The sequence below is a fragment of the Euleptes europaea genome, chromosome 18, assembly GCF_029931775.1.
Source record: "Euleptes europaea isolate rEulEur1 chromosome 18, rEulEur1.hap1, whole genome shotgun sequence".
In the NCBI taxonomy this organism is placed as follows: Eukaryota; Metazoa; Chordata; class Lepidosauria; order Squamata; family Sphaerodactylidae; genus Euleptes; species Euleptes europaea.
Window position 1 is genome coordinate 42,704,560 of NC_079329.1, and position 71,237 is coordinate 42,775,796.

The 71,237-nt window shown below is 48.0% G+C and overlaps 2 protein-coding genes across 2 annotated transcripts; one reads left to right on the forward strand and one right to left on the reverse strand.

The window, feature by feature from the left end:
• The first annotated feature begins 14,449 nt into the window (after positions 1-14,449).
• LIMD2 (LIM domain containing 2) lies at positions 14,450-38,180 on the forward strand. Its single transcript, XM_056864741.1, has 5 exons — positions 14,450-14,472; positions 15,491-15,572; positions 16,078-16,122; positions 29,770-29,909; positions 38,015-38,180. Exons 1-5 carry the CDS (start codon positions 14,450-14,452, stop codon positions 38,172-38,174), a joined length of 450 nt encoding a protein of 149 aa, XP_056720719.1. The 3' UTR covers positions 38,175-38,180.
• A 5,635-nt stretch (positions 38,181-43,815) lies between these two features.
• DCAF7 (DDB1 and CUL4 associated factor 7) lies at positions 43,816-56,798 on the reverse strand. Its single transcript, XM_056863335.1, has 7 exons — positions 56,647-56,798; positions 54,196-54,354; positions 53,259-53,370; positions 50,129-50,247; positions 49,275-49,484; positions 45,829-45,946; positions 43,816-44,059 (listed from the first exon to the last, which is right to left on the reverse strand). Exons 1-7 carry the CDS (start codon positions 56,782-56,784, stop codon positions 43,887-43,889), a joined length of 1,029 nt encoding a protein of 342 aa, XP_056719313.1. The 5' UTR covers positions 56,785-56,798; the 3' UTR covers positions 43,816-43,886.
• Between the last annotated feature and the right edge of the window lie 14,439 nt (positions 56,799-71,237).

Consider the following 71,237-nt stretch of genomic DNA (forward strand, 5'->3'; position numbering starts at 1 on the left):
TCAAAAGAAAGACCAGTACGACCTTTACAGAAATGTGGGGTTGAAAGTAAAACATTAGAGAGTATATCAATTTTAGACACATCTGAAGCAGTTGAGGTTTATTGATTAAGATTATGTGAGAACTGGGAATAGTGGAAAGAGATATTTATAAATAGAACAGCATTTATCCCCCCCTTCCTGTCTTTTTCTCCCTCCAATTCCCCCTTATTAATTATTTATTTATTTGGACAATTCTATGTTGCCTCTCCAGAGAATGTGCTTGAGGCAGTTTATAAAATAAACCGTAATAGAATCATATTTTTCAAAGCTACTACAATTATTTCAAAAATTCACAAAGAAATACCATATTTGCTTTGCTGTATTACCAATCTAGAAAGACTTTGTGACAGTAATTGGGCATCCTATTGCTGTGTGTGTGCTGTCAAGTCACACCTGGCTTATGATGACCCTGCAGAGTTAAGGCAAGAGAGGTTACGGGGTGGTTTGACTGGCCCAGGGCCATCCAGCAGGCTTCATGTGGAGGAGTGGGGAATTGAACCTGTTCTCCAGATTAGAGTCTGCTGCTCTTAACCACTGTGCCACGCTGCCTCCATCCTATTGCTAGGTGCTATGCTTTAGTTATTTATTTGCATTATTTACTTATAGTCCATTTTTCTCATTGAAACTCAAGGCAGATTACAAGATATAAACAGTACAATCAGACATCAGAACACAACCAATGAACAATGCAACAGTTAAGTCAGGTTGCTTTGAAACTCAAAGGTGATCTCAAGCTTTTCATTTTAGCTTGGGAACAGCGGAAGAGTTTGTAAGTGTTTGATATGGACTCTCACTGTGTTATTCTTTAACACTTGGCTGACACATCATGAAACAGGCTATCGCTTTAGAAAAAGAAGAGAGTTGGTTTTTATATGCCGACTTCCTCTACCACTTAAGGATCAAACGGGCTTACAATTGCCTTTCCTTCCCCTAAGTTCAGAGAGAGTTTAGTAATCTTAGTTTTATTGTTATGGTCATAGACCAGCACATGTTCGGAGAGAGCTGTCTCCAGCCCAAAGGTCACCCAGCTGGCTTCATGTGGAGGAGTGGGGAATCAAACCTGGTTCTCCAGATTAGAGTCCACCACTCCAAACCACCACTCTTTGTTGGAATATGAGACTGCACATGGCAAGCAGATGTAAAAGATCTATGTGACAGCCAGGTGATTGGTGGTGTCACATGACAGCTCAATGACTGAGCAGAAAAACTGGCTTGTACTGGACTGAGCTAGATAGTCCTGGAGACAAGGCAGCCAACAGGTGATTGGCTGAGAGACTATGCCAGATATGTATATAGGTGTGTTATATATGTATTGGGGTGTGGGTTGTGGAGAGTTGATGACCAAGCGGAGCATTCTGTCACTGTGAATAAAAGAGCACTTTTGTACTACGTGCTGAGTCTTCTGTGCTTACTCGCCTGTAGAGCTGCAACGCTCTCTAACATACGCCAACAGGGTTATGGGCCCAGAACAGCTCAACTGCGCTACATCCTGGAGGTTCTGAGCAGAGGTACTATCTGTGGAACAAGGGCTGTAGTGAGCAGAAGGCGAGTGGATGTCTGAGGTTGAGTCAGACGGAGCAGAGGAGGTGCCCAGCAGGTCTGCCAGCAGCAGTGCGTCTGAGGCCGAGGAGGAGAGCGACACGGAGAGGAGCAGCAGGGAGCGGGAGAAATTATGGCTCAAGCTGCAATGTCCTTGCTTGTGGAGAAGCTCACTTCTACCAACTACAATGTGTGGGCGTTACGTATGCAACACTACCTTAAAAGAGAGGCACTGTGGATTTATGTCTCCAACCCCCCGGATCCTGAGACGCCGCAGGACGTGGTGAAAGATGAGAAGGCACTGGCAATCATAGTGCTGAGCGTGGCTGACGACCAGCTTGTCCATGTGACGGGAGCTTTGAAAGCGAAAGCAGCCTGGAACTCATTATCTCAGGTCTATGTACAAAAAACAGCTGGCTCTTTGATAGCCATATCGAGGCGTTTGTACAGAACTTTTCTTTTGCCGTCAGTTTCTGTGAGAAACCATATAAATGAACTGACTGAATGTTTCCAAATGCTGGAGCAGAGGGGGAGGTCTCTACAGGAGGATGATGAAGTTTATATGCTCCTGAGCTCTCTGTCTGAGCAGTATAGCGTGTTGATTGCTGCTCTGGAGTCGGTTGAAATTGATAAGCTGACTCTACAATATGTTGTTGGAAGAATTTTGGACCATGAGAAGAGATTGCTTGCAACAAATCCTGAGAAGCCTGCCAAGCCGGAGGGAAACCTGCCAAGCCGGGAGACGCGGAGGTTTGCCGGCGGAGAGAGGAATGCGGAGCAGAGAAAGCCGGGTGATTTACAGCAACACGTGGCTCTGAAGGTCAGACGTTGCTACATCTGCAAGGCTACAAATCACTTAAAGCGCGACTGCCCAGAAGCAAGGAAGAAAAGCCGAAGGGACCAGTCGTCACGTGAGTTTGTGAGCGGTCAGAAGGCATCATTGGTGCTGACTGAGCACAGTGACACAGCCGGTGTCTGGATTTTAGACTCTGGTGCGTCACAGACCATTTGCCGGCATCAGGAACTTTTAAAAGACATAAAGGACTCAAGTTTGCCGCATGTAAGCCTCGCTGATGGAAGGAATTCTGAGGTGACACGTGAGGGGAGTGTGTGGTTCCCAGCTTTGAACTATACATTTAAAAAGGTGCTATGTGTCCCTGAACTAGAGAACAATCTGTTAAGTGTAAGTGCCCTTGACAGGGCTGGATATACTGTAACATTTACAGACAAGGCTTGTAAGATATCCAAAGGTGGGAAAGTGCTTCTTACAGGGAAAATGTGTAATAATGTGTATGTGGTAGAAAATAGGCATGTGGAGGCAAAAATGATAACTAATAAGAGCCCCCATGACAATTGCATACATCTGCTACATAGAAGGTTGGCTCATGCAAATTATGAGACCATAAAGAAAACGCTAGCCTTACTGGGGAAGGAAAAAGTTAAAGAGTGTGGGAACTACCTGGATTGTGAGGTATGCAAAAGTTCCAAATCTAAGGCTTACCCAGTGGCTAAGCATAGTGAGAGATTCTCAGACACTGCACTAAAGGTAGTGCATGCAGATGTAATAGGCCCCTACAGGGAGAGTCACTCAGGTAACCATTACGCGTTGATTCTGGTGGATGATTGCACCAGATTCTCATGGGTGTATCCTTTGAAAAAGAAGTCACAGGTGTTTGAAACATTTAAGTATTGGGCCAAAAGAGTACAGAAACAGCTTAAATGTACCTTGGATTCTCTCCAAACAGATTTTGGGGGAGAATTCATGTCAAATGAGTTTAAGAAATGGTTACAGGTGCAAGGTGTGAGGCACAGGGTTGCCAACGTGGCGGTGCCAGCAGAAAATGGTGTTGCTGAGCGACATGGGGGAATGCTACAAACAAAAATGTATTCCATGTTGCAGGATGCAGGGTTGCCAATGACATACTGGGCAGAAGCAATGAAGGCCGCCTCCTATGTTTCCAACAGGATCTGGACCAGGTCCATACAAGACATACCTTATAGAGTTTTGTACCAGAGGGATCCTAGCTTAGGTTACCTCAGAGTGTTTGGTACAAAAGCCTGGGTTGATGTGCCAATATCCAAGAGAAGGAAAGGAGGAGCGAGAGCTAAAAAACTAACCTTCCTTGGGTATCAGTCTGGCATGAAATCATACAGGTTTGCTGATGAGCATAATTCTCTCAGCTACAGCAGAGCTGCGAATTTTTGTGAGGGAAATAACTGGGCCAGAATTCATGGACAGGAGGAGCCAAAAGAAATTGGGCTACCATTGACAGATCTCTCACAGGATGCAGATGGGGTGAAGCAGGAGGGATCTCCTCAGAGGGCTTCATCACCAAGGGCTGAAGAGGGGAGGCAGATTCCTAGGGTGTCAAGTAGGAGCACTAAAGGAATTCCCCCAGAGAGGTATGGTTTTGAGACTACTGATGTAAATCATGTACAGGTCAAAGAACCAAAGAGTTTTCAGGAGGTAATGGCTTTGGAAAGCAGGGAAAAGGAGGCCTGGCTAGAAGCCATGCAAACTGAGTTTGATTCCCTGAAAGAGAATAAGGTATTCTCTATAACAAAACTGCCAGCTCAGAGAAAAGCCATAGGGTGCAGATGGCTTTACAAAGTCAAACAGTGTCCAGAAGGGAAGATACTCCGTAAGGCCAGGCTTGTGGCTAAGGGTTATTCCCAAGTTGAAGGGCAAGACTTTGATGAATTATTTGCTCCCACTGTGAAGGCTGATACTATAAGAGCTGCATTGTGTAAAGCTGTCAGAGATAATATGTTAGTGCACCATTTTGACTTCACCACTGCATATTTGAATGCAACAATAAGTGAAGAAATATATATGGAACAGATCCCTGGGTTTGAATGCAAGGGTAAACAAGGAGTATTAAAATTGCATAAGGCTCTGTATGGATTAAAGCAGAGTGCACGTGCATGGTCCCAATGCATTAGTGAAGCATTGGCAAATCTTGGGTTTAAGCAAGGTGTTGCTGATCCTTGTATGTTTACCAAATGTGTAAAGGGCTCTGACTGTGTTGTATTTTTATATGTTGATGATCTTTGTTTGTTGTGTCATACAAAGGAACAACTAAACTGGTTTAAGGAGGCAACTGGAAAACTGTTTAAAATGAAGCATCTTGGTGACATTCAAAATTATCTGGGGGTAGAAATTACCAGGAACCCAGAAGGATATTTTGAATTGTGCCAGGAGAAAAAGATTGAACAGCTCCTAGAAAAATTTAAAATGACAGAGGCAAAAAGCACTGAGACTCCCATGACAACAGGGTATGTGAAAGAGGTGGATGATAAGGTATTCCATGACAAAAATCAATACCAATCGTTGGTGGGTTCATTGTTATATCTGTCATGTTGGACAAGACCAGACATTTGTATGGCAGTACATTTGCTTTGCCAGAAATGTGCATGCCCATACATGAAAGACTGGAATGCAGCAAAAGGGTGCTGCGATACTTAAAAGGCTCAGCTTCAGCCAGGTTGTGTTTAAAGGCTGATGCAGAGGAAACAATCACAGTGTATAGTGACTCCAGTTGGGGAGAGAGAGAAGAAGGAAAGTCTACCACTGGGTATGTGCTATTTTTACATGGGGCACTGGTTATGTGGAAGTCTTTAAAACAGACTCATGTAGCTACCAGCACATGTGAGGCAGAATATTCTGCATTAAGCGACAGTGAGATTCAGCTGGAATGGCTGTGTCAACTGGCTAAAGATCTAAATCTTGAATGTGAAATGCCTGTAAGTGTTTACTGTGATAATACTGCAGCACAGCAATTGACTGGGTATCAAAGAATTAGAACAAGAAGTAAACACATCACAATAAGATACCAAAATGTCAGGGAAGCGGTAAACAATGGTTTAATGGTTCTGAAACATTGTGCTTCAAATGTAAATATTGCTGACGTTTTCACCAAGTGTTTGCCTACAGAAAAGTTTGAACTGTTTAGAAGCAAATTGGGGCTTGCAATGTCAGTCTAGGAGTAGTGTTGGAATATGAGACTGCACATGGCAAGCAGATGTAAAAGATCTATGTGACAGCCAGGTGATTGGTGGTGTCACATGACAGCTCAATGACTGAGCAGAAAAACTGGCTTGTACTGGACTGAGCTAGATAGTCCTGGAGACAAGGCAGCCAACAGGTGATTGGCTGAGAGACTATGCCAGATATGTATATAGGTGTGTTATATATGTATTGGGGTGTGGGTTGTGGAGAGTTGATGACCAAGCGGAGCATTCTGTCACTGTGAATAAAAGAGCACTTTTGTACTACGTGCTGAGTCTTCTGTGCTTACTCGCCTGTAGAGCTGCAATGCTTTCTAACATACGCCAACACTCTTAACCACTACACCTTGCTGGCCTTTTACATTTATGACACGGTCAAACATTGATCTTTAAACTGTCAGGATGATTGATACAGGGATGATCGTTCAGTTTGGCAGCTGCCTGTTCATGTGCCTTCTCGGTGATGGCTCCAACTTGTGGAATTGCCTGCCTGAGGAGATCAGGAAGGGGCCCAAATGTTTGCCACTCCACAGAATGTGGAATATTACCAGAATATTTCTGAGCAAGGAGGGTTTTCTCTCCCACCAATAGTTCTGTATCTAGAGTGAAGGGATACAGCATGGCTCTCTCCTCAGCATGAAGCACAGCAAATCAGGCAAGAGAAGGAGATGGCCAAGATTCCCAGAGTACTGTAAGGTGGTCAATGCGAAAGGGCAGTCAAACCAGCACCACTCCACAAAGAAAGGTGGGGTGGTGTAAGAGAGGACAGGCATTTTACTTCCATCCCTGGTATGGGGCATGCAGTTCACAGTTTACTCATCCTTTGGTCCTTGCAGTGGCTGCTGTTTCAAGATGGAAACCACCGGCCATCCAGAAGCCTGGAACGTGGGGCATGCGCCATGTTGAGGAACACTGTCCAGCCACATGTGACTCCTAAGACGCTGGATATCATTGTTCAATATTGTTTCTAGTTGTTCTGTGTTCCACGAGTTTGCTTAAAGGGAGTTGTAATGGTTATAAAACTTCCTACCAATGGGCGGTGCTGTTGCACATCTGAATGTTTGGGTTGGTTCTAATTGTTCTGTGTTCTGAGAGAGCTGAGTGCTTTAAGATCTGTGCTGGAGGTGACTCGGAAACCCGTTATTGAACCTGGCTCCTTAAACAAGCGCGTTGCAACTGGAGGCAGCAGCTTCAAGATGGCAAAAGCCTTCGTGCCTGAGAAGAATCACTCAGTTGGGCCTGGACTTTTAACTTCTGTTCTCTGTGGACACAGAGAGGCCTAAATTACACCCCTCATCCCCTCTAATTCCCTGGGTTGTACCTCATTTCACAAGGGTGTATGTGTGTGCGTGCACAGACTAGGCATACAACGAAGCCTGAGGTATAAAAGCCTGGCCGAGTTTGCAAACTTTATGACAGGGTTACATTTAACAGAAAAGCAAAAAAAAGTGCAAAAATTTGTTAACAACGTACAAAGTACAAAATACTGAACAGCTTTGATTGCAGAAAATATTCCCTGGGTTCCTGGAGTAAAGGCAAGTCAGGCAAGAAAAATAATAACATGATGAACCTGTTCCTCATTAGTTGTGTCACCTTGGTCCACACTTGGTCAGTGAACCCATACTTCTTCTGTGAGGATACACTCTCCCCCCCCCCCGACACACACACACCCAGCTGCTGCTTTGCAAGCAATTCCAGGAAATATGCTATTGGGGGGATAGGGATTTATAAGTAAACATTGCTAGGCAACCCCGAGATAAGCAGTTCCCAGGAAGGCAGACGTCCAGAGGCATGAGAACCAAGGACTTGACGTGTGGCCAGAACCTGGCTTAACTCATGTCAAGAGCCTTTGCTCCAGCTAAAAGGCAAAGGCCTGACATCCTGCTCCCCCTAAGCCCCCCCTCCCAATAGCCGAGCAAGGTTTTTGGGTGTAAGCATCATGAAACTGGCGAACTAGACGGGGGGGCAGTCACATGGTGCTCAGCCACCCATTCATCATGACCAGGCCCTAAGTGTTTCCAGCGCACCAGGGAGTAGAGCACCTTATTGCGGATACAGGAGTCTAGGATCTTGAAACTTCGGAATGTTCCTCCCCCCCCCCCAACACCGGGGGCTCGGGAGCAGGATCGGGATGCCATTTAGGTGCGTGTTTGTATCTCTTTTGCAAATTGACATGAAACACTGGATGGATGCCCCTCGGACTTTGGAAGACTGAGTTCTACTGTGACCTCATTTATGAGTCGCGAGACTGGGAAAGGTCTCACATACTTCTCACTGAGTTTTTTTACACGGGCGTAGGGAGCGAAGGTTTTTTGTGGACAGATATACTTGGTCCCCCACCTTAATGTCCCACCCCGGAGAACGGTGTTTGTCTGCTTGTTCTTTGTACTTGCGCTTGGCCCGCTCCAGATTTTTCTGTAACCAGGGCCAAGTATTTTGTACCACGTTCACCCAACTAGCCACTTCAGCGTCGGCGTCCAGTGCCTATCATCCCCAAACCGATGGACAGACTGAACGTGTCAACTCTGTACAAGAATGTTATTTGCGTTGCTATGTAAACTACCATCAAGATGATTGGGTGGATCTCTTGCCTTTTGCTGAGTATGCTTATAATAATGCCTCCCATCAGTCCACGGGTTTCAGCCCATTCCAGATAGTATTGTGAGGATCTGTAAGCTATTGCTTTGTGTGCTCCCCCCCTGGGCTCGTAAAAGCAGTCCAGGCCTTTTGCCTTTCTTTGGTTCAGGCGCTGCGTCTAGCAGGCCCCAGGTTGGAATGTCTCTTCCCACCATCCACCTCCCTTGCTCTCTCCGACTCCCTCCCACCAGCTATGGCCTTGGTGTGTAGATAGCAATAACGAGCTTCCTGAGATCTTTGATGTTCCTGTACCATGCACAATTATCTCGTAGATTCCCATAACATGGATTTGACATCTGCTTCCCTGTAGGGGTTATAATTCTGTCTTTGTGAAACTGCTAGCACTTGCAACTTTGCTTTTGTAGGGCCTATACTAACCTGAAGCTTCCAATAAAGTTCCTTGTTTCTACATGACCGTCTGAGCAAGTGATTTTATGGAGTTTGCACAGGGAGGTTGGGAACCCTCACATTAAGTTGCAAGTCCTCTGCCTCGTTGTCCTGCACCTGTACCGTTCTTGGACAGCTATGGCAGGCAACGGGGATGACAACGACAAGAAGGACAGCACCGTACCCAAGCAGCCCGATCCGGCCCCTTCGGAAGGGAAGTCGACTGGGAAGACGCCCAGTGGAGCTGACTCGGGATCGGGCCTGGGTACAAAGCCCAAGTCCACCCGCTTGAATACCTGGCTGGAGTCTCCCCGGGGTTGGTCGCTCCCGCAGAGCGATGCGCGGTCACGACGGACTGCGGTTCACGGGTTGGGGTTCGAGGACGATCCCGTCCAAAAGGAAGCCCTGCTGCTTCACCAGATGGATGAGGAGCGGCAGCGCTGGCAGGAGGAGCGCCAGGAATTACTGGACCGGATGGATGCCATGAACGCGGTGATTCTGGACATGGCTCAAGCCATGGACGACCTGAAGGTTCCGACGCCACCCGTGGCTCCGGCGGATGGAGGGCAGCAACCAGGCCCACCTGTGGCTCCCGCACCTCCCATCCGTCCCGCTTCACCGGCCCGCCGAGACCTGAAGATCACATATGATGGGTCGAGTGACCAGCTGACATTTTTTATGGTACAAGTGGACATTTTTATGCGGGAACAGGCCCGGACCTTTACCTCGGAAGAATCCCGGGTCCAATACGTGGCGTCCCTTCTACAAGGTGAGGCGGCCGCCTGGATGGTACTGCAGTATGAGCTCCGCTCCCCAGTCTTGCGAAGTCTTGATGACTTCATGATCGCCCTTCGACACCGTTTCGAGGACCCGCATTTGGGTGAGCGAGCAAAACCCGCCTTGCTACAACTGCATCAAGGGACTAAATCGGTCACGCAGTATGCAAGCGAATTTCAGTCGCTCTCGAGTAAAATTTTGGACTGGAGTGAAGCTACCAGGGTGCAGTATTTCCGCGAAGGTTTGAACCCGGAATTGCAACACTGGGCTTTCATGCAAGGTAACCCTCCCGATGTTGAAGGGTGGGTTCATCACGCCGCTGACATCGAGAACCGAAAGCAGCTGCTGCTCCTGTCCCGGCAACGCACCGGATGGGAGACCAAGACCCGTGGAGACAGGCCCGGCGGTCCGAAGGACTCTCGTCCCCCCTCGGGGGGAGGACCATCCGTGACCGAATGCCGCAAACGCTTTGAGAGCGGGGCCTGTCTCATTTGCGGGGGAAGAGGACACTTTGCCTCTCAATGCCCTTCCCGACCCGGACGTCCGGGACCGTCTCGTCCGGCAACGACCGAACCTGAGAAGCCCCCTCCCGAGGGGCAACCTCGCCGCCGGAGCGGCGCACCGAGCCGACGGGGCACACCCTCGGCCTTGCGCGCACGCGCCGAGGTCGAAGCCTCGGGCACTTCTGGCCCATCGGGGCCACGGATTACAAATGAAACCTTTGACTCATCGGAGTCACGGATTACAAATACCGTGTCTGCTTCCTCCAGCGAGGAGGAGGACTGGGACATGCTGGCAAAAAACGCCGTCGGTCTGCTGTAAAGGGGGCTCCTCAGCAGACCGCTCCGAACGTTGTGCAAGGAGCTCCACTGATGGTAAGCGCTCAGGAAGACAATGTGTATGTAAAGGTCAATCTCTCATTGCCAAAAGGGGGGCCCATGTTAGAATTTACGGCCCTAGTTGACTTGGGTTGTGCCCGCACCCTGATAAGCGAAGAGGCTGCCCGACAATTGTGAGTTAAGCGAAAGCGGCTACCTGAACCCATCCGCTTTTCCCAGATGGATGGCAGTGACTTTAAAAAGGGGCCTGTTACTCACCGCACCGCCGCGGTCGTTATGGCCATAGGGGAGCATTGGGAACGGCTTTATTTTACCATCGCTCCCATTGCCGCGCCCGTTGTGTTAGGGATGAACTGGTTGCTGGGGCACAATCCTTCCATAGACTGGATCGAGCGGACGCTCACCTTTCCCTGCAACCCGTGTGAATTCCATGATAAAGACCGAGTGCTTAAAACTCCCGCAGCCGCCCTCGTGGGGGCCCCTTCTATCAAGGCTTCCCTGCCCCAGCTCCCCAGCGAGTATTCCCAGTTTGCCGATGTGTTTGACGTGCGGGAATGCGACGAATTGCCCCCCCACCGGGAGACGGACTGTGCTATTGAAATAGTGGGGGATGGCAAATTATCCAAAGGGAAGGTCTACCCCATGAGTCCTAATGAAAAGGCGGTGTTGTGAGAATATTTGGACACCAATTTAGCGCAGGGCTTTATCCGCCCGTCAAAGGCACCATACTCGGCCCCCGCCTTCTTTGTCAAGAAAAAGACGGGAGACTTAAGACTGTGTATTGATTACCGTAGGCTGAATGCTGTCACTCAGTCTAATGCATACCCCCTCCCTCTCATTCCAGACCTTCTCGCACAATTGAAAGAGGGCCGAATCTTCACCAAATTGGATTTAGTGGAGGCTTACCACCGGGTCCGCATACGAGAAGGGGACGAACCAAAGACTGCCTTCTCAAGTTGTTTTGGAATGTTTGAGTATTTAGTGATGCCGTTCGGATTTTCGGGGGCTCCGAGTGTATTTATGCAATTGATTAATGAAGTTCTTCATGATTTATTGTTCCGCGGGGTGGTGGTTTTCTTGGACGATATCCTCATTTATACGAAAACCATGAAGGAGCACGTACAACTGGTGCGCGAGGTGCTGCAGTCCAGGTGGTTTCCCCACCACCCTTTTGGCTGTAGAGCAAGTGGGGCAACTACGAATAAAAGAATCCAAGTCCATTCTCATCCCTGGCCACCAGAACTGCCTGCGCAAAAGATGCAGGGTTTTTACAAAACCAAAATGCCCCGCCACCTTGGAACCATGGCCCCTATCCTTCACCTCCCTCTGAAGAGAAACAGGAACGTACAGTTTATTCTCTTTAAACCAGAACTCCCCTCGCTGAGTCAGTTTGTCAGGCAGGCTTTTTGCGGCTCCCTCTGCCTGGCAGGCTTGAGTCAAGGCAGTTTTGAATGAGTCTGGCAGCCCTTCCAAGGGGGGGACTCTCGTGCTTGGGAGCGAGTAAGAACGGCCAGGCCAGGCTGCTCGGGAGTAAACAGTGAGTCTGTGGGACGATCCACCTTGCTCTGATACTGAGGGAGTCGAGAAAGTGCATCTGCCAACTGATTTTGCTTGCTGGGCACATGCCTTAAAACAAAATGGAACTTAGGGAAGAATTCGGCCCAACGCACCTGCTTTGCTGTGAGTTTGCGCGTTCCCTTTAAAGCCTCTAAATTCTTATGGTCGGTCCACACTTCAAATGGAACGTCGACCCCTCTAGGAAATGTCTCTACACCGTAAGAGCACATTTAACTGCGGCTGCCTCCTTTTTCCAAATGAGCCAGTTCAATTCTGACTGAAAACTTTTTTGAAAAATACGCACAGGGTTGAAGCTGCCCCACTTCCCCCACTTGCAGTAGTGTTCCCCCCATCGCTACATCGGAAGCATCCACTTGAACAATGAAAGGTTTCTCACAGTCAGGGTGTTTGAGTATAGGCTCAGAAGTGAACAGTTTTTTCAGAGTGTCAAAAGCTCGCTGACATTCTGCCGTCCAATTCAACCGGGAGGAAGGCAGAGTCGCCGAACTCCCCTTCCCCTTCGGGTACTGGATGTTTCGAACTATTGTAAAATGGATCTGCTCCCAATGAGTCCCAACTCCCAATGCTACTCGGCCTGTGCGCTGGTGAACGGGACCCTCCCCCCAAAGTCACTGCCATCCATTTGAGTGAAGCGGATGGCTTGGGGCAAGTCCACCGCTTTCACTTTTAAAGTTTTAAAAGTCTCCTCACTGATTAAAGTTTGTGCGCACCCCGAGTCCACTAGAGCCTCCACAGAGACCTGCCCCCCTTGGTACTTTGCAAAACAACGTCTAAAAATAGTCTCCCCCATATCATTCACCATCACTGGAGCTCCCTGCTCTTTGTCAGAAGAGGTCTGCTGCGGAGCCCCCGTTACAGCAGACCTGGGATGTTTTTTGACTGGCGACTCCAAGCCTCTTCCTCCGAGGCTGATGAGCTGTCCTGGCCCAGCATTGGCACATTTGTAATCCGCGATCCCGTTGGATCGAGTTATGTAGTACACTGTTCCTCTCGGCTAGATGATGCGAGGTTGAGAGCGGAGGGTCCTTGTCTTCCGGGAGTCGCCCTCTTCCAATGCTCCTTGCCAAGCACGGAGCAGCCAGGGGACCCTCTGGCTGGGAAGGGCAAGCGACAGCGAAATGTCCCATTCCGCTGCAAACCAGGCGCGCCCCACTCTGAAAACATCTCGCTCTCTCTGCTGCCGGGGTGGCTGCCTTCCCTGGCTGGCTGGAGCCCCCTCTCAGGACTGCTCGCTTTGGCCACAGCCCCGAGTCGCATGCTTTGCGTTGTTTAGACAAGTTCAGTAATTGCTGGCAGTTTTCCACTTCCACCGCCAGCAGAATCCACCCCTCAAGATCAGGCAGGTTTCCTTGCATGAAAACCCAGTGGAGAATCTCTGAATTCAGTCCTTCACGGAAATACTGCACACGCGTGGCCTCGCTCCAATCCACAACTTTGCTTGCTAGCAAGTGGAACTCACTCGCATACTGCATCACCGACTTGGCACCCTGGCGAAGCTGTAGCAGAGCTGTCTTGGCCCGTGCACTCTGGTGCGGATCCTCAAAACACCGTCTGAGTGCAAACGTAAAGTCATCTAGGGTCCACAGCACACAGGAACAGAGGTCGTACTGCTGAACCATCCAGCTTGCTGCCTCTCCTTCCAGAAGCGAAGCTACTTACCGTACCCGACTCTCCTCCGAAGTGAAAGTGGGCCCCTGCTCTCTCATGAAACTGTCCACTTGTATCAAAAAGTAGGGGAGCTTCTCTCCTGAGCCGTCAAAGGAGGCTCGTAACTCACTCCGCGGAGGTGTGGGCGCCTGAGGTTGCTGAGGCAGTGGCACTTGCAGTTGCTGAGGAGGAGGCGGCTGAGCATGACGGATCTCGGCCACCTCTTGCCAAAGTCCCTCCAATAAGCCCCGCAGCGTAGCTACCTGCTTGACCAGTTCATGGTTTTGCTGCTGGAGACGTAGGTAGTCCTCATCCTTTTCTCGCCACTTCTGCGTGTGGCGCAGTCCCGTGCCCCTCAGAGGTGGTTCCTCAGAATCTCTCGTTGCTCCCATCCGAGAGCCGACTGTAAATTCCCAGTCCTCCTCCTCTGGCAAGGCGGAGCCCGCTCCCCGCTGGGTATTAACGTGTGGAGGCACCCACGGAGACTCCTGCCAGAGCCGCGGACAAATGTCCAGAAGTCGTGGCTGTCCCAATGGCAACTGGGGAACCTCCTCTGGCTTCTCCGGCTTAGGTTCCTTGTCCTTGGGATGTACCGGCTTTTGGTCAGGAACCAGCAGCCTCGTAGTATCGGCACTTCGGTGTCCGGAGCTTCACCCATGGTGTTGGGGAGAACACGGCACCGCAGCCCAAAAGATGATTACTGGCCTAATGTCAGGTTCAGGCGTCTGTCCCTAGCATCCCATGAGCAAACTCATCCAGGCAGGTAGCGCTGAAGCAGTAATACTTTATTAAGAGCAAAAAGATTAAAGAACTGACTGCCTACACGCAGGTGAGGCCAGTAATGGTGAATACAGGCAGATTACATGCTTAAGACACTACGGACTGGAAAAGTAAACATTGCTAGGCAACTCCAAGATAAGCAGTTCCCAGGAAGGCAGACTAAACATCACAGCTGCAGAATACAGGATGAGCGAAACTGTACACAGACGTCCAGAGGCATGAGAACCAAGGACGAAGTGTGGTCAGAACCTGGCCTAACTCATGTCAAGAGCCTTTGCTTCAGCTAAAAGGCAAAGGCCTGACATTACTAGTCTCTCCTCCCCATAGAGGGAAAGCATATTGTCCCTATTAAAGAGACCTACAACTTCACCCGGGAGGCCTAGGAAGGCCACAGGGGCCTGAAACCCTGGCAAAATGGGAGAAAGTATAATGAACATGTGGCGGTCGTTGCAGTGTCTGTTCCTAGAAATGGCTGCTTTTCATTTAAAGTTTTTCTCTTGAACATCCAGTTAGAGGATCTATATAACTTGAAAATTTGTATCCTGCATTTTGAATGTTCATCAGCCTCCTTAATGGGTCTTGCTGCTCTGTTTCTATGTTGTGTACAGAGCCTAGTGTTGATTAAAGTAGCAGTACTGTATGTCCTGCTATATTGTTAACCTTGGTTTGGTTGTCAGACTGCAGGGGGCTGCAAAGATTGAGCTTCACAGTTCAGTAAAGAGAGCAGGAAATAACAAGCCAACCACACGGGGAGCGGAAATGCATCAGAGCCATTTCTCAAGCAGACTGAAATTTTTTGGAGAACAGATGGTAGCACTGTACGGCAAGCGGCCCAAGTGGCAGAAAAAAGTCTCTCAGTGTGCCTGCCTCTTCTGAAGTCCTTGCAGGTGCGACAGTGTCTGGCATGGACTAGTGGTCAAGACCGAGAGAGGTGGGATGCTTTGGCTGTATCTGAAAGTTAAGTACTGGGAGGAGGAGAGGGAAGGTGGCTCGACAGAGCAAGGAGGGTAGAGTGATGTTGCGCAAGGCACAAAAAGGGAAGCTTGGAGAGAGAGATCAAAGAGCTGGTAGCTGAACTGGTGCAGAGCAAAGAGAGCAGGAATATTTAGATGACCCCCCAGTTCTGAAGGACTACAGTGATTAAAATCTCAGGTTATCCTGGGAAAGACTGTGGTGTTGTTCTGCTGCTGTTTTTTCCAGGTATTGAGAGACCCAGCTTAATCCATACCAACACAGAAGAACTAGCTAACCCAACACAGTGAAGAGCCTGGAAACCTGTGTGTGGAAAAATATAAAGCCATGTTCCAAGCCAAGGGTCCAGCCGGTACAACCTCCACTCATGTATGTATTGAAATCAGGGTTGCAAGTTGAATATGTTGCTGCTGTAAATGGGGAGAACAAGTGCCTCAGCATTTCTAAAAATCTATAACTGAGTGCACACATCCGTATGAAGGGGAAATTCAGGTGAAGGAGCTGGGGATGTCAAACAATAACCTCAAAATTCTAGGATCCTTTTTTTGGGGGGGGGAATTATGTGAAGTTAAACAGGTTTCACACTCCGTAGATGTGTCTCGAGTTTTAGAAAATTCCTACCATCAGAAGTAGAGCTTTTGCTTGTAGCAGTTCTGAGGCCAAAAATTGTTACCTAATGATCCAGGGAGGAAATCCAAAATCAAAGCTAAATATAAAATGTTAGAACATCAAGCTGCAGTAGCAAAACTTGAGGTGTTGTGATCCTGCCCAGTCCCCTATCTGTGTTCATTATTCATCAAGGTGAGATATTGCATAGGCTTTACAGAGCGGGGTTCTCATTCCTCTTCACCTCACCTCTTTAATTTCTTTTTAGGAGGCAAAAAGTGACTCCGGAACATCCACAGTGCAGAGATCCAAGGTAATCAACTTTATTTTCTGGCGTTAACATTTTTCTGAAAAGGACCAGGTAAATAAAGACTCTATTAGTGTGTCTCAGTATCTGGCATTAGTCAGGTTTCTGAATGGCTCAGTGGGCTATGCTGAACCAGCGAAGGAACGAACAAACTCCAGCTTATTGTGGCACAATGAGAAGCATACCATACAAATACAGCAAAATATCCTGTTGAGAGGGAAACTGAGAATTCCCAAGGCTGACACAGAACCAAAAAAAGTAGCACAGAATGCATGAGAGAGGAACTTTGTTTCCAGTCAGCAAATGACTGAACATGTACTTCAGAAAAAAAGAATTTATCACAGTGGAGAGAAGAACAGTGCCTTGCCCACGAAGGAACCAAAAACCACCGGTCTCCTCTTGCATCCCTTGGCTTGGTTCTTGAGGGCTGTTGTGGCAAGGGCATTTCTTACTTCCTAGCTTTCCAGGGTGGTTTGTAAGCCTTTGTATATCTCAGCCTGGTATTGCTTCTTGTCCCACACCGGTAACTGGGTGTTTTTAGGTCTTGCTGTGCCTTCGCAAACAGCCTTCCAGCACATTCACAAGTGTCCGCAGGCACACCACCTGCTGCCTGTCTGTGCTCGGGTGCTGAGGGGAGGTGGCTCCCCCACCCAATCACTCCTTTAAGGCTGTGTTTGAGAGATTTGTCTCTTAAAGCAGGACAGCCTGTCACTATAGGGCTGCTGGGGAAATGCAGGTACCCACCCATTGCCTTTATTCAACAGGCCCTTTCTCTTGTACAACCACAAGCTCACCTTCTGGATTACAACCTGATTTGTGGGGAGTGAATTGAGAGGATCCTTAATGAGAATTCTGAACCAGGAAGCAGTGAGAGAGACAGCACTGTTACGCCAAGCACAGGGGTCTCCTTTATTAGGGGAAATTAGCTGGAGACTAGATAGAGCTATGCGAGAGGCTGGTGTGGGGATCTTTTAACCAGTTCTGCCCCAGGTGAGCGAACCAGTAGAGTAGAGCCAACCCAATAACAAGGAAACTTTTATGAATTTTAATGATTTTATTAAATAGGTAATCAAATAAGGTAAACACACACACACAATTCCCAACATTCACAGAACTAAGAAAGTAATGGTTTGAGATTCCCAAGTGGGCTATAGTTACCTTCCTGCAGAAGTGGGATCCAGAATGAACTCTGCAAGAGGGGAAGGGGAAAAGGACTGCACACCAGGTGTAGGGCTCACATCTTGTGAAATTGGCAGCCACCTACTGTGGCAAAATGGGGATATATTTATACCCAAGGAGGGGAGGAGGAGCAGGTATGGACTCCCTGCAGTTGGCAACACCCGGTAATGGTTGAGAATGACTGGTCATTGCCACTCAAACAAAGGTTTGGTTGCTTTTCTAAGACAGGAGCTAAGCAATATAGAGAATAGAGGTTTGATTCTGGACACCTCCCTTTCTTTGGAGGCCCAGGTAAAAAATACTGCAAGGATGGGGTTTTTCCATCTTTATCAAGCCTGGCAGCTGATGCCCTATCTGTCCTGCTCTGATTTAGCCACAGCGATCTGTGCAATGGTCACCTCAATCTGTGCAATGGACTACTGTGCACAGCGATCTGTGCAATGGACTACTGTAACTCACTCTATCCAGGGCTACCCTTGAAGTTGCTCTGGAAATTACATCTGGTCCAGAATGCCACAGCATGGGTCCCTACCCCATGGAAAGCATACATACAACTAGTGCTCTGCTAGCTGCACTGGTTTCAGATTGAGCCCCGGATGAAATTCAAGGTTTTGGTATTAACCTTTAAAGCCCTAAATGGTGTGGGACCTGCATATCTGTGGGACCGCCTCTCCTGCTATACTCCCCAGAGGGCCTTACACTCAACTGGAAACAACTCTCTGATGATCCCTGGCCCCAGAACTATCTGGCTGTCCTCAACCAAAGCCAAGCCAAAAGGCCTTTGCCTTGTGGAACTCTCTGTCGAGTGACACTTGTTCCCTGCAGGACCTGGCTCAGTTCTGCAAGGCCTGTAAGACGCAGATGTTCTGCCAGGCCTTTGGTTGAGGGCAGCAATGGCTCTGCTTACTAGCTGACCTCCCTTCCCCACTTCTGCTTGTTTCCTTTCCCCCCCCTTTCCCCTTTTTTCCTTCCCACTGGACTCTACTGGATAGGTTAGGCCTCTCCCCATCCTTTTTTTGGGTCTCCCCCTTATTATCTTCCTGGTCCAACATTTACCTATATTAGTGATGACTCATATGCCAATAAAGATGTTCTTGTAGTAGTAGTGATGACTCCCCCTCTTGAATGTTAGTTTAAATTATATGTGAGGTGGGTGTGTAGTTTAGGGCACCATTTTTTGTTAGATTGGGATGGTATGATTTTAAATGTTAATGGTTGTTATATATTTTAATTTTTATCTATTGAATCTATTGATTGATTGATTGTTTTGTTAGCTATTGTGGTAAGCTACCCTGACCCCAACTTTGCTGGGAGAGGGCAGGATATAAATATAAAATAAAAATAAAAGATTAAGTCTAAGATGTAAACTTTTTCATGTGTTGGGCCCATCATGACTTGAGAGAGACCCTTGACTAAGAAGCTACAAAATCCTAGCTTGTCCTGGCAAGAAACCTCAGCATGTATGTTGAAGTCATATTGATATTCTGATGTGAATAAGCAATATGACAGTGAAATTCTGTAAACTGACTGGGAAGAATGAGGTTATCCTCATTTGGCCTTCAGGGGATTATCAAATCTCAGTGAACTGGCTCAATGGGTAAGATCTCAGCCCAGCAGAAAGGGGCCTCAAAACTTGGATGGTCAGAACAATACAAGGGAGGCTTGTGGACGACAACAAAGTACAGAGGTTCTGTCCCCCTGTTCTGTTCGTGGGAGTGGAGGGAGCCGGTGCTCTCACCTGGCACTGGCCTCTGGCGTGTTTTCTGCGGCCTCTTGTGCTGCTGCTTACTAGAATTCTCAGGGTGTGCGGGGCCGAAGTAATCCTAGTGGCCTCCCATGACCCACACAGGCTTCAGTTCTCAGACATTGTCTAATGGGATAGTCTACCACCTCCTCACTCCTATATCCAGTCCCAGTTTTGCCCTGCTTCTCTGGAGGCACTGAGCAAAGATCACTAGAACAGTGTGGATGCCCTAAAGCTGTCACCAATACTATCTTTAATCTTATCAACTTACAGGGACTCGACAGGTTACATACCCAAAACATTCTGGAAGGCAATAGAAAAGAGCAGGGGTCCAGTAGCACCTTAAAGTCTTTAAGGTGCTACTGGACTCTTGCTCTTTTCTACTGCTATTGACAGATGAACCTGGCTACCCACCGTGTTCTATTCTGGAAGGCATTGATTCGTTTTGAAATCGGCGTTTGACTCAATCCCAAGATCCATTCTCTGGGAAAAGCTAAGCGCTTCTATGATAGACAGACGGCTTCTGTTTCTGATTCGAGCCCTATATGAAAGAACCACAATACGGGTAAGATGTAACCATCAAGGGCAGCTAACTGATCCCATTGTAACAAGGAAGGGGGTCAAACAGGGCTGCATACTAGCGCCATTATTGTTCAATTTTTACATCAACGATATGGCAGCATATTTAAACAAGCAAGAGCTGCACCCCCCAAAACTGGTGGATAGGCACATTCCCCTGTTACTATATGCAGACGATGCCATTCTTCTTTCTAGAACATCTATTGGCATCAGGAGGGCATTGCGCCTGCTTGCGATCTATTGCACTGACAATCAACTAGAGGTTAATTACTCAAAAACTAAAGTAATGGTCTTTGCCAATAAACCAAAACTGCACTCCTGGAGTCTGAATGGGATTAAGATAGAGCAGGTACACTGCTATAAATACCTGGGTGTGGTCTTTCAGGCAACAGGATTAAGGAATTCTCACATAGCCCATGTCTCCGCCAATGCCCAAAAAAGTGCCGCAGCTATATTAAAATTTTTCTGGACAAAGGGAGGACGCTCGGTAACAGCTGCTGTTAAGTTATATAAAGCCAAAACCCTTTCCCAAATGTTATATGGGGGGCCGCTTATTAACACAGCATATTACTCCAGGTTGGAGAAAATCCAATCCAAATTCCTGAGGGCTGTACTACAAGTCCCTCCCAGTGTATCTAATGCTGCAATTCGAATGCAGACAGGGGAAGTAACGATTGAAGCAAGGATGTGGATTGTCTCGATCTCCTATTGGCTCAAAATAGCTTCACGTCCCAAAGGACTTGGTAACTTAATTTTATATGACACTTTTGTTTCCCCCTGGTTGAAAAATCTGATGAAAAAACTAGGCTACTATGGTCTCTCACAATATCTGCTCCTATCAATGGACTATCCACAGGCCAGAGCCCTGATCAGGCAAAGAGTTCTGGACGTGGAAAGGCAGCATGACCTAAGTAGAATCAACATGGCATTTAGAATTTAAACCTTTAAATTTGAGGTAAATGGATTCAGTATGCAGCTGCACTTGCCAAGGATATCATCCAGGCAGGCTTGCCACGAATGTCATTTACCAACACTCAACCTTCCTCAGCTGCTGAAGACACCATTTCCCCTGGGCCAGAGGTAGCTCCCTGTCAGTCTGAGATCTAAAAGCCCCTGTGAGGGTCTGGTATTCTTTGTTTCCCTTCCCCACTTTGTTCTTTGCCTATCTCTTTGAACTCGTAAAAGCAGTTCACACCTCCCCGCAACCCGGCGCCTCTGCTGTCCTTCCCAGGTGCCCTCCCCTGCCGCGCTTCCTGCGAGCACTCCCTCAGGCCGAGTCCGGCCTTGAAGATCTGATAGCCCTAGCAGCCTCGCTGGGACCCGTTTGATGTTTTGTATTGCACCAATCTATCTTGTAACTTCCCATAACATCAGTGTGAACCCCAGTGCCCTGGAATAGATATATTTTGTAGCCCGGCTATGCCAATTCACTTGCAACTTTGAATCCGTGTCTGTCTCATCTGTCTGAAGCCTTCAATAAATCTATTGTTTCTGCTTTCAAGCCTGAGCAGTGATTTTGCGAAGTTAGCCCAGGGAGTTGGGAACTCTCACATTAAGTTGCAAGTCTCTGCCTTGTCGCTTTGCAGCTGTACCTTAAGGGACTGTAATGCCAGGCGACGGGGATCCCTCTTCTCCCCCGGGTTCACCGGAGAAACCCGAGGTCCCGGAAAAACCGGACCCAAAGGAGGAGGATGTCAGGCGGAAGGTGCCCGGTGCCCCACACCCGGGACCGGACTTGGGTACGAAGCCCAAGAACACCTTTAACTCCTGGCTGGACTCTCCTAAGGGCTGGTCGCTTTCCCGGACTGAGGCGAAGCATCGCCGTCTGGGGTTGTCCGGTACGGGACTCGTGGACGACCCCGCGCGTAGGGAAGTCCTGATGGACGAGGAACGGAGACAATGGCAGGAGGAACGCCAAACCATGCTGGAGCGGATGGATGCCATGTAAACCGTGATGGGTGAGATGGCAGCCGCCATGGACGCACTGAAGGTACGGCCTCCCCCCGGCAACCTTCCGGATGGAACGCCGGCGACTCCTCCCGCTCCTCCCAGCGCTCCGGCCCGCCGTGACCTGAAGATCACGTACGATGGGTCGGGGGATCAGTTAACTTTCTTTATGGTCCAAGTGGATATTTTTATGAGGGAACAGGCCCGGACCTTCACCTCGGAAGAGTCCCAGGTCCAGTATGTGGCCTCCCTCCTGCAAGGCGAAGCGGCAGCGTGGATGGTGTTACAGTACGAACTCCGCTCCCCTGTGCTGCGGAATCTGGATGAGTTTATGGTCGCGCTCCGCAACAGGTTCGAGGACCCAAACCTGGGGGAGCGGGCTAAGGCCACTCTGATGCAACTGCGCCAAGGGACTAAGTCGGTGGCGCAGTATGCGAGTGAATTCCAGTCTCTGTCGAGCAGAATTCTAGACTGGAGCGAAGCTACCCGGGTGCAGTGCTTCAGAGAGGGGCTAAACCCGGACCTGCAACATTGGGCCTTCATGCAAGGCAACCCCCCGGACGTCGAGGGCTGGGTGCGCCACGCCGCCGACATCGAAAATCGGAAACAACTCTTGACCCTGTCCAGACAACGCACCGGCCGCGACGCTAAGCCGAAAGGGGACAGGCCGGGTGGCATCAAGGATTCCCGTACCCCGGGGGTCCCCTCGACGGCCGAACGCCGCAAGCGTTTTGAAACCGGGGTGTGCTTGGTGTGCGGTGGCAAGGGCCATTTTGCCTCGCAATGCCCGTCCCGCTCCGGACGCCCGGCTACCCCTCGCCCAGCCCCGGCCGAACTGGAGAAGACCCCGACGGAAGGCCAACCTCGACGCCGCAGCGGCACTCCAGGACGCCGGAGCGCACCCACCACCCTACACGCGAGCGCTCAAGAGGACGCCTCCATCTCCACTGGTCCATCGGGACCTCGGATTACAAATGCAGCTTTTGACTCGGCCGAGTCACGGATTACAACTACCACGTCTCCTTCATCCAGTGAGGAGGAAGAGTGGGAGATACCGGCAAAAAACGCCGTCGGTCTGCTGTAAGGGGGGCTCCTCAGCAGACCGCTCCCGTTGTTGTGCAAGGAGCTCCACCGATGGTAAGCGCCCAAAAGGACAATGTGTATATTCAGGCACACCTCTCGCTGCCCAAGGGGGGTCCAGTTTTAGAATTTCCCGCCTTGGTAGACTCCGGGTGCGCCCGCACTTTGATTAGCGAGGAAGCCGCCAAAAAGTTAGGCGTCCGGCGCAAACTACTCCCAGGTCCCCTCCGCTTTTCCCAGATGGACGGTAGCGACTTTAAGAAGGGACCTGTTACTCACTGTACCGCTGTGGTGATTATGGCTGTGGGGGAACATTGGGAACGCTTATATTTTACTATTGCCCCCATAGTTGCCCCCATAGTTTTGGGGATGAATTGGTTACAGGGGCATAATCCCTCAATCGACTGGGTCAAGCGAACCCTCACGTTCCCGGAGGACCCTTGCGGGGCGCACGACAAGGACCGAGTGCTTTGCACCCCGGCCGCCGCATTGGTGTGATCCACCCCCCAAGTCGCCCCTCCACCCCGCCTTCCCGCGGAATATTCCCAGTTCGCGGATGTATTTGATGTGAGGGAATGTGACGAATTGCCCCCGCACCGGGACACTGATTGTGCTATTGAAATTGTGGGGGAAGGCAAGTTGTCCAAAGGGAAGGTTTACCCCATGAGTCCCAACGAAAAGGCGGTGCTGCGGGACTACCTGGACACCAACCTGGCGAGGGGCTTCATTCGCCCCTCCAAAGCCCCGTACTCCGCCCCCGCCTTCTTCGTTAAGAAAAAAACGGGGGACTTAAGACTGTGCATTGACTTTCGTAGACTGAACGCAGTCACCCAGTCTAACGCTTACCCCCTCCCTCTCATTCCAGACCTTCTTGCGCAACTAAAAGAGGGCCGAATCTTCACTAAACTGGATTTGGTAGAAGCCTACCACCGCATCCGCATTAAGGAGGGGACGAACCCAAGACGGCCTTTTCCAGCTGTTTTGGAATGTTTGAGTACCTTGTTATGCCTTTCGGACTTTCAGGGTCCCCGAGTGTTTTTATGCAATTAATCAATGAGGTTTTGCATGATTTGTTGTTTCGGGGGGTGGTGGTATTTCTAGATGACATTCTCATTTATTCTGAAACCATGGAGGAACACATTAGGTTGGTTCGCGAGGTCCTCCAACGCTTGCGGGAACACAAGCTGTATGCCAAAGTATCCAAATGCGAATTTCACCAGCCCTCCATCACCTTCCTGGGTTACGTAATTTCCCACCAGGGCTTGGAAATGGACCCCGAAAAGGTTCAAGCCGTGCGGGATTGGGAACCCCCCACCACACGCCGCCACCTACAGCAGTTTTTGGGGTTTGCCAATTTCTACCGCAACTTCATCCCCAATTTCGCGCAGATGGCCCTCCCCCTCACTTCCCTTTTGCGTACCAAGGGGAAGGGAGCGAGCGCCGCTCTGCCCTCGGCCCGTTTGCAGTGGTCTCTTCCCTGTCAGCAGGCGTTTGACGAGCTTAAATTGCTTTTTTCGTCAGAGCCGGTTTTAGCCCACCCGGACTGCACCAAACCTTTCGTGGTTCAGGTGGACGCCTCCGACGTGGCCATGGGGGGGGCTCTACTGCAAAGGGACGGGGAAGGGAAGTTGCGACCATGCGCCTACTTCTCCAAAAAATTCTCCCAATCGGAAATCAATTGGGCTATTTGGGAGAAGGAGGCGGCAGCGGTAAAACATGCCCTCACCATCTGGAGGCATTTCTTGGAGGGGGCCGAATTTCCGTTTGAGGTGTGTACCGATCACAAGAATTTGGAGGCCCTCAAAGGGGCTAGGAAACTCAACGCCAAACAAATTCGGTGGGCCCAGTTTTTCGCCAAATTCCGCTTCACCCTCAAGCATGTCCCCGGAAAGGAAAATGCCCTGGCGGATGCCCTGTCCCGGCTTCCCCAGTACCGCAATGATTTTGACCGCCCCGTGGACTCCCTTTTCACCCCAGAACAACGAGGGGAAATCCCGGGACTCGCTGTCACTACCCGGTCGCAAGCCCGTCTGCCAGAGAATCCCATGCTCAAGGGTATCCCAGAGGCCTTTCAGCAAAGGCTCTGGGACGCATCCCGGCAGGAGATGGAGCAGCAGATTCTCCCTACGGGCATGGAGCAAAGGGACTCCTGGTGGGTACAGGGGGGAAAACTCTACGTCCCAACTTCTCTCCGCAAGGAAGTTCTGGGACTGGTCCACGGGGCCAAACTGGCAGGTCATTTTGGTTTCGTTAAAACACTGCACCTGGTGAGAAGACAATTTTGGTGGCCAGGTATGAGAGCCGATGTAGAATTGTACGTGCGCAGCTGCCCCATCTGCGCTACGGCCAAGAAAAGAATGGGAAAACCCCCTGGACTGTTAAAACCCCTGGAGAGCCCCACCCGACCCTGGGAGGTGATCGCCATGGACTTTATCACCGACCTACCTCCCAGCCGGGGTAAAACGGTTCTATGGGTGATCACGGACCTTTTCTCCAAACAGGTCCACTTCGTTCCCTGCGCCGGACTCCCCTCGGCCCAGGGATTGGCCAAGTTGTTTGTCACTCATGTCCTCAGACTACACTCGGTCCCTAGGAAGGTCCTCTCCGACAGGGGGGTCCAGTTTGTCGCCAAATTCTGGCGAGCCTTCCTAAAATTGATGGGGGTGGAAGAACAGGGTCTCTCCTCAGCTTACCACCCCCAGACCGATGGTCAGACGGAACGGGTAAATGCAGTGGTCGAATGTTACCTCCGTTGTTATGTCAATTACCACCAAGACGATTGGGTGGATCTGCTGCCGTTTGCTGAATACGCCTATAACAATGCCCCCCACTCCTCCACAGGTTTCAGTCCTTTCCGCGTAGTGTACGGAACGGAATTTGGTCCTTTTGGTTCCGCTCCCGTCACCCCGGAGCTCGAAACAGTCCCCGAGGTCCAGGAGTGGGCACGAGTAGTCCAGTCTACCTGGCCCTGGTTGCTCAAAAATCTCGAACGTGCCAAAAGCAAGTACAAGGAACAAGCCGACAAACATCGATCCCCGGGCTGGGAACTCAAGGTGGGGGGGCAGGTCTATCTCTCCACTAAGAACCTGCGCTCCCTCCGACCCTGCAAAAAACTCAACGATCGATATGTGGGCCCTTTTCCCATTTCCCGGGTGATCAATGAAGTCACTGTGGAACTCGAACTCCCAAAGACCCTTAAGGGCGTCCATCCCGTCTTTCATATAAGTCTCCTCAAACCATACGTTGCTGCCCCCCAGTTCCACCCCCCTCCGAAACCTGAGGTTCCTACGGTGGTGGGAGGGGACACCCATCTGGAAGTGTCTAAAGTGTTGGACTCCAAATGGAAAAAGGGGAAATTGTTCTATTTTGTCCGATGGAAACATCTGGGACCTGCACACGATGAATGGGTGGCAGCCCCACACATGGCGGCCCCCCACCTGGTACAAGATTTCCACACCGCCTATCCCGATAAGCCCCGTCCTCCTGACCTTGCGGGAGGGGGGCCTTAAGGGGGGCAGAATGTGAGGGTCTGGTATTCTTTGTTTCCCTTCCCCACTTTGTTCTTTGCCTATCTCTTTGAACTCGTAAAAGCAGTTCACACCTCCCCGCAACCCGGCGCCTCTGCTGTCCTTCCCAGGTGCCCTCCCCTGCCGCGCTTCCTGCGAGCACTCCCTCAGGCCGAGTCCGGCCTTGAAGATCTGATAGCCCTAGCAGCCTCGCTGGGACCCGTTTGATGTTTTGTATTGCACCAATCTATCTTGTAACTTCCCATAACATCAGTGTGAACCCCAGTGCCCTGGAATAGATATATTTTGTAGCCCGGCTATGCCAATTCACTTGCAACTTTGAATCCGTGTCTGTCTCATCTGTCTGAAGCCTTCAATAAATCTATTGTTTCTGCTTTCAAGCCTGAGCAGTGATTTTGCGAAGTTAGCCCAGGGAGTTGGGAACTCTCACAGCCCCATCACTTGACTAACCATCTCTTCTCCTCATCCAAGACGGCTGAAGGGAGTGCGTTACAACGCATCAGGGTGAAAGCCCTGCTGTATTCTGGACTATCTAAGTGGGAAAGGTAAGACATCGGGACCACGTTGGTAAGAGTGCTGCAATTGTAGTGCTGCAATTTCACCCTGATGCGTTGTAACGCACTCCCTTCAGCCGTCTTGGAAGGGAGATACAAAAAGATACCATATGCAGGACGATTATGCCCCTGCTCTGATGGGAGTACTGAGACCCTCGAGCACATTGTGTTTGAATGCAAAATCTACAACAAGATACGAGAAGCCATTCTTTCTGTATTATCGGACCTCCCAGGGCGATCCAGAGCCTTTAGTCTTTCTAACATGCTCTCAGACAAGGATATGGAGATAACTTTTAAAGTGGCCAAATTTGGGTGGCAAGCAATGAGGACCAGGCGTGCATGGGTCGAACTTAATGGTTGAGTGATTTTATATTTATATTTATACTAATTCCAAACATGTAATATTTTTAATTAAGCGCTTAACGGCTTTTATGAGTGAGAGATTGTAAGATGTTATAGGGGCTCACACTTGATGCACTTTTATATGTGTTATGTTCTGTTTGTATATCTGGTATGTTTTTATGCTGGTCTTGGACCGTATTAAACTCTCTTTGTACTTTGGATTCGTTTACTGGCATATGCCCAAACACGTCACTCTTCAATAAACGGAAGTTAAAGAAGCATTGGCATTCCTACAATCAGGGCTGGTCCAAGGTCTTCATCCAAACACTTCAAAATGCCAGGTGTTAGATTAGCGTCACCAAATTTCAAGTTCTACCATCAAGCCGCAACACTGCTCGCTCTGTTGGATTGGATACTTCAGCCGGAGGATAGGAAAATCAGATTTGAGAAAGCAGATTTGGACCAAGGACTTCACTCACTATATGGAACAATGTCCAATCAGAAAATACAGAAATGAAAATCAGAGATACCAACCTTAGAGAACAGCTATTAAAGATATGGAATCAACTCAAGAGAACTCTCAGCCCATCCCCTCCAATTATAATGTCACCTATGGAAGCATATTTAGACTCAACTGCAAGAAAAAGTAATGATTACTTAACATATAAAGACTTAATTTTTCAGAATGCCAAAATAAAAACACTATAGGAATTACAAAGCGAAAACAGGAGGATCTCCTGGTTCATATACTACAAAATAATATACAGCCTGAAGGCGGACAGTTATAACAAAGGACACATAAGAAAATTGACTGATTTTGAACAAACATTAACTAAATCATAAGAGCATCTGCTTTCAAATATATATATAAAATTTTATTAGCACTGGAAACAGCATCAGAACAATTAAATGGATGCAAAATTTTGGCAAAATGGTTTCAATGGAAATCTGGGAAAAATTGTGGACGATTGGAGTTACATTCTCTTCTTCACAGGCGATCAGAGAAAATTGGTATGAAATGTTTTATAGGTGGCATTTTTCTCCAAAAGATCTTCAAAAGATGTTCAAAACTAACCAAGCAAACTGCTGGAAATGTTCTGAAATGGATGGGACTTTCTTTCACCAATGATGGATGTGCAAAAATAGCCACCAGTTTTGGAAAACGATACACAAGGCAATCCAAGATATTCTTCAAATACATTTTGAACTAAATCCCAAATTTATGTTATTGGGAATCATTCCAACACAGATAACTCCAGTTCAAAGAGATTTTTTTCTATACACAACTACTGCGGCGAGAATATTGTATGCATCGTACTGGAAACCCCCCAAGATCCCAACAAAAAGTCAATGGATTCAAAAAGTATTCGATTTCGCTTCAATTGCAAAACTAACTTGTTTGATAAAGAAACAACCATTAGATGACATTTGGGGCAAATGGAAACCCTTTTATGATAAATATACACAAGGATGTAATTAAATATTTACATCAACTGGTCGATGAGATTGCAAATCAAAGTTAGAAATGTTAAAATTATATGCATGATTGCGACAAAGCTATAGTGTATATTAGTTTAAGTATTGATAGGATTGATTATTTTAGTTGCTATGAGTGCTAATAACAAATGTATTGAATATACTTGGACACAGAAACCAACTTTTAACTTTTTTCCCTTCCCACTTCCCTTTTTATTCTGTATCCTAAAAACTCAATAAAAACTTTGGGGGGGGGGAATGCCAGGTGTTCAGTGCTCCCAAGGACACATCATCTTTCTCTTCCCATCCACTTCTTAAGAAGTGCTTCTTGGTTACATCTGCCAGGCATTCATAGGGATCCGTGATGGGGTCTCCACAAGGTCCTCTGAGTCTTACCCAAGGCTCTGTTTGGAATCCTGCGCCCTGTCACCACTCTTTACAACCTGTCATCTAAATCCACCTTCCTACATCCATTATATCAGCCAGGTGGGTCTTGGACCTTTATACTTTATCTATTTGAAGACAACTTTCTTCCTTTCTACAAGATCAAATGATAGTAAGGACCAACTTGGACAAGGTAGAGGTTTTTCACATCATCTGATGCTTTTAAATTGAAAATGTCTGCATTTGAGATTGGGACCTTCTGCAGGCAAACCAAACATTCTAGCACTCAGCTACTCAGCCTGGTTAACTGGCATGCTGGCCAATGACTAGGGCAGGCACTGTGGAAAAGTTTTGCTAACCAGCATATTTGGCTAACTGGCAACCTGGCTTTTTACTGTATTAGCATTTCTTAACCATCTAGAAACTGCTTTACAATTCTTATCTTAGTTGACTTCTGCTACTGAATTTAAATTTACTTTATGGATAAATTGCTATGTAACTGTTTCTAATAGGGCCTGTATCCTGTTTTTGTGAAATTTTGTTTCTGGCTCTTTGATAGAAGCAACAGCAAAGCAAGGCTCCAACTATAGTTACTCAAAGTTCCATTATTTTTCCCTTTGCATTTTTCATACAAACCATCCTGGGGCAGGCTGAGTCATGGTATAGTGATGCATTGTAAACTTTGCATTGCTTAGGAATGCCTTGTTGTGTATATGTTGTTCTTGCCATTCTGTGTACTGTGGTTTTAGCCATTAGGAGAAAGGCAGAACTAAGTGTTCAAATAAATAGTGTCTATTGTGATACTTTCAGCCCTTAACTCCTTTGTTTGTTTGTCACTCAGTCGTTCAGCTTGAAGGCCCAAGTGAAGGAGACATGCAGCGCCTGCCAGAAAACAGTCTATCCCATGGAGCGTCTGGTAGCTGATAAATTTGTTTTCCATACCGCCTGCTTTTGCTGCAAGCACTGCCATGCCAAGCTAAGGTGAGAGAGTCAGCAAAAGCTAAGTTTTGTGCCCTGAGAGAAGGGGATGGGGAGGGATGCCTGCTAGTTGGGCATTTGTTTCACACTCGTCTCCTCCTGTTTGGATTCATGTACCTAGTTTCACTCACCCCTTCTCAGCAACCAAACCAGAAACCAGGCCTAATCTGAGTGTTAGCCAAAGGGCCTAGGCAAGAAACCTTTTTTTTTTTTTAAATGAAATCTGCACTACTCTGTCATGCACAGGGGTGTGCCCAAGATGTGGCGCTGAGCCAGAAAACTAGCTTCCTTTTGATAGAGGCAGCTTCATAGTTTAGTCAGGGATCAGAAAAGGGAGTGAGTTAATTAGCTACCTTATTTAAAAACAACTGACAGTCTCCAAGGTGATTTACAGCACAATAAAGTCAATAATAGACCAATCAGAAAAAAATAAAAATCAATAAAATACAGTATTCTAGAACTATCACTTCCCTTGCCACCCCATTTCTTACTGATCTTGCTCAAAGGCCCTCTGGAAAAGGCAGGTCTTTGATCCTACCTTTAGGGAAGCTGTTCTTCTCAACTCCTGTGGGAAGAGTTCCAAAATTCCCTCCCCAGATTCCCACCAGCGGAACTTCTGTTAAGGCTGGTTCCCACCTGGGCAAGTCTTGGGTTGGCTGGTATGGGTGGAAGCAGTCCTTCAGGTACTCTGGACTGAAGCCATAAAGAACTCTGAAGGTCAAAAACAGCACCTTGATCAAAGCAACATTGTAGATTATATAACCCTGGCTTAATATGGTCTGTGCAGTGGATGCCAGAATTGAAGGCTTTAAGGGCAGCTCCCTATGGACCCCTTGACTACTCCAAGTCTGGATGTTACCAAGGTATGTGCAGCGATGGCCAGGTTAGCTTTCTCCTGGAAAGGTCATTGGTGCCAAACCAGTCTTTGCTTGTAAAAGTGTTTCATGCAACTGGACACGTGACTGCCTCAAGATAGCGTTGAATCTAGAAGTAGTGCCAACCTGAGCTACTTCAATGTCAGGGAGTGTAACTCCATCCAGGATCAGGAGAATCTCTGTTCCTGGATCAGCCTGAGCACTTCTGTCTTGTCTGAATTAAGTTTCAGATTATTAAATTCTCATTCAGTACTTTTCTGTTTCCAAACGTCTGTTTAACATTTTCACTGCCTCCTTGGATTTTGATGGAAAGGGGAGAGAAAGCTGTATATAGTCTGCATAGTGATGACATGGTGCTCCATATCTCCAGAGTCTCCCCAAAGTTTCAAGTAGGTGTTGAAAAGCACTGGGGACAAGGTTGGGCCTTGTGGTACTATGTTAGCCAGTGGCCATGGGACCAAGTAGAAGCTCCCGAGCATCACCTCCTCCTCTTGCCAGGAAGGCATGAAATCAACATCTCTCAGTCCCAGGTTAGCTAGGTGAATGAGAAGCACATCATAGCCAAAGCAGCTGAGAGGTCCAGGAGTACCAGCAAGGACACGCTCCACCTGTTGGTCGACCTGTTTAGATCACCTGACGATGACCAAGGAAAGTTTCTGTGCCGTAACTGGGTCTGCATCCAGATTGGAATGGATCTAGATACTAAGAGTCCTTGGAGTTCCATTCCAAGAATTTGCCCCCAAAAGAAAGATCTGTGAAGGATACCAGCCTAATGGGCAAGTGGCAGCATCCTATCTGTGTCCTCAGGCTGAGTTCACTGAAAAGTATCCATGTTCCAGGCAGAACCCCCAGGAACTGAATTCACTTTAACTGTCGTTAAAGCAGAGTCATGGTCAGGTTTTATCTGCAAAATGACCAGCAAATTGGTCATAATGAGCTACTGAGCATTCTGTTAATTGCTTCCAGGGGGGCAGCATGTAAAAGGCCCCTTACTACCTTAAACAGTGTCATCAGTTGGCTTTGCCCAGATGTCGCAGTGGTAGAGAAGTATCATTTTGTCACTGCCTTCCCTGCTCTATAGTAAGCTTTCAGAGGTGCTCTAACCTATGTTCAGATGGACTCAGACCAAGCTGGCCTCTACCGTCCGTCTAGTTGTATGTCAGATCCCCTAGTTCCACTGGGTACGAGGGGGCCAAATGAATTCAGCAAAAAGGTGAGAATGTTCAAGCACAATCACATCTGTTGCTTGTCAAGTCTCCTCATTCTAGAAATCTGTTAGGTGACTGCCTGCAATGTAAGTAGGAAAATAGCTCAGATTAGTAAGAAAACCATCCCTCTCTAGGGATGGACAATCCTATTGGGCCTCTGCCTCCACAGAGGCCTTGATTGAGCTGTGTTTAGCCAAACCAGGTTTGAGAGCACATACCTTTGCATTTTGTTTTCGCTTTAGCAACTGTGAGATAGCGGGGAGGTAGTTTTAGTTGTAAGCCTTCTTGAAGAGGGGGCATATACATATTCTACATAAATACGCCTCACTCTGACACCACCCCAAGATCACCTTGCTGCTTTCCCCCCTCCCTAAGATAGCCAGCAGACAGGGAGAGAATAGGCTTTATTCTGTCAAACTTAATTTACATATGGGGTGAGTTAAGACTGTACACACAACTGCTTAAAAGGTTTATTTTGTAGAACAACATGGCATTTAGAATTTAAACCCTTAAATTTGAGGTAAATGGATTCAGTATGCAGCTGCACTTGCCAAGGATATCATCCAGGCTGGCTTGCCACGAATGTCATTTACCAACACTCAACCTTCCTCAGCTGCTGAAGACACCATTTCCCCTGGGCCAGAAGTAGCTCCCTGTCAGTCTGAGATCTAAAAGCCCCATCACCTGACTAACCATCTCTTCTCCTCATCCTCCCCGTCTAATTGCTATTTTCTAACGTCATTTCCCGCCCTTTCTGTCATTTCCTGACTCTGTCCTTTACACCTCTCCTCTTGGCTCATGTACTTGTGAGTACATGCTTCCATCACAGTAGCTCCTTTCCCTTTCCCTTAGAAGCTCATTGATTCACAAGTCTTGAGCAGCAGAAAAAAGAATTGCATTCTTCGTTTTTTGGACGCAAGGGATAAAAGGACTGGGAAAATTTTTGCTACTGCCAAAGTAATCTTAGGATCATTATCCCTAAGCCAATAAAACAGAGATTCCAAAGTAGTATAGGGAGGTGTCTGATCCATAATTAGTGGCTTAATATAGTAATCCCTAATATTCTCAACAAAATTGGCATTCAAGCAGAATTAGGTTAGGTAGAGGTTGATTTTTCATTTTTGTGAGAAGGCTTATGTGTGGCAGCTGAAGCTGACTTCCTTTGATTGATTGGCTGATTATGTTCCGGACTGATTTGTGATAGGGTATGCTGTAATTTCTGAAACGGAGCAATTATATTGCCTTGTTCCTCATAAGGTAGGGAGCAAAATGATTTGAGGCGGTTTGTATGCACTAGAGCCGTGTTGGCGAACCTATGGCACGCGTGCCCGAGTGGGCACTCACAGCCCTCTCTGTGGGCACACACGGGTAACTTGAGGAGCCCCCCCCCCAAAAAAAACCCACTTAGCAAGCCGAGGAAGAGACCATCTCCGGGGTTGGCCCTTGGCAATCCTAAAGGGAAGCAGTCCAGCCCCTAAATCCTCCCGTGCTCCAGCCCGGCCATCCCCAGCAGCGGTGGCGGCGCTCTGAGCGGGGGGCTCGGCTGGGGCAGTTGTATCCGCCAGCGCCGCCGAGTCTGCGCCGCCGAGTCTGCGCAGGCGGCAGCGAGGTGCGGAAGGTGGCAAGCGGCCCGAGAGCGCCTGCTCGCCCTGTCCCGGATGGTGAAGGAGGCGACGGGGAAGGACTGGCTCCTCAGCCCCGGCTTTAAAGGAGCCGCGCACTCGGCTGCAGGCAGGCGCCGCTGAGAGGCCCGGGAGCGGGTGGAGGGGGCGGAGGGGGGAGGACGCTGCCGAGCGGCCGGTCTGCGGGGAGGAGGAGCGCCCACCCGGCTCCCAGGGAAGCGGCTCTGCAGCGTGGCCCGAGAACAACCCCGGAATGGGAGGGGCGCCTCTGAGCCTGTACAGCAGGGGTGGGGAACGTCAGGCCCGGGGGCCGTATAAGGCCCGCGAAGTCATTTGGTCTGGCCCTTCATGGGTCCTGGCAGATCTCTAGCTCAGAAGGATTTAAGACTGGCGATCTGCCCCCTCCCGCAGACAGGAATAGCCTCTATTCAAGGCAGATGTGAGTTTGTTTTGGCAAGAAAAGGAACTTTTCCCCCCCTTGCAGAAGAGTTGTTAGCTATGGAGCTGCTAGGACCGCCCAAGAAACTGTGTTAACCTTTTCCCACCCGGGCCATGGAGAAACGTATTCCCTCTGTACTACAAGAGGGCTGGGGGCGGAAGTGGCGAATGGCCCGCAAATAATGCTACAAATATCCAAATGGCCCTTGGCGGAAAAAAGGTTCCCCACCCCTGCTGTACAGAGTATGTCTGCTTCCTTGCATCAGAAGGGCTGCTTTGCTGGAGACTTGAGCCTAAGGAGGCTGTGATCCTATGCACGCTTAGGGTTTGGGCATGCATAGGATCAAGCTACCTGAGAGGCATGCTTGGGCTCTTCCTAGAGGTAATGCCTAGAGGTGTAAGCAAACTTGATCTGGGAGGGGGCAAATGTATTTCGCAGTGATCCAGTCTTCAGACATTTTGGGGAGGGGGCTGGTTTCCTATGAAATGCAGGTTCCTGCTGGTACCTCCTACCAATCTCCAGGCAGAACTTATTTAGCACCTCTGACTGCATTTCCACATCATGGGCCATGGGTTGAGCTATAGCAGTCATTGCAACTGAATTTCCCTATGTTGGACAAGCTAGTCCAGTCATGAATGTCTGGTGTATAATATCCAACCAGGTTTGGCTACAGGCTTTTTCACGGAGACAGTGTTTTTCTTTTAAGACAAAAGATGTTAGTGTATGAGTTGTTTTTTCTAAACAAAAACCTCAGTATTTAGGTTAAATTGCCTTGTTGGCACTTTGCAATAAATGAGTGGGTTTTGGGTTGCAGTTTGGGCACTCAGTCTCTAAAAGGTTCGCCATCACTGCACTAGAGCCAGCTGAGCATCCTTCAGGAGGGATGGCAAAGGAGGGAAAGTTTTAACTTCATCCATTAGATTAGCTCCATCACAGGCTATCTTATATAAGAAATCCAATTGATCAGCATCATCTTTCTTGGCTGGTGAAAATTCAATCTGTTTATCATTAGTAAAAAAAAAAAATCCACTCTTTTTGTGTGAGTCTTCTTTGCTACCTTCTGCTTGAACATTTCCCCCAAAGCGACAAGCGGAGTTACAAGTTGGATTATGGTAGCACTTCTGTGGGAAGATTCTATGGGAGCTAAACCAGTTTTGATTAGCCAGAATTTGAAAGGAATAGAAATATAGAAAGAGTCAAGCAACTTTCCTTAAGGGAACCTGGCATTTTTTCAAAATGTTTCACGTTAGCTTTCTTTGGTGATAGTTCAACCCTAAATGTTCTTTTATATGCCATTTATTATGCTAAGATATTACTCACCTCCTAAAAGGAAAAAATATACAAATTGTACATGTGTAAGAGGGCTTAGTGGAAAAAGAGGACAGAGTCTTTGTTGTTGTTGTTATTATTTAGGGAAGTAGGATGGCCTTCAGACAATTGTTTTTAAAACCAGTTTGCAGCGTAAGAAAAGAGGCTAATTGGCACCCAGGGAATTAACCTTATCATAAATTTTCTCCAGTTTCAGCTGTTAAGAATGTCTGTGAAGTCAGAAGGTCTAAACTATCTGACTGATCATCCCCCCCCCCCCATTTCCAAAGAATATAATTTCTTTGACAAAATCAGATCGTTACTAGAAATAGGATCTAAAATAGACTTTGCCTGCATACAGGGTCCACCTTGTCCATCTTCTCCCTCAGTAGCATCATTTTCTGGCCATTCATCCTGTAAAATATGAAATCTATTTGAGGCTTCAACTCCAAAAGTTTAAAATAGATATATATGTGTCTAACTTACCTTGTTTTGGAGAATTAATAGAATCGAAAGGACAACCCCTCTTCCTACCCATTCTAAACACCTGTTGTCATATATAATGTAAGCAATAAAGTAAATTTAAAAGATTAATTATTTAAGCAGTTAAAATTGTTGATTTAAAATAATAAAATGGCAGTAGACACTATAGAATAGGCAAACTATATTATAAAATTTAGAAGGCTTAAGAATAAACTACAAAGCCTATCACTATAACAGTGAGGGGAGGAATGCAGTTAATTTTAAAACAAACCAGTTAATGGGAAAGCAGGCAGGCTGACAAGTAGGGAGGAAACCTGAATCAAAACTTAAATTACTGCACGATAAAACATTTTTGATGACAGAGACATCGATAGATTATAAATTATAATTTGCAACCGAATATGCTACTTCCAACTGCCTAACTATGCCATTAACATATTTTCCAAAACCCCAGGCTCCCTTTAAAGTAAAAAAACCCAAAAAGTAAAATGAGTTTGAATAATATAAAAATTTGATAAAATTAGATTAATTAAATAATAAAATAGAATAAATAGAATTAATAAACAAAGTAAATTTAAAAAACAATTTTAAATTAATACATTATTTTAACAGAAAAATAAAGTAAAAAAACAAACAAAATAAAATAAAAACAAAGATACAAATAAAACTGCTTGTAAAGTGAAAAAAAATCTCCAAATATCTTAGAACTTTAAAATAAATGCCTGAAAGCCTCAAGAGCTCTAACAAGCCTCAAGAGTTTTCTCCCCACTCCCCACAGCAGCCTCTGAAGTTCTACTCGATAATGAGGATTAGACGGCCCCAGCTGCTCTTCTTCTTCTCTGCCGCAAATTAAGAGAGACCTTTTATACGCTGCAGTGGACACCGTGTTCTGCTGGCTGGGCACCCTCAACCATCATCCTAAGAAAAAATTTCACAATGCCATTTTCTTAGAGGAAATCCTGATTCATGAAATGCCCATAAATTCTCTTGACAAATGTGCTATCTTGGGGTGACACATACATATAACCATGGGGAAGAGATTGACTAAATTCAGGTTTGTCTTTTCTGTCACACATTTAGAAGGCAAAGTGTAAGGAAGATGTGGCTTTCCCCCCACTTCCTGTCTGACTGCTCTTGCGGTCGAAGTAGCTAACCCCCCCCCCCCAAATAACCTCCTGGTTTCACCACAACTATCTGTTGAACAGGATCCACTCCCTGGACCCCTTCTATGCACCTCAAAAATATTTGGATACTGATCCCTAGTACATTGCACGTACATTAGTCCAGTGGACATGAGTTCAACCAAATACCAGAGCCCAGATGGATCTCCCTGGCAAAAACCAAGGGAAATGTGTGCAGAAGTTTCTGTGTTCGGAGATTTGGAAAGGAATTGGCAAAGATCTTACCCATCCTTGACTGGGCTGCCACTGTTGATGGGCATCTGGCACTTTCTGAGAAGTGTACTTGGTGAAGGAAATGTTCACAAGGTTAGAAAATATGCAAAATATTACAGTGAGTGTAAGTGTACCATGATTATAACAAGTATCGCTGATAGAATTATGAGAATTCTTATTTTGTGGTGAGACGGTTCAGTGTAAAATAAGATATTGATGTACGTTTACCTTTACAGCAGGGATGGAGTGTGGAAGGGATAGCCTGATTCTCCCATGAAACTAATACTTTGCTTTTGATTGGGCTTTTGAGGGTTCAAAATACTTCATTAGGACATTCGAATGTCCCTTTTTCTCCTCAAAAGGACCCAAAGAAATTTCCAAAATACAAAAGAAGTAATTTAAACAATGCAGTGTAAACAAAACAAAGAAAAACACATCCTGGATGGGTTCTGGTTCAGAGGGTTGGCTAACTCAGACCCCCGATCCTGCAGCTTGTGCCTCTGGACATGTCCTGGCTAAGTACCTGCAAGCAGTGGAGAAAACAACCTCAGCCTCTGGAGTTTGCCGCTACTGCATGAAAACTGAAACTCAGAAGGGCTCTGAGGTAGATGGCGGTTGTCATCCCCACATTCAGGCAGAAGACTTGAGGCTGAGCCTGTGGCACCATAGAAGTTCTCATTCAGGGCTCGTCTGCTTTCCCACTAGTCCTTATTACTGGAGGAAGACTGTATGGCAGTAGTCCTCGTTGACTCTAACATGTGGCTCTTCCTTCCTTCCAGCCTGGGCAGTTACGCAGCTCTTCACGGGGAATTCTACTGCAAGCCACACTTCCAGCAGCTCTTCAAGAGCAAAGGCAACTACGACGAGGGCTTTGGGCGCAAGCAGCACAAGCAGCTCTGGTTGCAGAAAGAGGCACAAAATGGGGCCGAGACAGCTTGACCTGCCTGCTCCCCACTGTGAGGGCCTTGGCAGAGGGGCAGACTGAGCTGATGGGAAACACTGGAGGCTGCTGTGAGCAGGAAAGGCCAGTGGGTTGTGTGACTGGGGCCATGGTACACTGAACACCTGCTCTGTGGGTGGATCCAAGAAACCCCTCAAATGGTTGGGTAGTAGTGGAAACAGTGAAGAATTTGTGCAAATCGTGCAAGTATAGGCATGGGATGGGACTATCAGCATGGGTGATATACATGACGTCTATGTAGAATCTATCACTGGTACTACCCCTTGGCCAGGAGAACTCCCTGCCCCACCACTCATGCCATGGCACATATCCTTCACTGTCAGCACCCAACTTGGCAACCCATGCATTCAACCTTTCCACAAACCTGCTGAGGCAGCTAGATTTGAGGAGCTGAAAGGTTACTTTGTCTCTTGCCTTTGGATGTTGGTACAAATAGAACTTCTGGAAGGCTTTAGGCAAATAGCCTAAAAATGTTTGCAATCTTATTAATTCAATTTTAGAGGTTGCAACAGGTGACTTTTCATTCTGATTGTCTTGGATCCAGGAACCCTGCTTGCAGAAGGAAAGTTTACAATAGGGCAGGGAATATCTGCCCAAGGGTGTCATCGGAAGGCACACGATATAGCAAACTTGAAGTTCAGCAGGTCCCTGATCAGAGCCTGGGAGCTCTGCAAACATCATTTGGAACTCCTTGGGCTGTAAATGACACTCTAGCCACTGATGTGGTTAAAAACACGTGCTTTCACTTTTCTCCCTTGGCAAACAGACCTAGAGGAAGGGGTGTGTGTGTGTGTGTGGTATATAACATCTGGAATCTTCCCCTCCCCACGTGCAAAAGTGATGGTAAATTGGGCCAGAAAATACGACTCTAAACTTTGCATTCTCATTTACATCAGCTCAGCTCTGCCCAAATATTCAGCCTTAAGCCCTGGGGGGAAGCATTTGCTGGCTCTCTTATATTTGCCTTTTTGACTGGTATGTGATAGGCATGAATGTGTGCTATGGCTAGAGAGCCTCATGGTTTGCTCTTTTTTAAATATTATTTTTGTAATACAGTTTTTTTGAACTTTTCTTGCTACATGTTTTATTAAAAGGTTTGAGAATAAGGGGCAAGTTTGCAGTTGGGTAACAGATTTTTCCATATATCATGAAATACTGGCATGAATACAGCATGAAAGAAAAGCGATCAGATGTGTTAGTAAGTTCTAATTTTACCAAAGAACCTTTGAAAAGAGTTAAGATGTTTATAAATTCACTTGCGTACCGGTAAGCATGGACATTGTATGAACAGGTGCCTTCCTTAACTTCCATGCCATGTAAGGAGGAAACAGTCTATTGTACCACAGGAGGAGGTAAAGATAAAAGTAGAAAGAACAATTCAAGCATTATCAGAACACCAGATGTTACCTGCATGTAAATTCTGTTAGTTTTAAATGGAGCCTGTTGCAAAGGCCATGTGTGTCCCTAGACACTAACCCCAGTGGATATCTGTCCCCAGTTGTGTCTGTATTTTCATCTCTCACCCTTCAATCTTGTCTCCACTTGCAATGTGTGCCACTTCCTTAACCCAAACGGAAACACATATGGAAAACGGGTCAGCATGCTGCCTGAAGCCCATGGTGCGCTGGGTTTCATTGCTGCCCCCACTGCACAGAGGAAGAGAATTGGGGCTTGAAAGACCGAAGGCAACTGTAGGCAAGTCTCTGATTTTCCTTTTCAGGGTATGATAGCTGAACATGTGATAAACTCCCCATGTACTCAGTTGCATGTCATATTATGAGAGGCTGTGTAAGGAATATGCTTACTATTTAGACGGTACAGACTGTCATTTCCGTGCTTTTGATGCCAGGCTTTTTTGGCTGTGGGTATTTGGGGTGTGTGTGTGTTGTTGTTTTTTTGGTACAGGAAATGCATAGAACTACAAAGGCTTTCTTGGTAGTGGGAGGGGAAGGCAAAAATTAATTTAACTTTTGCTCTGTAATAGTATTTACATTTTGCTTTGAGAACTTCATTCACTAGCCTTTAGATCAGCTCTGTAAAATAAGCCTATTTAATTGTTCCTGGTTTTTATCCCTTTACTATTTTCAGTTGGTGCAAAGGTTCACATATACTGAGTCAGAGGAGCATACAGCAATCCTATAACGGGACACGCCCCCCATGCGGTGCCTATGGGTGCCATGGTGCCCACAGACATATTTCCTGGTGCTTGCCAAGCTGCCTCAGAAAGTGGGCAAAACCACCGGGGGTCACTGCCCAGCAGGGCTGCTGATTGGTTAAATACCTAGAGACACCTAAAATCACTCCTTTGGGTGACAAGAATCTGTTTAACCACAAATAAGCTCCTGCCGAATGTAGTTGCCACCTCCTAAGGCCTGCCCTTCCTGTTTTATGCACACTGATCCTACTTTAATTATTGATAATGTTTCAATTTCCAAATATGTATGCTTAGGAATGCTGCTGTCACAGAACACACATTTTAAATTTTTTATCTTTTTTAATGTTTTGAATTACTGATTACAACACACTGAAAATGTTATTTAGTTCCCATAGGGATGTTACATTAGAAATATCTACGGCTGTGGCTCTTTGGCAAAGAATCTGGCCTGCTGCAGAAAGTCTCCAGAATCTAGTTATGAGGCTTAGTTAGTAGATGGGGATATCCCATCAGCTTGTGGGACAGGGTGCAAAGGAAACACTGCTGCAGCTCGCTGGGCCTTTGTTTAAGGATGGACAGCAGCAGAGGTGGTGTGTGCGTTGGCAACCTTTTTGTGTGGCTGCACCTCCTGCAGTAACCATTTTGTGGCGGTGCCCATGACCACCTCTCAAACGGTCACGTGTACCTACAGGTTTATAAAGGCTGGGGCTTGCTGGTTTAAGGCTTGGGTAGTGGTAGCTCTCCCACTTGGTAATGGATCAATCAAAATGAGCCACCTGCTGAGACATACAGTACCAACTGGATTCCAAACTGCTCCGGGGGATTTTGGGAGTCTCAGCAGTAACTCCGGAGGCCCTGACTTCAGCCAGGAATTGTGGGCGCTTGGGGCTGGGTCCTTCCTCAGCATCATCTTACCTCATGATCAGTACTGGAAAACATCTTTGGAAAGGAAAATCACAGCAACTGTAGGCAAGTCTCTGATTTTCATTTTCAGGGTATGATAGCTGAACATGTGATGGAGAAACTCCCACTGTACCAGGAACAGACCCCCCCTTGCCTCTTTAATTGGGCTTTCAGTCACATTATGGAACACACAGCAACCTTATTAGATCACATGAAATATGTTTCTAACACTGTTCTCCCACGGCTGCAGCCTGCCCGAGACATCTGCAGATCAGACACCATGACCATGTGAAATACAGTACGATGAGTTTGCGTCCTCCACCCCCCCCCCCCCAGTAGGACCCATCCAGTGTTATTTTAATGTTGTCCTCATTTGTGTTAATGAGAAGAGGAAGAGTTGGTGAAGTTTCACCAAGTCATTTGATTTTTAAAATTTAATATTGCCATATTCTTTTATGTTGTTATAATTATGCAATAGGAAGATTTGAAAATGCTCCACTTGATTAAAAATAAGGTAGACTATATAGGAGTTTAACAAGAGATGGTCTACAGCAGATCAATATTTAAGTTCGTGCATTTGACTTCAAGCCTTTAAAAACATTAATTTTTAATAAGACTTTCAATACAGTTCTAGGAATCAGATCCTCAAAACCGAGACAAAATCAAATATCGTATTTCCATACAAATAAAAAGGAATACAGCACGTTAACCACTCTTTGCCACATAAAGATAATATTAAAGCTAGTGCAGCAATAATTTTATCAAACACTATTGACTAAGGAAATATATGCAATACCCTAAACTTAGAAAAGAAACAAAAGATCACTATTGCTTTGAAAAGGACAAGGAATCCAGGATTCTTATACAATCATGCAACTAAGTTCACACCTTTAGGAAGTCACCACAATAGGGGAAATACAGAACAAACATTATATACATTAGTATTGGTTTATAGAAAAGCTTCAACTCAGATTAATCCATATGATGTATACCTCCTGTCATCTCTTTGCACACACTATAGGCCTGCAGCTCTTAGCTCCCTCCCCAAGTACATCCTTGTGCCTCTAACCAGCACAAAACCAACCTGTTTGAACAAATTGCTGAGTATATTTAGATTGCATCGAGTCCCTTCTGTAGCTCTGCATCACCCTAGAAGTAGCTGGAGATGGGGAGGGGATGGAGACATGGCTCATCCCCTCTACTTTAACTTGAAGCAAGACAAGCCAGTACTGTTTGAACAAATATCTTTGAGACACATTACCACATTTCCCCACCACTGTACTTAAGCACTTCAAAAAACAGTCACTGGTTTGTCACTCTGTGTATATTGATGGTGTTCTTGACATATCTCCCTTAAGTGCTTCATGGGGCTCCCTGTGCAACCATTTTTAGTCTCTTCTCTACAGTTTACGGAAGCCAGCTAGCTGGGTGAAAGCTTCTGAGAAAGGGATGAGAAGAAATCACTAAGAAATATTGGCATGTTAGGAAAGAATGGCCAAAGTTGATACTACTAAAACCTTGGTGTCTCCTGAAGCAGCACTTTGAAATACCTGTAGGAGAGAAGCTTGGGTATATTACAGTAAACTATATTGGCTGGTGATATTACAAAGTTTCCAAGAGACCACAATACTATTCTATTTTAGGGCCAACATGTTATGCTAGTTTAGGAAAGGAATTTTGCTTTATGCTGAGTACTTCTCACGACAACAAAACAGTCCTGGGAGGAAAGTAGGTCCTAGAAAGTTAAAGGCAAGACATCTTAAGAAAATGCTTAGTGTTTTGGTATCATTGAAGATTGTTATACTTTTATTCAGGGGTGCATTTTTTTTACTAGGAAGAAGAAATGGGAGCAATACACATGCACACTGACAGTGTACTTCTCTATTTAGAGGCGTGAGACATCCACCCTATTATACATTTTTTTCTGAGGATTTTAAGTAGGAGAGGAGAGCAGAAAATAGACTGAATATTGGTCAACCAACTTCAAGCTTTACTTTAGGAACAGATTCACCACAGCTGTACAGGACTGCTAGTAAGGTGAAAACAAAAATTACTGGTGGAGGCAGGGGGGACAGCTTGATTCTGCAAAGTCTCTCTTCTGAAAGAGAGAAACTTTCTGCAGTAGCTCTTGCAACATCCACAACTCTTTGCATATAGTTGAACAATTTTATTAATAACCTTTAAGTGGAGAGGCTACATATATACTCATGAAAAGTGATGGGTAGATAGTTGGAGAAGAGGTAAAAAAAGTTGAATTCTTATAGAAAGGTACCTAGGTATCTCACCACTAGAACGTCGAACAGTAATCCGACATCAATAGTAACAAATTATTTCTGTTACGGTGGTAATTGCTCAGTTAATACAATGCTCACTTAACAGTGGTCATATGTACACAACTTTAATAGAAAGAAATATTAAAAACTCCAAAGGGCCAAGAGGCTCAGCACAGCCTGCCTTTTTCATTTCACACAAGGGGAGAGAGTGCTTATAACATACCCATCCACTCCAGTGGTCAGCCTTAGAACACACTGATGAGAGCCATCGACACTGCTTGGATGAAGTTTTGCTCAGCTTTAGAAGGGGAAGGGGGTGGGATCGTCCTGCTTCATTTCCTTTTATGGCCCAGCAGTGTTTACACTCTCAAGATTTCGAGACAGTTATTGTAGCAAATTGCTATCCAGTCTGGTTGGGTTGATGCCCACTGTACGTTGTTGATTTCTCCCTCTGCTGTATAGGCCAAGATTGGGTCCTCAATGGCACGAGGCATTTGCTGGATATCCCAGATAAGAGCTTGATGGTCATCCGCTGCACAAGGTGAAAGCAGAATTAGACTAAAAGCCAGCCTTTTTGGCAGACAGAAAGAAATGGGAAAAGCAGTATTTGAGGAAATAGAATAAACCTGTAAACCCCCCAATCAACTTATGCTGGATACCAAGTTTATCAGATGTTCCCCCTCTGCATTCCTGAACTGGATAGCAGGACCAAATGCAATCCCCAAGTGTGGCATGGGGGTTAGACTGTCAAGACCAGGTTTTGGGAGTCCTGGATTCAAATCCCAGCACCCCCATGAAGTTCCCTGGGTGAGACTGGGCTTGTCACACATACTCAATCCAACCTATTTCTCAGGGTAGGTACAAGGATAAAACAGGAAATTGTATGCTCCTTGTAGGACAGATGGGATAGTAATGGTAAAGGTTACCTTTACCCATATACAACTGACAACTTTCCTTATAGAAAAAAAAGATTTGATTAGTTGTTTATTATGGTCATAGATCAGCAGTATAAAATATACTTTTTATGGAAATAAACACTTTCAATAGGTAGGTCTTTTAGCATGACTGGATATTAAGAAAATTTATGCCACTAAAACAGTGAAATCTTTGATATTGTATTATTAAACACATTATAGTATATTCTTGCCAAAATTATTTACATTTAAACAAAAATCATTTAAAATGTTGTATATGTCTATAGTTTACATAGGAATTATCTACAGTTTACATAGGGATTATTATGTAATGCTGTAGATTGTCTAACAAAAACATTTTCATACTATGTTTTGAGAAAGCCATCTCACTTCACTCATTTCAAAGGAGAAAACACTTTAAGATATTTTTTTCAGTGCATCCTAACATTTCCCAGTTTTTTAACAGAAAAAGTTCTCAATCTGGAATAAGTGAAATTCTTTTTATGCCGGGGGTTTTCTTACTCAAAAAGAAAAAAACCTGAAATAGTCCTCAAGACATATCCACACAACAATTTGAGCGTAAAAAACCCTGCCTTGAATTTCACTCATTCTAAAAGAGAAAATATTTTGCAGCAGTGTTTTTGCTAGTGCCTCCCCCAAATTTCCTAATTTTTCCTTCCCCTGGGCCGTCACATCTCTAATTGCTGGCCCTTTTTCTTCCAGACTAAGTGTCTGGAATATTTTTTAACAGCTTGATTTGTAACTTTTAGTTTACACTTAAAATTATTTCACAACACTCACTGATTCAGGAGAGACTAAGTTTAAGAGGTTTTCATATCCTCAAAAATTATTTTTCCTAACACAAATACAGAACATGCAGTTTAGCAGCCTATCCTGAAATGAGAATTTGGTCTACACTGGATAGTTTTCTATATAGAATGGTTGGTGAGTAGCTGAAAAAAATAAATGCTCAAGCATTTTGTGTTTGACTGTAAAGGTAACAGTTCTGAGGAGATGCAGTGCTTGGGTTGGGGGTAGAGGGGGGACTTACAGGATGCTGTCATTAAAAGGCAGCCTGTAAAATTTCATAACTTTTAAGAAGTGGGTTCCGAATTAGAGAAAAAACCCTGTCTGTTCTCTAAACAGCAGACCTGTCAGTGGTAAAGAGAACATTTCCAGTCTCAGGCAGGAAAGTGGACTATAACTAAAGTAAATAATACTAAGTCAACTTCAACAAGCGAGCAGACCACACCTCTTTTATGTGCATAACTTAGTTGGGCTGAAACGGTAATAGAAGCAAATCCCAAAACACTCTAAGCAAATACTTGACACCATCATGCACCGATATGCCCAGGTGAAAGGAGTGATAAGAAAAATCCATCATTACCTGCTGTGCAGATATGGCAAGACGAGTGCGGTGCCCAAGCAATGCCATTCACACATGCTCTGTGGTTGTTCAGCCTGGCAACAGGAGTACAAGGGACTCGGACGTCTAGAATCACCACCTCGGAAATAGAAGGAAAAAAACGGAACACCAGAAAAGAAACTTCAGGGGCAGTCAATCAAGATTTAGATAACTTTCACATATGCCATTTCCTTGCAGTTTCTTTAAAATAGCATTTCACACTGCATCCCTCTCTTGTAAAGCACATACACCATTCCATGTAGTTGATCTCAATATTGCAGGGGTGGGGAACTTTTTTCATGCCAAGGGCCATTTGCATATTTATAACATCATTCGGGGCCATCTGGCTGTAAATCTCCGGGTTGGGGGGGGGGGCTAGGGTTGCCAGGTATTCTTCGTCAACAGTGGGAGGCTTTGGGGGTGGAGCCTGAGGAGGGCAGGGTTTGGGGAGGGATTTCAATGCCATATAGCCCAATGGCCCAAGCGACCATTTTCTCCAGGGGAACTGATCTCTATTGGCTTGTAAAAGCAGGAGATCTCCAGCCAGTACCTAGAGGTTGGCAACCTTAGGAGAGGGAGGGAAAGAAGGAAGGAAAAAGGGAGGAAGGAACGAAGGGAAGAGAGGGAAAGAAAGAAAAGTAGGGAAAGGAAAAAAAGGACAGAGGGAGACAAAGAAAGAAAGAGACAGAAAAAGATGGAGAAAGAGGGAGACAAAGAAAAGGAGAGAGTGACAGAAAAAGAGGAAGAGAGAAAACTTTGCCCCCCCCCCCCCAGACACTTACCCGGCCTCGCACCTGATTGGAATGAAGCCTTCCCGCTTCCACTCCCCCCCCAAAGCCCCACCTCCTCCCTTGGTCCGCAACAGAGAAGTCGGGGGTGCACAGAATAGCCCGCAGCGCACAGGGCGCCGGGAGACCCCCCCCCTCCTGCGGAGGCTCGGTGTCCTGTCCCATTGACAGCTGCCCCAGCCCAGCTGGGCCCACCACCTGGTGCATCCGGAACATGAAGAGCCACTCTTCTGTGTGTGTGTGGGGGGAGCAGAATGTCAGATCCTCTCAGAGAAATTAGAACTTTAACCCCCCCCCCCGGATTCCCAGCAGAGGCTGCCGAGCGGTGGGAAGGGGCCCTTTGCAAAGGCAGCTGAAGGGTGCGCCGTGCGGCCCTAGCTAGCCATCAGCCACCAGTTCGGGCTGCCTGGAGGCGGGGACGGGAGCGGCGGGTTGCCCCAATGGTGCCGAGCCATGCTCCCTGGCCAGCGGCGCCCCGCGGGGATGGAACTCCGGGCTAGCTGGCTGTGCTCCAGCAACAGCAGCGCCCGGGGCCATATCCTGCGGCGCGAAGTTCGCAGGCCAGGGAGGAGCGGCGTGGGGCAACAGATCACAGGAGTGGGTGTGCTGGGGCGGAGCCGGCCACTCCCACGGAGTTCCTGGCCGGGTTCTCGGCGCGCCTGCGAGCCAGGCTGGGCCCCGCTGCCTCCCACGTACCCGGGGCAAGCAGGAGGAGGAGGAGGATCCCCCGCCCAGCCGGGCCTCGCCACCGCCTCTCCCACACTCACCCTCTTCAGACGGGCTATACAGGGGCCCACCGAGCTGGCGGCGCGGGCAGCGGGCAGGCCGGCAAGGCCCCGGCGGCACCAGTCTTGGCCGCCCCCTCAGCGCTGGCCGTGGCCGTGGCAGGGTCGAGCAGGGGGAGGGCTGTATAGGAGCCCACTGAGCCAGCTGCGCGGCTAGCGCGCAGGCCAGCGAGGCCAGCGGCACGAGTCTCAACCGCCCCAGCAGCATTAGTCTGCGGCACAAGGGTGCGGCCGGGGGATTGCCCCGCCACACAAGCAAGCTGGGAGGGGGAGGGGGTTCAGGGCTGGCATGCACTCCTGCCCCCCAGCAAAGCCTGAGAGGAGGCCCTGGCTAGCGGCAGCTAGCTCCGTGGAGCTCCCGGCCCTGGGATGGCAGGCCATGGAACTCCCAGCCTTGACAGGCGGGCCAGGGGCAGTTTAAAATAAGCTCGCGGGCCGCTTCCAGCCCACGGGCCGGAGGTTCCCCACCCCTGGTTAAGCAACAGGAAGCAAAGAGCAAGAATAAACTGACAGTTCTCACAATGAAATGAAGGGAGTTGTGGGGTCCCACAAAGATCAGTATAGGGACCAGTGCTATTTAATTTGTTTATACAAATGATTTGTAATGGAGGTGACAAGTGTAGTGGCCAAGCTGGTAGCTGATACTAAAGTTATTCGGGATGGTGAAAATCAGGGTGGATTACGAAAAATTCCAGGAGGATCTTTCTAAATTGGGTGAGTGGGCAACAAAGTGGCAAATGCTGGTGTGATGTACAATGGAACAAAAATCCTAACTTTAAATATGCCAATAGGTTCTGAACTGGTGGAGACCAAAACAGACATCTTGGGGTTGTATTGGAAAGCTTGATTAAAATGTTGGCCCAGTGTGCAGCAGCAGTGATAAAGGAAAACTTTATGCTGGGGATTATTAGGAAATAACTGAGAATAAAGCAGCCAACATTGTAGTGCCTTTGTACTGAGCAATGGTTCCCCCATATTGGAATACAGTTGTCATATGAGTTGTCATAGCTCAAAAAAAAGATATGGTAGAACTGGGAAAAAGTACAGAAGAGGGCAACCAAGATAATTAAGGGGTTGGGAGCACCTTTCCTATCAGGAAAGGTTGAAGATTCTGGAATTTTTCAGTTTAGAAAAAAGATGAGATGGGGGGGCATGATTTATAAAATTATGCATGGGGTGGAATAAGTGGACTTTCTCCCATAACACTACAACTACATCACACTACAACATAATAGCACAACTTGGGGCACCCAATGAAGTTGATGAACAGCAGGTTCAGGACAGACAAAGGTCAATACTTCTTTACTCAATAGTTAAATTGTGGAATTCACTTTCAGTGGAGGTGGTGAGGGCTTCTAGCACAGATGGATTCAACAAGGGGTTAGATGTATTCTTGTCAGATAGATCTGTCCATGGCTAAAGGGAACCTTTGTATTCAAAGGCAGTTAACTTCTGAAACCCAGTGCTAGTAGGCAACATCAGGGGAGGGTCTTGGCCTCTATGTACTGTCCGTAGGCTTCCAGTGCAGCTGATTGGCCATTGTGTGAAACAGAACACTGGACTAGACGGACCACTGGTCAGATCCTGCAGAGCTCTTAGGTGCTTATCAAGAGCAGAGTTGCTTTACAATAGGGTGGGATGTCATCATTTGTTCCAGACACAGCCTGCTCAGCGTCTCAGTCCTGCCTGCCACGACCCACTTGTGAGAAATAAATGTGTCTGAGCGCAGCAGCTATAAAGAATCCCTGAAGCAAAGAAAATAACCCTATGGCCTTCGGCATGTAGCCACAGAATCTGATTATCAAAAGTAGTCAGCACATTCCCAAGTACAATGCCTCAAAGGACATCGCCTCACCTCCATGCCATCCATTGCCATCGTAGCAAGGTAGTTGGGGTCCTGTTTATTCCAGCAAAGGCGGAGCAATGGGTGATGCTGAGGATCCTCATAGATAATAGTGCTGTGCTCTAGATGTCGCAAGTCAAACATCCTTACTGAGCCATCAGCACCAACAGAAGCAAACATGTCTCTGCCACCTCCTGCACGGCTGAATGCAATATCGTATACCTGTTCAGGGGCCAAGAACAGAAAATATGACAATAACAAAATGGGATTTACTTCACAATCACAGTCTTCTGCTGCAGGTCTTGTTATGCAAACACCCAAAATATCCATAAGGAGGACAACGCTGGTCACACAATCACAAACAAAGGCATCAGGCAGAGTCCTCACACCTTTGAGGACAGTACCAGCAGGAAAGTATCACAGTCATTAGTGCTCTTCCACAAAATACTTTGCCGTCTTTGGGGGTTACCGTACTTTGTATTCCCAGCGATGTATGAAGAGTTTGAAAATGTTATAAAAAACATCACTTTAAAAGGGCTTATGGATACTACGGCTTATAAATGGTTGAAAAACGTCTTCACAGCTAAAGGGGCCAAACAAAGTGCAAACAGTATTTTTTATAACGTTTTCAAACTCTTAATACATTGCTGGGAATACAAGCGCGGTAACCCCCTTTGTTATGCTCACGTGCAAAAACAAATGAGTTGCTAGGATAGAGAGAGGTGAATCCAACTCTGAAGTTGTAACTGAGCCCTGACAGAGCCCACTATCAGACACATCACTAGTCCCATTCCACAGATCAGATCAAGTTCTATTAACTGCAGAAGCTGAAAAGGACCTAATGGAGACAAAACATGCACCGTCACCTCTTTGTCATGAGCAATCAGCTGGGTCTTGACATGGCCTGACACCAAATTCACTCTCCCCAAGACCTGACCGGTCTCCAAACCCCAGATCGTGCAGGTTGTGTCAATGCTTGAGGTGCCTGGAGCAGAGGGAGAAAATCCATACCCATTATACATAGATGAAGCCACTGTATTTAAGTGCAATAATACATTATGGCATACTTGTGAAATCAGAGCAACCGAGTTTGTAAATTAAAGAATAAATTAGTTCTAGTCTTGGTCATTGTGGCAGGCTACCCACCAACAAACTGCCTGGTGGGGCAAGGACAAGCCCTTGGGCCCAGGAGCAAGGCTCACCCAGGGCAGGAAGGGGCAGTCAGGTCAGCCACCGCAACAGGGCAGCTCTGAAAGTCTGCCACAGGGAAGCCCGAAAAGTGCACAGGCAGCGGGCAAGCCCATGGCCCTCTGGCCCGGGTGGTTTCAGGCAGGGAGTGGCTGTGGAGATCAGGGACCAGAGAAGAGGAGGGCCAGGTGTGAAGCTATAAAAAAGAAGGGAGGGGGAAATGAAAGGAGGCTGGCGGGAGAAAAAGTAGGCAAGACGAAGCATTGGGGCTCTTCTGTGTAATACAATGAAACCCTGAGGTGGGTGAAATGAACCACACCTTCAGGTGTGTGGAGAGTTGAATAAAGCAACCTGCGTAAGAAAACAGCGGCTGGGCCGGTGATTTCAAAACCCCAGGGTACAATGTTCACCTGCCCAGAGAGGACACTACAGTCACATCTGTCTAATATTTAAAAGTATTAATTTGTTAGTACTAAAGTTTCACAAATTATAAAAAACGTATGAAACAAAAATATTAAATTTTAATCAACTCTACTGTAACATTATACAAATATGTGTGTATGAAAGTGAAATGCAAATAATATTTGCTAAAATCTCTTGGAAGCCAAGAGATGGCCCAAATAATGGAACATTTTAAAAAGGAATTGAAACTTTACAAGACATAAATCAAATTTAATTAAGTTTAAGGGAGGCTCACTATGACAAGAAAAGCTTCAGATGTGTGAGGAGCAAACACAAGAGTAAAAGAGGCAATAGGCCCACTCTTGGGGGGAAATGGAGAAACTCTGACAGTTTTCCCCCTGAAGCAGAGAATGGGCTCGCCTAGAGCTGACAGTAGGCAAGGCATGGCATTAGCGCTGCTGGCTGACATGGACAGAGAGGTTGCTGAGAAGCACCTGGCTGCGTACAGATCCCCCGGGCCAGAGGGTATGCACCTGAGAGCGCTCAAAGAACTTTCTTGAGAGCCTGAAGAGCCTTGATCCATCATACTCCAGACCTCTTGGAGTATGGGAGATGCGCCACAAGACTGGAGGAGGGCAAATATTATCCCAGTTTTTAAAAAAAGTGAAGAGAGATGACCCAGGAATCTACAAGCCAGTCAACAATTTAACTATGCGTTGTGTGAAAAAATACTTCCTTTTATCTGTTTTGAATCTCTCACCCTTCAGCTTTAGCAGATGACCCCGTGTTCTAGTATTATGGGAGAGGGGAAAAAACTTCTCCCTGTCCACTCTCTCCAAACCATGCATAATTTTATAGACCTCTATCATGTCTCCCCTCGGCCCCCTGATCAAATGGGTTGTCACTTAGAGGAGGGCAGGGAGCTGTTCCTGTTGGCAGCAAAGGAAAGGATTCGCAATAATGGGTTTAAATTACAGGTGGAAAGGTACCGGCTAGATATTAGGAAGAAATTTGTTACAGTGAGAGTAGTTCAGCAGTGGAATCAGCTGCCTAGGGAGGGGGTGAGCTCCCCCTGTCCGGCAGTCTTCAAGCGGCAGCTGGACAAACGCTTGTCAGGGATGCTCTAGGCTGATCCTGCACTGAGCAGAGGGTTGGACTAGATGGCCTATGTGGCCCCTTCCAACTCTATGGTTCTAAGATGAAGAATAAGGGGCATCTGCTCCTAATTTCTTCAAATATGAGGAACAAGGAACGTTTCCCCATCTGCTCCCCAAACCCATGACATAATTCAAACTATCACCTACCCAAGCTCATTCACAGAATATTTGACTACCATCAAAAAGGCTAGCAATATACAATATTTGACACTATCCTAATGACAAAGTTAAAGAGTAGTAGAATATGCATATGAGTAATGTACCGTCAAGTCACAGATTACTTCAGCCAACCCTGTAGGGTTTTCAAGGTAAGAGGTTTTCAAGAGCCAGCATGGTGTAGTGGTAAAGAGCAGTGGTTTGGAGCAGTGGACTCTGATCTGGAGAAAGGGGTTTGATTCCACATGAGTGGCGGAGGCTAATCTGGTGAACTAGATATGTTTCCCCGCTCCTACACACGAAATCAGCTGGGTGACCTTGGGTAAGTTACAGTTCTATTAAGAGCCCCACCTACCTCACAAGGTGTCTGTTGTGGGGAGGGGAAGGGAAGGCGATTAAGGTTTGATTCTCCCTTAAGTGGTAGAGAAAGTCGGCATATAAAAACCAACTCTTCTTCTTCTAAGGGACAAACGGAGGTTTTGCCATTGCCTTCCTCTGCATAGCAATCCTGGACTTCCTTGGTGATCTCCCACCCAAGTACTAACCAAGGCTCACCCTGCTTAACTTCCAAGATATGACGAGATCAGATATTGAAGTACTATGCCACTGAGCTGAACTTATTCTCTTTTAACATGACTGGAAGATGTAGAAAGAGAATGATGGCCATTAAATGAAGAAACAAACCAATACAAAAGCTTTTACTTCAAACAACATGTTCATCCACAAAGCATAACAACCATTTTAGCTTGTCAATAATACATGGGAGATTGCATTTGGATGGCTCAGAAGAATTGAAGTTAACCTTTTCTGGGTGTGTGTAAACATTAATTTGAAAACAACTTTTCTGCTTTTAGTACTTTTCATGATTGGGCATGTTCCTAAAATGAGAAAAATCTTAGGATGAAATCTTTACACCAAGAGGAAGTTTTGCTACTACACCATCAAGCCTCACAACAAAATGGCCACTCTTGTGATGGAGAGTACAACCAGACATTGTTATACTGTTTTTTGAAACTAATTCTGCTAAATGGAGAGAGGCAACATTATTGGTTTTGAGCATATCTTCCCCTCCTGCACAATATTTCAGTTTTACCCAGCAAATAAGGATCCACTTCATTCCAATCAAAGGACGTTAGTGGTGCACAGAAGTCAGAATTCTTGTTGTTGTTCAGCAAACACTCAAGTCTGGTCTCTGTTTCACCCACCTGCAACATGAAATGTAAATGTTATATTGGCCACTGTAACTAATCTACTTGCCTATTTAAAAGATGAACACACTCAAGGAGTCTATCACATGGGGAAAAAACATTTCCACAACCTGTTCTCTTAAGCTGCATTTAAAATATTTTCATCTTGCCCTTCCCAAAGGCTCAGGTTGCTAACAAGATTTTAAAAGCAAAGCAGAAACAAAACCCCTTTATACAAAGAAATTAAAACTCAGCCCATTCAAACCTCTTACCAGCTGTCAACACTTTCCAGCGTCCAGGACAGAATATATTTTTCTGACCAGAAATGGAAAAGTCTAATATTCAATCTTAATAAAAAGCTTTCTGAAATAACCAGATTTTAAAGGCTTTTCAGATGGTAACAGACAGATGGCCCAATGCAGAGTTTCAGGCTCCTTTGCTGCCTAAGGTATTGTTGCATCAAGAAAGTCGCATGTTTCTATGCAGGCTGGACACAATGAAAACTCTCAAGGATTCTGCATTCTGTTAAGAGAAGGGTTTTCATAGAATCACAGAGCTGGAAGGGACCACCAGGGTCATCAAGTCAAACCCGCTGCATAATGCAGAAAATTCACAACTACCTCCCCCACACACCTAGTGACCAGAAGATGGGCAGGTTTTAGATTCTTTTGACTAAGGCACCCTAAAATCAAATTGACTGGGACCCTCCTCTTGGCGGTAACTTTCAATCTGAAAGGGAAGTTGCCTTTTACTCTGAACAGCGCTCAACTGCTACTCATGTTAGTCAGCCCACACTCAATCCAGGAACTTTGAATAAAAACACCCTCCAAAAAGCCAACTTACTCTCCATACACGCAGGTAGTCCCCACTGGTCGCCAAAAGATCTGGATAAACCCCCTTGGTATCTGGGATCCACATTAGCTTGGTAGTAGGATATGGGTGATCAAACGTATTCCTACAAATGAACTCTGAGCTTTCTTCATCTAGCCCAACAAGTTGGACCTATAAGAAGAAGATATTATTCTCATTCACAGTTCTGTCTGCACATCATTTTCCAATCCCAGTTTTTGTACAGTATTCAGGAAATATAACATGGACACACTTTTGTGAATTCTTACAAGTGACATGGATAACTAAATATCTACAACCTCTTCTTTCTCTCCCATCGTGAGGTGGGGCAGGATAGATCAATTCTTGCTTCCAGATAATGCCACAACCTGATGCCCATACCCATTTATCAACAATAGGCCACCCATCACAAACCCAGGGACTAGGTCCTGAAACACACTGGTCTCCATATACACTCAAGTGACCAATGCCCTTCTGCTATTTCTGTTGGCCAAACTGAATAAACAGACACTGATCAGATACTGAAAACACTCCGATAACAGCACTGGAACACTTTGACCTCTCTGGATATTCAATCAGAGTCCCCTGGATTCAAGCAAGGAAGTGCTAAGTGAAAATGCAGGGATGTACTAAAACAAATGACAGGAATGCCCATCGGGAACAATGGAAAAGGTCAGAAGGCCCACTGGATAGAATGTGAGCCAGGAATGCTGACTTGCATAGCTTCTGTTGAAATACATTACAGCACACACAATAGTTGTAAACTAAATGTAGAACAGATTTAGAGAAACCTGCTCGGAGACTGGAACGATAGGCCCTGGGACCAGATAAACTGCTGCGATCCTGGACTGACAGCCCCCAGAATCGAATGTCAATCCCTGGAACCAGAGAACTATTGCGGGACTGGAATGTCAGTTGCCAGATTGGAATGATGGTCCCTGGCACAGCATGAGTTTTGTGAGACTGGAATGACAGCCCCAGAGACTGGAATGACAGTCCTCAGGGTAGAATAAGGGTCCCTGGGATCAGAAAAACTGCTGTAGCAATGACAGCCCCCAGAGTATAGTGCCAGTCCCTGAGAGAGGTGTAAGTACTCTGGGACTGGGATGACAGCCCCTGAGTGCGGATACACTGCTCTGGGACTGGAGAGAAGGCCTCCGAATGGAATGAGGGTCCATAGGACTGGATTTATATCTGTAAACGGCGCCAAATGAAGTAACTGATACAAACCTCATGACCCTAGAAGGAAACAACACAGCTGAGAAGCAGCATAACTAATGAGTCAGTGCTGACTTCCGCCCCCCCCCCATGTCTCTTGGCACTTGAAAAGGTGCGGGGTAGCGGGGGGGGGGGGGAGATCTGCACCACAGGCCCAACCAGAATCGTGGCATTTTAACATCACTTTAAAAGGGCAAGAGCTCTTCATAGCAGCCAAGAGCTCTTCATCACATTTAGTTTGGCCCTTTGTCAGCAGCTGATAAACATATCAGTACATATCAGTACCAACACGCCCAGGGCAAATTCACATCAGAAGACTGCATGGTGTTCTCGCGCTACTGCAGAAGGTAATATCATGCTGCTTGACTACCATCGGCCACCATAAAACCCCCAAAGTATTTCACTTGCAAATAGTGTGAGCGTTGGTGGTGGTGGAAAGCGCTGTCAAGTGACAGCTGACTTATGGCTACCCTGTCAGGTTTTCAAGGCCAGAGATGTCCAGCGGTGGTTTGCCACGGCCCGCCTCCACCAGGGTGTTCTGAGAGAACTGCGACAGGCCCAAGATCACCCGGCAGGCTTCACGTGGCGGTAAAGACACGCAACAGGACGTGACGTGCAACGTACAGTGAAATGGGCTTTGGGCTACAGAAACCAGACAGAAATCTAAAATAGAGATGAAGCAAACCTGGAACAAAGCACAATAATGTAAATATGGCATGCTAACTGGCCCCCCCCCCTCTAGGGCAGCCCTTCCCAGTCCTTGCAGATGGTTCTCGTGCCCCCCTCGGTCTTCCCCTCTCCCGGCGAAGCAGCCCAGAGCGCCTCCCGCCCGCCCGCCCAGCACCGCGGCTCCAGACCCCTCCTGGCCCAGGCGGCGCTTGGCCCCGCCGCATCATCAGCCACCGCGCGGCCCGGCCCGGCCCGGCCGCGCACCCGGGGCGCCTCCCGCCAGCCGGCCTCCCGCCCAAAGCGGGGACCGCCGCGTCCTTCCGCGCACCCCCCCCTGCCCGCCCCGCTTCCCGCTCCATCCCACCCGCCGCCGCCGCCGCCGCCCCCTGAAGCCCGCGGGGGGGCCGGAACTCTCCGGCACCTCGACGCTCCCCCTCCCACCCGGGCCGCCGGGCCGCCTTCCGCACCGGGGGGGGGCTGCGGGGGGGGGCGGCGCCGCTCGGCTTCCCGGCCCCTCCCCCCCTGCAACCGCCGCTCGCCTCCCCTCCCCCCCCCCACCTTGTTGTTGTACTCCTCGACGAAGCTGCCGAGGGCCAGGCGGAAGCGCTTGTCGGGCCGGACGCTCCAGTTCATGGCGTAGACGGTCCAGGGCGCCTCGTACTTGTAGATCTCTTTGCGCTTCCCGTGCAGCGACATGGCGGGCGGGCGGGCGGGCGGGCGGCCTCCGCGGCGGCCTCCTCCTCCTCCTCACTCCGCCTGGGCCTCCCCCCACCGGCGCGCCCGACGCTCCTGCTCGGCCTCCAGGAACCGCGGCGGCGGCGGCGGCCCCCCGACTCGCGCCCACCCCGGCCTGTGATTGGCCATCCCCGCCGCCCTTAGGCCCGCGTACCCGTTCCTCATTGGCTTCCCGCAGCCCCCTCCGCTTAAGCGCGCGTGGGAGTTTTCATTGTGGCCGTCGATTGGTGGGACGGGCTGTCGCTCTTCGCCCACGCCCGCCGCCCCGAGGAAGCGTCCGCCTATGAACAGCGGCTTTACTGGCAGGGGGCCGGGCGACGGGGGGGGGCCTTGTGCTCGGCGGAGGCGTGTCGCGCTTTGGCGGGCCTGGGGCGCTGCAGCCTCGCTCTTGCCGGCAGGGGGCGCTCTCGCTGCTCAGCGGCTCTTCCGCCCGGAGGGGGGAAACCCAGCGCGCTGACCCCGCCCCCCCCGCCCCCGCCCGGGCAGGGGGGGCTGCCGGCCCCGGGAGGCGGGGGGAGCCGAGCCGCGCGCGCACCGGCGGGTTTCCAATCTGTGAGGTGGGGCCCCGCCCCCCGCCCCGCCCCCGCCCCGCCCTCGTCGCGCTCCGTTGACGCGGGAGGTTCGGCTCGGAAAGGCGGCCGCCAGCAGCGCCGCACAATAGTCGCTTCGAGGGCGGGGCGGGGCGGGGCGGGGCGGGGCGGCCGCTTCTCTCTCTCTCTCTCTCCCCCCCCCGCAGCAGCAGCAGCAGCAGCACACGTGGTTTCCTGTTGCCTCTGTGCTGAATGCTTTCTCTTTGGGGGGGGAGGGGTGTGTGTGCCAAGAAATGGGTACTTTCCTCCGCCCAGACTGCGGGCCCCGCTAAGACGGGCGCCCCCCCCCCCCGCCATCGATCCTACAGGAGCCCCCTTACTAACCGCTCCTGCGCCATGGGAGGAGTTTTAAAGTATGTTTCAAGGTACGCTTGAACTAGGGTTGTAGGATGACGTTGTGACCGGCTCTGAGCCCGGCTTGCCAGCAATGAGGGCCGGGTAGACACGCAACAAGTAAATCCTGGCCTTTTGCGTCTTGAGTGAAAACGGACAGCAGCCTAAATGCTGAATTTTTGCCACAGACCGGACTTCGTGGAGCCCTGCCTCTCGGACTGCTGGTCTGGTGTTTCTGCTTGTATCCCGGTCTCCGTCCGTCCAAGACCAACTGTCACCCCTCTCAATATCCAGTGACCATCAGGGCGCAGTGCCTTGGCTTCCTCTTTGATGCTCGTGCCTCCCTTCTGTGCTTCCCATATTTAGCCTGTTGTCAAACGATGTCACCTCCATTTACAGCTTGGCCCTTCTCCTCACTGTCTCAGTACTTCCTCGGGTGGTTCTCTAGCCATCTTCTTCCTTGATACTGCAAGCTCCTTTTTATTGATTGGTTTCTTGCATTTCTATCCCGCCCTTCCCTGCAAGCCGGGCTCAGAGCGGGTGACAACAAACATAGATTGCCAACCTTCAGGAATTGCCCAGAGAAAAACACTGTTTTGCCAACCTCAATTGCTTGCCTGGAGATCAATTATATGGTTGCCAATCTGTAGGAGTTGCCTACATCTTTATAAATGATTTGGATGAAGGAATAGAGGGGATGCTTATTAAAGTTGCAGATGGTACTAAATTGGGAGGGGTGGCAAATATGGTAGAAGACAGAGCCAGGATACAGGATGATCTTGACAGGCTGGAGAATTGGGCTAAAACTGATAAAATGCCCTTCAACAAAGATAAATGTAAAGTTCTGCATTAAGGCAGGAATAATCAAATGCATGATTATAGGATGAGGGAGACTTGTCTGAGCAGTAGTGTGTGCGAAAAGGATCTTGGGGTCTTAGCAGACCAAACACTGAACATGAGTCAGCAGTATGATGTGGTAACTAAAAAGGCAAATGCGATCTTGGGCTGTATCAACAGAAGTATAGTGTCCAGATCACACAAAGTCCTGATTACTGCTCCAGTTAGATCGCACCTAGAGTATTATGTTCAGTTTTGGGCACCGCAATTTAAGAAAGATGTAGACATGCTGGAACTTGTTCAGAGGAGGGCAACAAAGATGGTGAGGGGTCTGGAGACCAAGTCCTATGAGGAAAGGTTGAGGGAGCTGGGTATGTTTAGCCTGAAGAGGAGAAGACTGAGAGGGGATATGATAACCATCAGTTGCTTGCCTGCAGACCAATTATGTGGTTGCCAATCTGTAGGACTTGCCTTGGGGAAATCTCCCTCATTTCCAACCTCCTGGATGATCCTAGGGGAAGAAATACAATTGCCAACCTTAACCCTAACCCTAACAAAACCTCCTGGACTTGAGTGGGGAAAAATTCTGTAGTTGACAACGTCCTGGACAATCCCTTGGGGGTCCCTTCCAACATTCCAGCTTAACTGGATGGTGCCCCTGTATCTGTGAGAATATGGGAGGGGGGATGAGATGATCACTCCTCTGTGCTTGGGAACGATGCCAGTCAGGACCGGTTGGGTCCATCTAGAACAGGGGTCGGCAAACTCATTAGTCAAAAGAGCCAAATATCAACAGTACAATGATTGAGATTTCTTTTGAGAGTCAAATTTCTTAAACTATATAGGTAGGTATACTGTTTATTAACTTAATAAACTTTAATTAAAGTTTTAAGTCTTAATTAAACTATAGGTACACTGAATAAAACTTGATATCATACTTAACAGTGATCTTTATTGATAAAAATTAAATGGTAAGTCCCTGCCATTTCCCCCTCCCTGTCTGGAGTCCTCGTCTGGAGGCCTGGTCTACCGCCATAAAAGCCTATTGGTAGACCTGGCCTCCGGCTGAGTCCCATTGGGAGGCCAGGTCTACCCACTGGCTTTCTTGGCAGTAGACCTGGCCTCCGGAGGCCCATAGAAGCCAATTGGTGGACCTGGCCTCTGAAGGGGGACTTTTTCCCCTCCTCGGAGTCCAGGTCTACCGCCAAGAAAGCCAGTGGGTAGACATGGCCTCCCAATGGGACTCAGCCGGAGGCCAGGTCTACCAAAGGAAGCCCGCCCTGCCCAACAGCTGATAGGCGGGGGGGGGGGGCAGGAACTGCTGAGCCGCCCCAGCAATTGGGCTGCTAGAGGGGAGGGGAGGCTTTAGCCTCCCAACCATTGAGGGCAAGGGAAAGGGGGACCTGGCCATTCTCCACGGCGGGGGTGCGGAGAGACAGCGCGCCCGCTCGCCTGCTCTCTCACACTCGCTCTCTCTCGCTCTCTCTCAGGCGCTCCGGCTCCGCAGCCCGGCTGCCGGCGTGAGCGGGTGCGAGAGCAGGGGCTCCGAACCAAGTTCGGAGAGCCGCACTCAACGGTCCAAAGAGCCGCATGTGGCTCGGGAGCCGCAGTTTGCAGACCCCTGATCTAGAGTATTCTCCCTGGTTTACATCCTGATTGGGAGAAAGTGGGTCATCTGACCAGGGTCTAGAAATCCATAAGGGCAGTTAGGCCTTATGGTACAAAACCCCACCACCACCTTTTAGTGCCTCTATGCTTATGCTCGCCTTGCTTCACAAGAAACCGCACCTCAAGTAACGCAAAGCTCGTGCCCAGCCAGCTTGGCTGAGACCAGAACCAGCCTACAGCAATGAGTTAGACTGCCTGCTAAGTAATAGGTAGTAAGTATTTCTGCCTAGCTTAAGACTTTATTTTCTTGCCAGTGTGCCTTAAACTGTAACCTGTGTTTTAATCTACATTTTTGAACTTTCTTAATAAAGCTTTTTCAGCTTTTTAAAAGGCTGTGGTTTATTTTGGGTCTGCTGGTCCATGCTCAGTCCTGGTATCAACAAGTCAAGGAGTTCCTGGAGAGGACTCAGGCATGACAAACAGTAGCAGAAGATTTAGAAATAATGGGGTAAACAGAATGAGGAAGGGGAAAAAAGAAAACAAAAGCAGACACAGCTGGCTAAAAAAGATAGGAATTTAAGACAGCTCAGGAGCAGCATCAACATGTGACTGAAACGCCACCAGAAAAATAACTTGGTTGCCAGTAGGTTGGTAACAGAGCTTGCCTGCAGGGAAATTCCTTGGTTGCCAAACTCCAGGGCTTGGCTGGAGAAAAATATGGTGGTTGCAGGTCTCTAGGGCTTGCCTGGAGAAAAATTCCCTAGCTGCCAACATCCAGGTTTTGACTGGAGAACAATTCAGTGTTTGCCAACCTCCTGGACATGGTTGGAGAAAAATAGGTTGGTTGCCAACCTCCAGGGTTCACCGGGAGAAAAATTCCCTGGTCACCAACCTCCAGGGATTGCCCAGAAAAAAATTCCCTGGTTGCTAACCTCCAGGGCTTGGCTGGCGAAAAATTCCCTGGTTGTCAACCTCCAGGGCTTGGCTGGAGAAAAATAGGGGATTCACAAACCTGCAAGGCTCCTATGGAGAAGAATTCCCTGGCTGCCAGCCTCCAGGACATTCCTGGAAAAAAATACAGTGGTTGCCAGTCCCTAGGGCTCACCTAGAGAAAAATTCCCTGGTAGCCAACCTCCAGGGCTTGCCTAGAGAAAAATAAAGTGCTTGCCAACCACCAGGGCTCTCCTGGAGAAGAAATCCCTGGTTGTCAAGCTCCAGGGCTTGCTTGGAGAAAATTTCCCTAGTTGCCAGTCTCTAGAGCTTGCCTGGAGAAAAATATGTGTTTAAGAACAAAAGCCATGCTGGATCAGACCAAGGCCCATCAAGTCCAGCAGTCTGTTCACACAGTGGCCAACCGGGTGCCTCTAGGAAGCCCACAAACAAGACGACTGAAGCAGCACCATCCTGCTTGTGTTCCACAGCACCTAATATATTCGGCATGCTCCTCTGATCCTGGAGAGAATAGGTATGCATCATGGCTAGTATCCATTTTAACTAGTAGCCATGAATACCCCTCTCCTCCATGAACATGTCCACTCCCCTCTTAAAGCCCTCCAAGTTGGCAGCCATCACCACATCCTGGGGCAGGGAGTTCCACAATTTAACTATGCATTGTGTGAAGAAATACTTCCTTGTATCTGTTTTGAATCTCTCACCCTCCAGCTTCAGCAGATGACCCTGCATTCTAGTATTATGAGAGAGGGAGAAAAGCTTCTCTCTGTCCACTCTCTCCAAACCATGCATAATTTTATAGACCTCTATCATGTCTCTCCTAAGCCGCCTTCTTTCCAAGCTAAACAACCGTAAGCGTTTTAACCGCTCCCCATAGGACAGTTGCTCTAGTCCCCTAATCATTTTGGTTGCTCTTTTCTGCACCTTCTCAAGCTCAGTAATATCCTTTTTGAGGTGTGGTGACCAGAACTGTACACAGTATTCCAATTGTGGTCTCACCATAGATTTGTACAAGGGCAGTATGATATCAGCAGTTTTATTCTCTATTCCTCGTCTAATTATGGCCAGCATGGAATTTGCCTTTTTTACAGCAGCCACACACTGGGTGGACATCTTCATCGAGCTATCCACAACCACTCCAAGATCCCTTTCTTAGTCTGTCGCTGCCAGCACAGATCCCATCAGTGTATATTTAAAGCTGGGATTCTTTGGCCCAATATGCATCACTTTACACTTGCTCACATTGAATCTCTTTTGCCATTTTAATGCCCATTCCTCCAGTTTGTAGAGATCCTGTTGCCGGAAACTGCATACATGAATAGAACATAGTCTTTGCCCATTTGAAATCCATAGAAACAAACAGATTACAAGGAGTTTACAAGGATTTTAACAACCTGTCTCTCAAAGACACAGCCTGTCTCTTAGAAAGATGCTTCAAGGATACAGAGTGACTCTAATGAGATAAGATGACTGAATGACTTCCAAAAGACAGAAACGGGATGTAACTGACTTTCAGTTTGTACTTTGATAACAATGATGTAATGTAATACTTTCTATCATGTTATGTTTATATCTTTTGTAAAGTTAAGAAAGTCTTATAAAGGCAAGAAATGTATTGAATTAACCATACTCTAAGCACAATGTAAATGCTGAAAAAGTTATATTGTAAGAATTATCATACTGCCATAAAACTGACTATTTAGTTTAAGTACTTCATAGGCACAATGACCTACTGAAGGCAGGAACTCCTTATAAGGAAATAGCTGCTGGTTTCTCAAAGGTAATGGGACAATCTCAAGAATCAGATTCTGCCAAAGTGGCAAGGACAAGAAACGGATTCTGATCTTGAATAGTATAAAAGGAAGAGCTCCCCAGCCAGCAGGCAGAGTTCCTGACAAGTTGATACCCATTGACTTGAAAAGGATCTCTCCATCCCTGACCTGGGATGTAAAAGATTTGGGACTTTGATTCTTGCATGGATAAGAGCTCTCAAGACAACAGAGGTGTCTTTAAGTGTTTAGTTCTTGTACGGCAGGGGTGGGGAACATCAGGCCCGGGGGCCGTATAAGGCCCGTGAAGTCATTTGGTCTGGCCCTTCATGGGTCCTGGCAGATCTCTAGCTCAGAAGGATTTAAGACTGGCGATCCGCCCCCTCCCGCAGACAGAAATACTCTATTCAAGGCAGATGTGAGTTTGTTTTGGCAAGAAAGGGAACCTTTTCCCCCCCTTGCATAGTTGTTAGCTATGGAGCTGCTAGGACCCCCCAAGAAACTGTGTTAACCTTTTCCCACCCGGGCCATGGAGAAACGTATTCCCTCTGTACTACAAGAGGGCTGGGGGCGGAAGTGGCGTATGGCCCGCGAATAATGTTACCAATATCCAAATGGCCCTTGGCGGAAAAAAGGTTCCCCACCCCTGTTGTACGGGCTAGATACTTTCAAATACCTTCATTACTTTTACAGATCTACCTGTGAGACTGGAGAACTCCCAAAGGGGATTCTTAGCCAGACAGACAGCCCTAACTAGGACTGGATGTTGTGAGAGTCTCAACCTAGCTGTGCTAACTTCGCGAAATCACTTGCTCAGACTTGGATGCAGAAACAAAGGATTTATTGAAGGCTTCAGATAGTACCAGACAGACACGGGTTAGAAGTTGCAAGTGAGCTGGCTTATCGGGGTTACAGTATATATCTACTACAAGTCTCTTTTGTCGTGGGAAGTTACAAGATAGATTGGTGCAATACAAAACATCAAACAGGTCCCAGAGAGACTGTTAGGACTATCAGATCCCCAAGGCCATATTCGGCCCGAGGGAGTGCATGCAGGAAGCGCAGCAGGGGAGGGCAAGAACGGCACCTGGGAAAGACGGATGAGGCGCCGGGGCCCAGGAAGGCAAGGGAGGTGTGAACTGCTTTTACGAGTTCAAAGGAACAGAGATAGAGGAAGCAGGAATGAGCAAAGGGGAGTCAGAGACACATGGCCCTCACATTCTGCCCCCCTTAAGGCCTCCCCCCGCAAGGTCGGGAGGGCGAGGCTTATCGGGGTAGGCGCAGTGGAACTCGTGAACGAGGCGGGGGCCGCCATGTGTGGGGCTGCCACCCATTCATCCTGTGCAGGGCCCAGATGTTTCCATCGGACAAAGTAATACAGTTTTCCCTTCTTCCACTTGGAATCCAAAACCTTGGACACCTCCAGGTGCGTGTCCCCACCTACTACTGTCGGAACCTCAGGTCGAGGGGGGGAGTGGAATTGGGGAGCGGGTACGAAAGGTTTGAGAAGGCTGATATGAAACACGGGGTGAACGCCCCTAAGGGTCTTCGGCAGTTCCAATTCCACAGTGACATCATTGATCACCCGGGAAATGGGGAAAGGACCCACAAAACGATCGTTTAGCTTTTTGCAGGGCCGAAGTGAGCGCAGGTTCTTGGTGGAGAGATAAACTTGTTCCCCCACCTTGAGCTCCCAGCCCGGGGACCGATGTTTGTCGGCCTGTTCCTTGTACTTGCGCTTGGCCCTCTCCAGGTTTTTTTGTAACCAGGGCCAAGTGGATTGAACCACCTGCACCCACTCCTGGACCTCCGGAACGGCCTCGAGTTCAGGAGTGACGGGGGTGGAGCCGAAAGGGCCAAATTCCGTACCGTACACCACCTGGAAAGGGCTAAACCCAGTAGAGGAGTGGGGAGCGTTGTTGTAGGCATACTCAGCAAACGGCAGTAGGTCCACCCAATCGTCCTGGTGGTAATTAACATAGCATCGGAGATAACACTCGACCACTGCATTTACACGCTCGGTTTGACCATCAGTTTGGGGGTGGTAAGCTGAGGAGAGACCCTGTTCCTCCACCCCCATCAATTTCAGGAAGGCACGCCAAAATTTGGCAACGAACTGGACCCCCCTGTCGGAGAGGACCTTTCTAGGAATCGAGTGAAGCCTCAGGACATGAGTAACGAACAGTTTGGCTAGTCCCTGGGCCGAGGGGAGTCCGGCACAGGGGACGAAGTGGACCTGTTTGGAGAAAAGGTCCGTGATCACCCATAGGACCGTCTTACCCCGGCTAGGAGGTAGATCGGTGATAAAGTCCATGGCGATCACTTCCCAGGGCCGGGAGGGCGTTTCTAAGGGCTTCAGAAGCCCCGGGGGTTTTCCCATCCTTTTCTTTGCAGTGGCGCAGATGGGGCAGCTGCGCACGTATAGTTCCACATCGGCTCTCATGCCCGGCCACCAAAATTGCCATCTCACTAGGTGCAGGGTTTTTACAAAACCAAAGTGACCCGCAAGCTTGGCCCCGTGGACAAGTCCCAAGACCTCCTTGCGGAGAGGCGAAGGGACATAAAGCTTTCCACCCTGCACCCAGTAGGAATCCCGTTGTTCCATGCCGGTGGGAAGAAGCTGTTGTTCCGCTTCCTGCAGAGACGCATCTCGGAGTCTCTGTTGGAAGGCTTCCGGAACTCCCTTGAGCATGGGACTACTCGGTTGGCGGGTTTGGGACCGGGTGGTGACGGCTAAACCTGGGACCTCCCCCCGTTGCTCAGGGGTGAACAGGGAGTCCACGGGACGGTCAAAGTCGTTGCGGTATTGGGGAAGTCGGGACAGGGCATCAGCCAGGGCATTTTCTTTCCCAGGGACGTGCTTAAGGGTGAATCGGAACTTGGCGAAGAATTGAGCCCACCGAATCTGTTTGGCGTTGAGCTTTCTAGCCCCCTTGAGAGCCTCCAAATTTTTGTGATCGGTACACACTTCAAACGGAAAGTCCGCCCCTTCGAGAAAATGCCTCCAGATGGTGAGGGCATGCTTTACCGCCGCCGCCTCCTTCTCCCAGATAGCCCAGTTGATTTCGGACTGAGAAAATTTCTTGGAGAAGTAGGCGCACGGTCTCAAATCCCCACTGCCGTCCCTTTGTAGGAGTGCCCCTCCCATGGCCACGTCCGAAGCGTCCACCTGGACCACAAAGGGTTTAGAGCAGTCCGGGTGGGCTAACACGGGTTCGGACGAAAAGAGCAATTTTAGCTCATCGAAGGCCTGCTGGCAGGGGGGGACCACTGCAACCTGGCTGAGGGTAGCGCGGCGTTAGCTCCCTTCCCCTTGGTGCGCAAGAGGGAAGTGAGGGGAAGAGCCACCTGCGCAAAATTGGGTATGAAGTTGCGGTAGAAGTTGGCAAACCCCAAAAACTGTTGCAATTGTCGGCGTGTGGTGGGGGGTTCCCAATCCCGCACTGCCTGAACCTTACCGGGATCCATCTCCAACCCCTGGTGGGAAATCACATAGCCCAGGAAAGTGATGGAGGGTTGGTGGAATTCACATTTTGACACCTTAGCATACAATTTATGGTCCCGTAGACGTTGGAGGACCTCACGCACAAGGCGGACATGCTCGTCCATGGTTTCAGAATAAATGAGAATATCATCTAGGAATACCACCACCCCCCGAAATAACAAATCATGTAATACTTCATTGATTAATTGCATGAAAACACTCGGAGCCCCCGAAAGTCCGAACGGCATCACTAAATATTCAAACATGCCAAAACAACTTGAAAAGGCCGTCTTGGATTCGTCCCCCTCCTTAATGCGGATGCGGTGATAGGCTTCCACCAAATCCAGTTTGGTGAATATTCGGCCTTCCTTCAATTGTGCTAGAAGGTCTGGAATGAGAGGGAGGGGGTAAGCGTTCGACTGAGTGACAGCATTCAGTCTACGAAAGTCAATACACAGTCTCAAGTCCCCTGTTTTCTTTTTGACAGAAAAGGCGGGGGCGGAGTACGGAGCTTTGGAGGGACGTATGAAGCCCCTTGCTAGGTTAGTGTCCAAATAGTCTCGCAACACCGTCTTTTCATTAGGACTCATGGGGTAAACCTTCCCCTTGGACAACTTGCCTTCTCCCACGATCTCAATCGCGCAATCGGTTTCTCGGTGTGGGGGCAGCTCATCACATTCCCTCACATCAAACACATCAGCGAACTGGGAGTACTCCGAGGGTAGATGGGGTGTAGCGGGGATGGGCTCGGGGGCACCCACCAACGCGGCGGCCGGGGCGCAAAGTATTTGGTCCTTGTCGTGCATGGCGCAGGGGTCCTCGGGGAAGGTGAGGGTCCGCTTGACCCAGTCAATAGTGGGGTTGTGTCCCTGTAACCAATTCATCCCCAAAACTACGGGGGCAACTATGGGGGCGATGGTAAAGTACAGTCGTTCCCAATGTTCTCCCACCGCCATGACCACCGCAGAGGTACGGTGAGTGACGGGCCCCTTTTTAAAGTCACTACCGTCCATTTGAGAGAAACGGAGAGGGCCCGGGAGCCGTTTGCGTCGGACCCGTAATTTCTTGGCAGTCTCCTCACTAATCAAGGTACTGGCACACCCAGAGTCAACTAGTGCGGGAAATTCTAACACTGGCCCCCCTTTGGGTAAAGACAGGTGGACCCGGACGTACACATTATCCTCTTGGGCGCTTACCATCGGTGGAGCTCCTTGCACAACGATAGGCACGGTCTGCTGAGGAGCCCCTCTTACAGCAGACCGACGGCGTTTTTTGCCGGCATCTCCCACTCTTCCTCCTCGCTGGATGAAGGAGACGTGGTAGTTGTAATCCGTGACTCGGCGGAGTCAAAAGCTGCATTTGTAATCCGGGGTCCCGATGGACCAGTGGAGGTGGAGGCTCCCTCTTGAGCGCTTGCGTGTAGCGCGGTGGGCGCGCTCCGGCGTCCTGGAGCGCCGCTTCGGCGTCGAGGTTGGCCCTCCGCCGGGGTCTTCTCCGGCTCGGTTGGGTCAGGGCGAGAGGGAGTCGGGCGTCCGGAACGGGACGGGCATTGCGAGGCAAAATGGCCTTTACCTCCGCACACCAAGCACACCCCGGTTTCGAAACGCTTGCGGCGTTCGGCCATTGAGGGACCGTCGCCGCCCGGAGTTCGGGAGTCTTTGGTGCCGCCCGGTTTGTCCCCCCTCGGCTTAAAGTCGCGGCCGGTGCGCTGTTTGGACAGGGTCAGAAGCTGCTTCCGATTTTCGATGTCAGCGGCGTGGCGCACCCAGCCCTCGACATCCGGGGGGTTACCGTGCATGAAGGCCCAATGTTGCAGGTCCAGGTTTAGTCCTTCCCTGAAGCACTGCACCCGGGTAGCCTCGCTCCAATCCAAAATTCTGCTCGACAGAGACTGGAATTCACTCGCATACTGCTCCACCGACTTAGTCCCTTGGCGCAGTTGCATCAAAGTGGCCTTGGCCCGCTCCCCCAGGTTCGGGTCCTCGAACCTGTTGCGGAGCGCAATCATGATCTCATCCAGGTTCCGCAGCACCGTGGAGCGGAGCTCATACTGTAACACCATCCACGCGGCCCCTTCGCCTTGTAGGAGGGAGGCCACATACTGGACCTGAGACTCTTCCGAGGTGAAGGTCCGGGCCTGTTCCCGCATAAAAATATCCACTTGGACCATAAAGAAGGTTAACTGATCCCCCGACCCATCATACGTGATCTTCAGGTCACGGCGGGCCGGAGCGCTGGGAGGAACGGGGGGAGCCGCCGGCGTTCCATCCGGAGGGTTACTGGGGGGAGGCTGTACCTTCAAGGCGTCCATGGCGGCAGCCATCTCACCCATCACGGCTTGCATGGCATCCATCCGCTCCAGCATGGTTTGGCGTTCCTCCTGCCATTGCCTCCGTTCCTCGTCCATCAGGACCTCCCTACGTGCGGAGTCGTCCTCGAGTCCCATACCGGACAACCCCAGGCGGCGGTGTTTCGCCTCGGTCCGGGAAAGCGACCAGCCCTTAGGAGAGTCCAGCCAGGAGTTAAAGGTGTTCTTGGGTTTCGTACCCAAGCCCGGTCCCGGGTGGGGGGCACCGGGTACCTTCCGTCTGGCACCCTCCTCCTTAGGGTCCGGTTTCTCCGGAACCTCGGATTTGTCCGGTGAGCCCGGGGGAGTTGAGGTCTCCTCCTCGCCTGACATTACTGTCCCTTAAGGTACAGATGCAGAACGAAAAGGCAGGACTTGCAACTTAATGTGAGAGTCTCAACCTAGCTGTGCTAACTTCGCGAAATCACTTGCTCAGACTTGGATGCAGAAACAAAGGATTTATTGAAGGCTTCAGATAGTACCAGACAGACACGGGTTAGAAGTTGCAAGTGAGCTGGCTTATCAGGGTTACAGTATATATCTACTACAAGTCTCTTTTGTCGTGGGAAGTTACAAGATAGATTGGTGCAATACAAAACATCAAACAGGTCCCAGAGAGACTGTTAGGACTATCAGATCCCCAAGGCCATATTCGGCCCGAGGGAGTGCATGCAGGAAGCGCAGCAGGGGAGGGCAAGAACGGCACCTGGGAAAGACGGATGAGGCGCCGGGGCCCAGGAAGGCAAGGGAGGTGTGAACTGCTTTTACGAGTTCAAAGGAACAGAGATAGAGGAAGCAGGAATGAGCAAAGGGGAGTCAGAGACACATGGCCCTCACAGATGTTTGATATGAATGCCTGCAGACTACTCCATCTTATAAGATGGAGACTCTTAGAAACCATTAACCTTAGTATGGATTCTAAGGGTTTGGATCTTTCCATATTTGGATATGGTAACACTGAGATCTCATTTGATGCTAATATCTATTAATGAGTTCTCACAAGATCTATCTAGCTTTGTACAGGCTTCCCAGTCCTAACAGACATGGAAATTGTAAAACCTATAGCTTCCTTTACACAGATCCTTCAAAGAGTTGAAGAGACCAGGAGCTTATACTCAGAGCATGCATCAGAGGTTTCTCTAACTGACAGAGGTAACTCTGAACATTCTCTGGATTCAGAGGTTTTCCTACCTAACAGGGTGACCTCTGCCCTCAGTTCTCACACAGAACTCTACATATAATACATGGATTAAGGTCCATGGAGCTTTAAGCTCTTACATTGAACTAAAGGTTCACACACAGAACTCTCTAAGATTGGCACAGCCAGAGAGACTTCAGAACAGAGTCTTACACTACACTCTTGAACATTTTACCACTTTAAGCTTACACATAGCTACAACTGACTGACTACAGTTTTGCATAGCTTCAGCTTTGCATACACACACAGATCTTTCTGATCCTAACATAGATCAGAGGCCTTTTCATAGGTTGGTAACATAAGAGAATTCTCTATGGTTTCATCACCTTAGTCCTGGCATGGACTGCTTTAAGAGCTCTAGACTTCAGCTCTAACATGAATCCACGGAACCAGAGATTTCTCTGACCTTTGCATGCACCAAAGACATTTAAATAATAAAATAACACATAAAGCAACACAAAGGTTGAAACATCCTAAACAGGCTTTGGGAACCTTTTCAGATCTCTCTAAGCCCTGCTGGGGAGGTTTGCATATGACATGACTAGGTAATGTATGTCTTAAATTCTAGATATTCTGAAATAAGATGCTTTTAACTATTTTATATTTTATCTAATGCACTAAACATATTTTACATGATTTCTGTAACTGTTTTATTTCCTACATGATAATATTACTCTCATATAGAGGCATAGAGATTGTTAAAAGACTGCTTGCAACATGAACATGTTCAAGACTTATAATGTCTGAACTTATGTAACATTTTCAACCATTTACATGCATATATAACATTATGTACAATAAATCTTATATACTTTTATGCTCCATCTCATAATTTATTGGCGCATCTCACAAGAAAGCTTACTCCCGTAAGAAGTAGTGATTCCTGCTTAGTAGGTGTCTATCTGAATAAGATAACATACTGCTCCTCAGGAAGGGGTCCATTCTAAGAGCATAGGCCCTGAAACGCACGAACCGCGGCAATCCTTTTGGAGCTCTTCTCAGTCCGATTTTGTTTTAACTACCCTAAATAATTTGGTGTCATCTGCAAACTTGGCTACTTCACTGTTCACCCCCAACTCCAGGTCATTGATGAACAGGTTGAAAAGCTGTTCACCCCCAACACAGATCCCTGAGGCAACCCACTGCTCACATCCCGTCATTGGGAGAACTGACAATTTATTCCTACTCTCTGCTTCCTATTTTTCAGCCTGCTCTCAATCCATAAGAGGACTTGTCCTCTTATCCCATGACTATGAATTTTGCTTAGCAGTCTTTGGTGGGGGACTTTGTCAAAAGC

Excerpts from the sequence above, each read along its gene's own strand:
- LIMD2 (XM_056864741.1), top strand. The coding sequence starts at position 14,450 with ATGAGAACCAAGGACGAAGTGTG. Across the intron at positions 15,573-16,077 it reads CCGGTACAACCTCCACTCAT|GAGGCAAAAAGTGACTCCGG; the intron begins GTATGTATTGAA and ends ATTTCTTTTTAG. Across the intron at positions 29,910-38,014 it reads CACTGCCATGCCAAGCTAAG|CCTGGGCAGTTACGCAGCTC; the intron begins GTGAGAGAGTCA and ends CCTTCCTTCCAG.
- DCAF7 (XM_056863335.1), bottom strand. The coding sequence starts at position 56,784 with ATGTCGCTGCACGGGAAGCGCAAAGAGATCTACAAGTACGAGGCGCCC. Across the intron at positions 50,248-53,258 it reads AGTGGATCCTTATTTGCTGG|GCACCTCAAGCATTGACACA; the intron begins GTAAAACTGAAA and ends CCTCTGCTCCAG. Across the intron at positions 44,060-45,828 it reads TTGCCATATCTGCACAGCAG|CGGATGACCATCAAGCTCTT; the intron begins GTAATGATGGAT and ends CACCTTGTGCAG.